Source organism: Elgaria multicarinata, chromosome 1, assembly GCF_023053635.1.
Source record: "Elgaria multicarinata webbii isolate HBS135686 ecotype San Diego chromosome 1, rElgMul1.1.pri, whole genome shotgun sequence".
Lineage (NCBI taxonomy): Eukaryota > Metazoa > Chordata > Lepidosauria > Squamata > Anguidae > Elgaria > Elgaria multicarinata.
In genome coordinates this window covers 207,193,240-207,265,328 of record NC_086171.1, presented here as the reverse complement: position 1 = coordinate 207,265,328, position 72,089 = coordinate 207,193,240, and the positions used below count along the sequence as shown (strand labels likewise).

The following is a 72,089-nucleotide window of genomic DNA, read 5'->3' as shown; positions in this document are numbered from 1 at the left end:
ATTGACATCAATGGAACCTAAGTCTCATTGATTTCAATAGCACCATTCGACGTATGAACTAGGTCTCGATCCAAACCATTGTAAAGCACACACGTGTATGTGCGTCTACTTTGCGATGTTTCTTGCAACTCCATAAAGATCACGTGTACTTCCTATATCAAATGCGTGTGTTTCTATGGGGGAAGGGTGTCTTGTGTATGGATGGTGTATACACACACTTTATATAAATCGAGAAGCCTGGAAGTTATAATATGACATCCCAGTGCTCGTCATGGGGGGGGGGGCATCTCTGGGAGCTAAACGAGAGCCCTGGGCGGGAGGGGACTCTAGGGGTGGTTGGGCAGAGAGAGGTAGTGGACCTTTGACAGATACTAACGACTTTCTGGTCTCCCTGGAAGAGTTCGGCTCCTTCTTCGCAGCGCAAGCCTATGCATGTCTACTCAAAAGGGTGTCTCCATTCGGTTCCACGGGGGCTTACTCACGGGTAAGCGTGTATCAGGGTAGTAGCCAATGTCAGCCCTTCCTAGAGCAGATCCATTGCAAAGGACGCGACTTAACAACCTCACTTAGGTCGCCTTCATTGCAAGGGCTCTACTCGAGGCAGGACTAACACCGGATACTATCCTCGGATTCCAGTCTCCTACGTTCAGCCCTACCTACCTCACAGGGTTGTCGTGAGGATCAAATGGTGAGGAGAGGATCACGGACGTCGCCTCGAGCTCCTTGCGGGAAAGGCGGGCTATAAATGTAATAAGATTGATTGATTGATTGCGGAAGGGAATATGGGAAAGAGTGACTTGGCCAACGCCTCCCACTGGGTCCACGAAAGAGAAAGGAATTCGAACTCAGGTCTCCGCGGACTTCAGGCATCATTCGATCTCCGCCCTCGCTTGCCTTTCAGAAAGCTACAGAAGCCTACGCCTCCACGCAAACTCGGGGCCCCTCCGGTCTCACGGGTCTCCCTTTCAAAGCCAGTGCCCGGCTCGCTGCATTGCTCGAAAGCCCCCCCCCCCCCCCCATCTCGTATCGCAGCCCCGGTTGAGGACGCCGCGTGTCTCGGTTAGGGCAAAAGGTCTACAAATCAAAAGGGAAGTGCGAGGAGGGGGCCGGGATTAGGAGGGGGCGTCTAAAGGGCGCCGCTCAGTCTGTCCCGGGGCCCTGGAAGAAAACTCACCTGGACAGCTCAGCCCTCCTAAATCTAGTCTCTCTCTCTCTCCCCTCCCCCCTTCCATCCTCACTTCTTTGCATCCAGCCCAGCTGCGAATTATTAATACCTAGTGCTTAGGAGTACTTCTGATGGTGCGCTGGAAAATAATTGTAGGGTAATCACAGGCCTTTCTCTGTCTATACTTAGGGCACCATCCTATGCGTGTTTAGAGGGGGGGGGAAAGCCCTACAACTCCCAGCATGCCCCAGCTGGGCGTTGTACAGGGGCATGCTGGGAGTTGTATCCCAGCTGAGAGTAGTACAGGGGCGTGCTGGGAGTTGTGTCCCAGCTGAGAGTTGTACAGGGGCGTGCTGGGAGTTGTGTCCCAGCTGGGAGTTGTACAGGGGCGTGCTGGGAGTTGTGTCCCAGCTGGGAGTTGTACAGGGGCGTGCTGGGAGTTGTGTCCCAGCTGGGAGTTGTACAGGGGCGTGCTGGGAGTTGTGTCCCAGCTGGGAGTTGTACAGGGGCGTGCTGGGAGTTGTGTCCCAGCTGGGAGTTGTACAGGGGCGTGCTGGGAGTTGTGTCCCAGCTGGGAGTTGTACAGGGGCATGCTGGGAATTGTGTCCCAGCTGGGAGTTGTACAGGGGCATGCTGGGAGTTGTGTCCCAGCTGAGAGTTGTACAGGGGCATGCTGGGAGTTGTGGGGCTTTTTTCTGTCTAAGCATACATAGACTTGTGCCTGAATCTATCAGCTTCGTGAATGGGAGGGCTGGAATGCAATTTGTACACTAACCTGAGCTGTTATTTATTTATTTATTCCTGTCTTTTATCTTGCCTTTCTGGCTTGATAAAGTTCTGCACTGGCAATACATGGGAATGGGCCCCACCCCAAATAAAAATGTGGCTTTGGATACGTACGTTTATTTCTAACAGGCTCTTGCAGAGATCAGCTCCCTGGAACCATCAGGGGTGTCTCTAGGTAAGATCCTGCACTTAATGGGGTTTACAGTGGGTGGGGCTTTAGTTCTGAAGCACGCAAGGAACAGTCCTCTTCACCTTGCCATCCCAATGCCATGCTTTGCAGCTGCTAATGGGTTTCTGACATATTGGAGCAAAAACCCGGAACACTTTCTCAACCCTATTTTATTTTAATTTTTCAAAAAGAAGAAGCAATACTTTTGAGCATACGTTTTCACATTTTAAACTCATTTAAAGCATAGCTACGTCGTATCCACAATAATAATAAAAAAAGTTTTCTTCTGATGCACATTTAGGGTGCAATCCTATGCATGTTTAGACCAAAGAAAGTCTTGCAGCTCCCAGCATTCTCCAGCCAGCCATGGAGTTTTGAGGTTCTGGTTTTCTGGTGTGTTTTGTTTTTGTCTAAACGTGCATGGAATTGCACATTTACTTGAGAGCATAGGCGTGCACAAGGGGTGTGCAAGCTGTGGCCAGGCACACTCTAATGTCTCAAGCAATAAGCGCCAAATTGAGGGAGCCAATGAGAAGGGATCTGGAGGGGGATCCAGACGCAGCGGAATGGTCCTCTGGCTGCCCTCCAGCTGCTCTGTCGCTATGCCAAAGAACTGCTGCCCCTTGAGAGAGCACCTTTGCTCCTGGCAGCAGGAGCAAAAAGGAATTGCTCTGCTGTTTTCTCAGGCCCTCGATACAGAATGTTGGATTGGATCAGAGGCAGGCGATCAGGTGCCCTTTGGATGTTTTGGACTTAAACTACCATAATCCCTGACCATTGGCCATGCAATCTGGGAGTTATGGGAGTTGGAGTCCAATAACAATGGATGGCCTACCCAGGATCCAACTGGATCCAGTTCTGGGCTCCACAATTCAAGGAGGACACAGACAATCTGGAGCGTGTTCAGAGGAGGGCAACCAGGATGATCAGGGGTCTGGAAACAAAGCCCTATGAAGAGAGACTGAAAGAACTGGGCATGTTTAGCCTGGAGAAGAGAAGGTTGAGGGAAGACATGATAGCACTCTTCAAATACTTAAAAGGTTGTCACACAGAGGAGGGCCAGGATCTCTTCTCGATCCTCCCAGAGTGCAGGACACGGAATAACGGGCTCAAGTTAAAGGAAGCCCGATTCCAGCTGGACATCAGGAAAAACTTCCTGCCTGTTAGAGCAGTATGACAGTGGAACCAATTACCTAGGGAGATATTGGGCTCTCCCACACTAGAGACCTTCAAGATGCAGCTGGATAGCCATCTGTCCGAGATGCACTGAGCAGGGGGTTGGACTCAATGGCCTTTAGGCCCCTTCCAACTCTACTCTTCTATGATTCTATGATGCCATGAGGCAGAGTGAGGTGTTTGCTTCAGGCAGCAAATGCTGGAGACCGGGAATAGTAGTAAGATGTTGGAGTAAAGAAGTGTGAATTCAAATTCAATTGTCAGTCCGGTCAGTTTTTGTACATGGAATGGGAGGAAGGGAGCACTATCTTGCCTTTTTCTTCAGGCAGCAAGTGGTCTTGGGCTGTCTCTGCTTCCCTCCAAGGTGCTCAGACAGAGTAGTATGACAATGGAACCTAGGGAGGTGGTGGGCTCTCCCACACTAGAGGCCTTCAAGAGGCAGCTGGACAATCATCTGTCAGGTATGCTTTAGGGTGGATTCCTGCATTGAGCAGGGGGTTGGACTCAATGGCCTTATAGGCCTCTTCCAACTCTACTATTCTATGATTCTATTACCTTTGGCCTGATGCAGCAAGGCAATTCTTATACACAGGGTTTAGAAAAATGAGTGGAGGTTGGGTCTATCGAAGGTTAAAGATAGAGCCTCCATGTTCAGATGCAAACAACAGTGGAGGGTTATCTCCATCATTCCCTGTTTGTGAGCCTTTGAGATGAAGCTGGCTGGCTACTGCTGAGACCAGTTACAGCTTGCCACAAAGGGGTTTGGGTGCATGCCAGACCTAGCCATAAAGACTGATCTCTTTATGATCAGGCCTACCCAGATGAATTTTAAGATGTTCTGATTGTTATTTTAATATAGTATTGGTTTTATATGCTCTTTTAATCAGAGTTAAGCATTCGATTTATATTGTGTTATTGTATTTAATGTTGTTCCCTGCCTTGATCTAGAGGGAGAGGCGGGTAGGAAATAAATATATTAGTAGTAGTATGTCAGAGGTCCCCAAAGCAGAGCCTGCAGAAAAATATGTATAATTTTAAAAATGTGAAAAATAGTAGGGCATCAGGTTCTCCTTCCTGTTTCTGAACCTGCCACCAACCAGCTGTTCAGCAGGCTGGAAGAGAAAGGAAGAGTTGCTTCCCAGCCTCACCTTTGCTCTCTTTCTTTCTTTCTTTCTTTCTTTCTTTCTTTCTTTCTTCCTTTCTCTCTCTCTCTCTCTCTCTCTCTCTGCTCTCAGCCTCTAGACTTTGCCATTTCTCTCCATCCACCCCCTTTCCTCACTATTTCTCTCCCTTCCCTACTACTAGCTGCCTTTTTCCTTTCCCTTTCTCACCCCTAGCCTTGCTGTTTCTCTCCACTTCTAGACTTGATATTTCTCTCCTCTACCCTCACCTCTTTACTTCACTGTTTCTTGGCTCTTCCAGGGTTCATCTACACCAAGAAGGATGTTCCACTATCAAAGTGGTATGAAAGCAGTATATTAGGGTGACCCTATGAAAAGGAGGGCCTCCTGTATCTTTAACAGTTGCATAGAAAAGGGAATTTCAGCAGGTGTCATTTGTATATATGGAGAACCTGGTGAAATTTCCTCTTTATCACCACAGTTAAAGGTGCAGGAGCTATACTAGAGTGACCAGATTTAAAAGAGTCTCCAGAGCGGTAAAGCAGCAGTTTCTGCAGCTGAAACTCTCCCCACGGCCTGAGTTCGATCCCAGCGGAAGCTGGTTTCAGGCAGCCAGCTCGGGTCGACTCAGCCTTCCATCCTCCCGAGGTTGGTAAAATGAGTACCCAGCGAGCTGGGAGAAAGGTAATAATGGCCGGGGAAGGCAACGGCAAACCACCCCGCTATAAGGCCTGCCGAGAAAACATCAGCGAAAGCTGGCGCCCCTCCAAGAATCAGTAATGACCCAGTGCTTGCACGAGAGGTTCCTTTCCTGTCCTCCTCCATGGCTTCAAAAGGGTTAGGGACTCATGCAGTATAGAATTCTCATGTTCCTTAGAACCCTTGGGGAAACAGCGGTAGGATCAGGCTTCAGCAAGGCCAAAGGGGGGATTGAAATGTGTAGCTGTGCTTTTAAAAATGCCAAAGAAAAGGAGGAGGTCTCTCAAGAGAAGATACAAAAAAAGCAAATCAATGGAACATAAGAAAAATTGCATTGTGTGAAAACTGAAGGTACATGAAAAAAAATGATCACTGGTGCTAATCAACTGATAAGCACATCAAGATGAAAAAATACTCAGTGTAGAAACAGCCATGTAATCAAGAATATATATTGCAGCAGCAACCGTGGATTGCCTTTGTCATGCTTGTGGCTTTCGGTCACTCCAGTGTTTATTGTATGGGTAGCCTTGGAAACCTTTGGGAAATTAGGAATATTCTTTCCCTGCAAGAGCACAGCCTTTGGCAATTAGTTTTACTGGAGCACTTCTTGCAATTTTTGAAGGTCTCAGGGCATAGTAATTGGGGAGAACCAACTTGGCTGCCATCCATAATAGATAAAGAAAATAAGATAATTGGTTCATCATTCTGAAACAGAACGGAAACAGAAATACAATCCAGAGGTTTTTGGCTTATTTTGTTGCAATATACAATATCTATCCATATTTTAGCAGTTTGCTAACTAGAGAGACTATGCTCATTACCGCGTTGTTGTGTATACTGCATGTAATATATATTCTTGATTACGTGGTTGTTTGTACAGTGAGCATGCTTATTTGATGTATAGATGCCTATCAACTGAATATAACCAGCCATTATTAATTTATCCCTGTACCTTCTATTTTCACACAATACAATTGTTTTTATGGTCCATTGATTGTTACTTTGATGCTTTTAAAAACAACAAAGAGTCTTGCAGCACCTTAAAGGTTCATTTTTAAAAAATGGCAAAACAGGTATAAGTGTAATCCTCTCCTTCTCTACTCAGAAGTAAGTCCCATTGAAATAATGGTGTAACTCCTGTGTAAATGAGTATAGAATTGCAGCCTAAAGACACAATCCTAAGCATGTTTAGACAGAAAAAAAGTTCTATAAATCCCAGTATTCCCCAGTCAGTATAGTTACACTAGCTAGGGCATGCTGGGAGTTGTAGGATTTTTTACTGTCTAAACATGCTTCAGAGATTTAATGTTGGGAACTGCCTCTTATATGGCAAGATTTCTATTTTATTTAAAGTATTTTTAGCCTACTCCTTAGCTTAAAAAAAGAAAAGAAAAAAAGAATAAGAGGTCTAGAAACAAAGCCCTATGAAGAGAGACTGAACGAACTGGGCATGTTTAGCCTGGAGAAGCGAAGATTGAGGGGAGACATGATAGCACTCTTCAAATACTTAAAAGGTTGTCACACAGAGGAGGGCCAGGATCTCTTCTCGATCCTCCCAGAGTGCAGGACACGGAATAACGGGCTCAAGTTAAAGGAAGCCAGATTCCGGCTGGACATCAGGAAAAACTTCCTGACTGTTAGAGCAGTGCGACGGTGGAATCAGCTACCTAGGGAGGTTGTGGGCTGTCCCACACTAGAGGCATTCAAGAGGCAGCTGGACAACCATCTGTCAGGGATGCTTTAGGGTGGATTCCTGCATTGAGCAGGGGGTTGGACTCGATGGCCTTGTAGGCCCCTTCCAACTCTGCTATTCTATGATTCTATGAATAAGAAGAAAAGCTCTTGGAGCAGTTTATATATATTCAGGTGTTGTTGTTGTTGTTGTTTAAAAAAAAGGCAGCCACTGTTCACCTGTTTATAATTTAAAAAGTCATAACACACAAGGAATAAGAAATGGGGAGGGAAGAGGAAAAAATAATTTAGCAGAGCTGTCAGAATGGCCAGCTATCCCTCTCTCTCCTCATCCTGCTGGAATGGCATAAGGAATAGCAACTGCAGGGATGCCCAAATCTGGCCTTCAGAGTTGCCCTAGATGGTCCTCCAGGAAGAGAACATACTGAGAACAGCAGCCATGAAACTTGCTGGCAATCTACTTACTCCTCCTGCCTCTCACCTCGCATTCACAAAGTTGTCCTTTAGTAAGTCACCCAGGTCTTGCAGTGATTTACTACATATTCAGGTCTACATGAACAACACGCAGCAGGATTCTTTGACTTGACGTCAGAGGCAGCTGCAATCCTATACTCTGGCACGGCCAGAGTTCCTCCTTCAAATGCGACTGTGCTTCTAAGGTCATTCATAATTCTTGTCCCTACCACCCAAGAAGACATAACTGCATGATTCACACATAGGCTTGTTTGTCTCTTCCTACTGGCTTGATTCTGTTGAAAAGTAACACCAAGGTGGAGGTGGGCCCAGGTATGAAGGTGCTATCTGTGGAGTTGCATTGGTGACCGAGGGCCCATATCTAAATGGAAGTCTTCACACGATGCTATAATTGCAAACATTTATGTGTGAGCAAGGTATTCCCAAGGGTGAGCTGGCTCTGATTTTATGTAGCACCACAAGCTCTGGGGATGGCCACTAGCTTAAATGGCTTTAAAAGAGGGTTAGGGTCACCGAGGCCAGTCTAGATGTGGCCATCAACAATGATAGCTAAATAAAGCCTCCACAGGCAGAGGCAGTAAACATCTGAAAAGCTGTTCCTGGGTACAAGCAACAGATTGGGGTTGCTGCCTCTATAAATTGCTTGCCAACGCTCAGATGTATTTGGCTGTCCACTGCTGGAAACTGTATACTGGGCCCTCAGTCTGATCTATTGAACATGTGTTCTTTGCTTAAAAGAAAGACAGCTTCTGCATCCAATTTCACTTGTAAATAAAATTAAAGCCTACGGAAAATTCCACTAAGAAAACATGCTGCCACTTCTCCTCCCACTTAATGTTTTAGGAACCCGTTTTCTCAGGGCTCCCCTTCTCCAATTTTTCACCAGTAATGCAAGATAAGGCCCTCGATTTTGCTCAATTTACTTTATTTGGAATAATTATTCATGCCCTTTCAACTGCAATCCTACGCCCACTCAACTAGGAGTAAACTTCACTGAACTATGTGAAAATTACATCCAAGTAAATACACCTAAGGAAAATGCAGGGCTCTGAGTTCCAGACTCACAGAAACACAGTTTATTCCAATCCTTTCCCTAATCCATCCACACACCTAAGGGAGCCTTGGAAAGGAGGCAGGATGGATCCATTCTTAACCCCTTACACACCACAGAACGAGAGAAAGTCTGGCTCCTTAATACAAGGACAATACGGAGTAATCAGTCCACTTTAAGGGTCTTAACCCTGCTACCCCATCCTTGAATATATTATCCTGTGGAAAGTGATTCCAATTGAACTCAGTGCCATGTTTCCCAAGCGGGCTACAACTGTGAGCAAAAAAAACACATTGGGAATAAATCTCTTTGAAATCAATGAGACAAACTTGGAGTAATTCCTTTCTTGATGGATGGGTTGGAGTGTAAGCACTTTTGGCTGGCGTGTAAAATATACTGGAATGACCTAATTAAATAGAGGGCATTCCGATTCGGGACTTTGAGCCAAATCAGACATTATGTCTGTGTCTAGCAGCTACGACTTTTTGATTTAAAGTAATGTCTGTTTTAGCCCTTTTTCATCTGGATTTCTGGAATCCTAAGGCATAGGAGATCCTGATCCAATCCGTGTTTTCTCAGAATTATAGCCCAACCTATGTGTATTTACTCTAAAGGCTGTCTCGTCAATTTCAATGGAATTGGCACTTGAGCTTAGGAATTTTACCTTTGCTTTCTGGAACATAATTCTGGGTGATAATGAAAAAGGATTAACTTGGGTTCAATAATAATAATAATAATAATAATAATAATAATAATAATAATAATAATAATAATAATAATATACACCAACATCCAGAAAGCAATCATACTTAAAACATGTTCAATACTCAGGAAATTCCTGAATCAGTAAAAAATAATTTTTTAAAAATAGCATGACTTGGCAAAGTCCATCTAGAAAAACCACCATGAGCGAGGAAACAGATAATAATAATGTACAACCACAAAACTCTTCAAAGCAAATTGGGTTTAATTGACGTTTCCACTGGTGCCATTTGGAAAATCCTGGCCATCAATGCCAGCCCCATTTCCTCTTTATTTATTCTAAATGTTGTTACTCAGAAGTAAGCCCCATTAATTTAATGGGACGCTCTCAAGTAAGTAGGTATAGAATTGCAGCCTTAGAGTTGTGTCCTTGATTGATTGATTGATTGATTACATACTTCATATGTACGCCTGAAGCCCTGACATTGTAGGGCTGCGATCCTTTGCACTCTTACCTAGGTGTAAGTAAGTACCACTGAACTCCATGGAATCTAGGAATGAAATTATCTGGCATTAAAGGCTGGAGGTTCACGGAGGAGAAGCGATTCTCTCCATTTTGCAGACTGCAGAGGGGAAACTGTCAAGAGAGAGAAAGTAAAAGATAAGAGATTTTCGAGTTATTGGCGTTTATTTTCTTTGTGATCATTTCTCCATATGTATTACAAGGTAGCAATCCTAGTTGGTTGGGTGTATTGTTATTTTTCAATATATTACTGTTGTCAACGTCTTGGATTAATAATTCTTTTTTCCTACTTTGAATTAAAATAAAAAGTAATGCCAAAGTAAGCCGCCTTATAAGAGGTGAGCTGGCTGGAAAGGAGAAACACTAGTTTTGAAATTACATAATCTCGGACCTCACTTGGAAACTCCAGGCTGTTAAGAAATAGCTAAAGACAGAGCAAAACTGGTCAGTTGAATGCTAGCGTTGAGGATGAAGTAAATCTACCAGTCTATAGTCGTTGGGTGGTGTTCTATCATCTATTTCTCACCAGAGTTGGTTTTTTTAAAGTAACATACTTATGGAAAATAAGAAATGTTTTTAGAAGAGAAGAAAAACTTTGAATACAACTGGGGGGAGGGTAAAATTATTATTATTATTATTATTATTATTATTATTATTTATATAGCACCATCAATGTACATGGTGCTGTACAGATAACACAGTAAATAGCAAGACCCTGCCGCATAGGCTTACAATCTAATAAGTTGTAGTAAACAATAAAGAGGGAAGGAGAATGCAAACAGGCACAGGGAAGTGTAAACAGGCACCGGGTAGGGAGAAGCTAACAGTATAGAGTCAGAACAAACTCAATATTTGAAGGCTATAGGGAAAAGAAAAGTTTTTAGCTGAGTTTTAAAAGCTGTGATTGAGTTTGTAGTTCTCAAGTGTTCTGGAAGAGCGTTCCAGGCGTAAGGGGCAGCAGACGAAAAAGGACGAAGCCGAGTAAGGGAAGTGGAGGTCCTGGGGCAGGCGAGAAGCATGGCATCAGAGGAGCGGAGAGCACGAGCGGGGCGATAGTGTGAGATGAGAGAGGAGAGATAGACAGGAGCTAGACCGTGAAGAGCTTTGAAGGTCAGCAGGAGAAGTTTATATTGGATTCTGGAGTGAATTGGAAGCCAATGAAGAGATTTCAGAAGTGGAGTGACATGGTCAGAGCGGCGGGCCAAGAAGATGATCTTAGCGGCAGAGTGGTGGATATAAATGGAACGTATCTTGGGATATTCTCATTTATTTATTTCAGTTTTTGTTTTCTCTTTTCATTAAGACAAATCCTCTGGTTTTAGAAAACAGAAAATAAGGCCAGGGCTTTTTATCCCAGTCTCAGCAAATCACCTTTTAACTAACGCACTCAGATAGGTTAGTTGGGCTGCTGTCCCATATCGGTGCTTACTTCTGAGTAAACGTGCAGAAGTTTTGCTTGGGTCCCGTGCAATCCTCTACTCAGAAGTATGCCCCAGTGAGCTGAATGGGAGCATAGTTAAATATTGATGCCTCGCCTTTCCATCACGACAGACTTCCAAATTATTATTATTATTATTATTATTATTATTATTATTATTATTATTATTTTAACAATCTCAATCTACTTTAAATTCAGTGGAAGAAAAAAGAATAAAACCGTACCAATAGTCAACCCTTACTAGCAGTACAACTATGTGGGAGACATTGAGGCAAACCTGTAGTTCAGGTGAGGGGGGTATTATTATTTTTTGCCCACAACAGTAAAATTAGGGTTGCCCTGCTGTGTCAGGTAGCCGTTCATCAGGCGTGACCGCATTTCCGCTGCGGGAGAAGCAACACCTGTTGAATATCTGCCTGACGCGCAGTTGTTAAAAGCAGAGAGAGCGATCGCGGGTGCAATCTTTTAGCTGCGATGCTCTCTCCCTCTGCTTGATTTCGGTGGATCTAAACTGAGGGGCTGGAGAGAAGCCTTCATTGCCTTCGCCTGGGGCGCTGAACCAGCCCTGCCTTTGCTCTGTAAAGCCAAGGGGTCAAGAAAAGAAAGACACACACACCCCTCAGGCTGAGCCCTAAAAAACGGCGCTTGGGCTGGGTGGAGGTTTTGAGATGGATGCATTTTCAGTTGCGTCTCAGGAGGATCAAAATGTCTCAGAAAGAACAAACAGCCTGATCCACAAACGCGTTAAATCCGAGTCCCCTAACTGGGATCTAGAGTGAGCGTCACTTTTCTCCAAGTCCTGACCGTCAGTGGAAGGACTTGGGCGCTTCAGTCCAAAAGCTCCGGGCTGCCAGAAGAAATATTCCTTGGACTTCTGGAGCCAACCGAGGCCGGCGAAACTCCTATTGCTGAAAAAGGCGACGTCGCTTTTGGAGAGGACACGTTAGAAGCGAGGCATTCTTGGGTAGCCCAGGTCGCGTCCACTGGACCCAGGATGGATGGAAGGAGATGTTCCGAAGTGAGGACACACAGCCTGGCCACCTTTTAAGTCGCATCCAATTCCTGTTGCCCTTTAAGCAATGGAGTGGGCTGAAATACATTAGGTCTTGTGGGTTTTTTAATCATTCTGCGGGAGAAGCCAATGGTCCTTTTGCACCTAAGGACTACTCTTTAGGTTCTAAAGAAGTGGAGAATGTGGATAGGGAGGAATTTTTCTCCCTCTCTCAAACTACTAGAACCCAATGGGGTCATCCCATGAAACTGATTGGTGGGAGATTCAGACCCAATAAAAGGAAGGACTTCTTCACACAGCGCATAGTTAAACTATGGGATTCACTGCCACAGGATATAGCGATGGCCACCAATCTGGATGGCTTTAAAAGGGGGTGGGGTGGATAAATTCCTGGAGGAGAAGGCTATCAAGGGCTACCAACGCTGATGGTTATGTGCTACCTCCAGTATCTGAGGCAGTAAGCCTGTGTGTACCAGTGGCTGGGGAACATGGATGGGAGGGTGCTATTGCACCTGTGTCCTGGTGGACAACTGGTTGGCCGCTGTGTAAACAGAGTGCTGGACTACATGGACCTTCGGGCTGATCCAGCATAGCAATTTTTATGTTCTTACTTTGCTGAGGAAGGTTGTGGCACGGCAACAGGTGCCTTTGTGACCACTTCGGGCACAACCCTCGGCATATTTAGACAGACAAAAGTCCTACAACTCCCATCATCCTCCAGCCAGCCATGCTGGCTCGGAGTTGTAGGACTTTCGTCTGCCTAAACATGCCTAGGATTGCACCCTTAATCATTAAGGCCTGCCCGGGCAGCGATCCGCAATCCGTTTACTGAGGACTCAAGGGGCTAGTTCTCATTGATATGCCAAATCAGAATTTGATATTATGTAGGTCTCATCAACTCAGGCCGTTTCTACACCTGCCTTTTTCCCCAGGTTCGTCCCTGTGCATCCAAATGCCACACCAGGGGGTCCCGGGAACAGGCAGGCATGATCACTCCATTTTCCTGGGATAACCCTTAGTTGTAGAAAGGGCCTCAGTCTACAAGCCTATTTTCACGTACCTGGGAGGAACTCAATGAGGTTTGCTTCTGAATAGGCGTGTATAGGATTGGGCTGTTAGTGTAATTATAAATAGTGTAATCCTGTTTCGTGGTTGCTGACTCACAACCTCAGCTCATTGTGGTGTAAAAACAATTTGGCCTTCCTCTGTGGCTTTATTCCCAGGTCCCAATGGGCCTCGCTCCTGCGTAGAAGTGCTTAGTTTTACAAATTGTCTCAGTACTACCATTGAAATCACCGATTTCCGAGAAAACACGGTCAGGATTAAGTTGTTAAGGCTGCAGCATCTGTGCACGCTTATTTGGAAGCAGCACTGTCTGCGTTGAACTCAGCGGAACTTACTTCTGAGTAGACACGCATGGGATTGCACTATTACCTCCACATTAACTTAAGGCAGAATCAAACAGTTAAAAGCTCTCCAAGGATCGGGTCCATTCTCATAGTTTTAGAGCTTTCAGTGTGGTTTTGGGTAGAGAGGAAAATCTAAGCAACACAAATGAACTAAACTGTTTTCCAATATAATAATAATAATAATAATAATAATAATAATAATAATAATAATAATAATAATAATAATAATATAGATTTTATGTTTGAGTTTATTTTTAAATGCCATCCAGTTCCCGAAAAAAAGGAGAAGAAACCAGTTCTCTTCTCTTCCCTCACCCCGCCTTTGACATCTAAACAGAATTGGGATTCAGTCTTTTAGGGGCTCCGAATTTCGACCCCACTGGGGTCCAGCTGCGCCGCGGAGGAGGCGAACCGCTGGTTCTACCACGATTGGGGCTGTTTAGGGAAATTGACGCGCTCCGCTCGCCATAGTGGCGCGGAGCGACCGGGCGTTGGGTCAGTTTCAACATTCCCAGAACTGCTAGTTCAGGTTTAGAGCGGTGGGAGAAAGATGACGAGGTGAAAGGAAAGCGCAGATTTCAGTTTTGGGCGATGGTGCCAGATCCCCCCTTCTTATAAAACACTCCCAAATGAGACCATTAAGAAGGAAGAATTGCATTCATCAGCGGATCAAATATTAAATATGAAAAATTAATCTGGATCTACATTTAATATGACAATAAAGCCCAAGTTTAAAGGGCTCTCTCTGCCCAGCATTTTATGCCATTTTCCCCGGGAGTAAAATTCGACCCTGTATTTTTAAGGCTTCAAATGGATCGTAGGAATTGTGTTCGCTCACAACTGAAACCGATTTACAGTTTAACTCGACTGGGGTTGTTGTTTTTAACGCAAAGCAAGCAGGCAGCATATAGAGGGCAATCCTATGGATGCTTGCCTGGGAGCAAGCCGCGTGTAATACAGTGGAGTTTACTTCCGAGTAGATATGCCTAGAATTGTGCTGTAAATATACTAAACCAGTCCCACTCCACTACATATCCCAAACAGAGAAGAGTTATACAGAATATCTAAAAGGATGGATTAATAGAAAAACCATAAAGAAAGGGCAAACCCCAAAAAGAAAGATTTAGGCGCCGATCCTAGATACGCTTAAACGAGAGTAAGTTTCGCCCAACAAAATGGGACTTATTCCTAAATGGACATACACAGGATTGCGCTATGTTAAAAGAGAAGGGGGGAAATGAAAGCGTTAGAAGAGTAAAAAAAAAAAAAAGAGCCCCGAAAGGGGGAAGAGAGGAAGGCCACACATTTACTGGAGAGTAAACGCCATTGAAAACCATGGCTTACTTCTGAGTAGACCTATATAAGATGGCACTGTCAATGTCCCCTTGATCTCAACGGGATTTCCAAGAAATCAGAGGCCCGATCCAAAGCACGCTTAACTCAAGAAGGAAGACCCACTGCGTGGGACTTACTCCCGGGTAAGAGTGCAGAAGGATGACAACCTCAAGGAGAAAGAACTGAAACCAGAGCTGGGGGGAAGAGACACGGATGGAGGCCGCCCCTAAACCAACTTCCTTAGAAGCGCGAGTCACAAGGCAACCCTGCCGGTGTCTACTCTGAAGCAAGTCCCATTGAGTTCAGCGGGACTTACTCACCGGTAGGAGCGCTGTAAAATCGATCATTTGGAGCTGAGGGTGGGTGGGCAGAGAATATTTCTGATTGGCAACACGCTCTAATAATTAACACACAAGCAGGCCTTTCTGAAAAGGAAAGAAAAACTGATTATTATGATTTTTTAAAGGGGGGGGGGCGTTAATTCAAAAGAAAAGCGAAGAACCGATTGCTTTTATAAAGGGGGGGGTCTGTTTGTGGCTCTCGGGCTGGGACTTCCTCCCCTCCGCCCCCCCTACTCCCCAGGGAAGGCAAGGCGGACTTTGCGTGGTATAGCCACCCAAGTTTGCAAGATCCAGCCTCTTGCTTGCCAGGCGTGAACCGCGCGGGGGGGGGGGGGGGAGAGGGAGCCTGTCACGTGACCCAGCCCCAGCTCCTGCCGTAAAGGGGCCGAGCCCTAGATGAAGGGGATCACTTTAAGGCCGAGATTAGGCGAGAGAGGAGGCACGGAAGGCGAGCTAGGTCAAAAAAGCAGCTATCAGGGCTATCAGAGATAAAAGCAGGGGCAGAAGCAGCCTCCAAGGGCGAGCTGCTGTTCAGACTTGGAGGGGAGGAGGGGGGGCCTAGAAATCAGTTTTCTTTCCTTCTCCCCCTCCTTTTTTTTTTTTTTTTTTTTTTACTCTGGGTTTTTATTTTTTTAAAAAAAAAAATCTGAATTTTGCTTCGGCCCACCTCATCATGGGACTTTTTCCTTCTTGTCTCTTACGACGTAAGTACTTGTATTCCACCCCTCCTCCTCCTCTTCCTCCTCTCGGTGTAGCAAACTTATCTATTCTGTAGCTGGGCTTATCTGCCAGATAATGCCACACTTGGAAACGCTGGAAGGGGGGGGGGGCTCCATTAGCTTTGGAAAGACCAACTATTGATAACGGTTTCTGTGATTTACGGGTTTGCTGATTAAATCCCCCATCTTTTTTTTAAAAAAAGATTTTTTAAAAAAAAACACCACTCATAATCTTTTCAGATAGTGTATTCATTCAGGCGAGATTCTCTTTTTCTTCGTTCTCTCTCCCCCCCCCCTAATTTTCTTATCAAGAAGGTCGCTATAGGGTTGGTCTGGAAGAGATGCATGTTTTCCACTCCCCATCAGAATAGATCTTGCAGGGATCTATCCGTTTCCTACTTCGTTTATCGAGCGACTTCTCTTGCACCCGGATTCTTAAAAAAGAAACCAACCAAGAAAGGGGGGGGGGCGGGCAGTCTGGCAGTTATGTCCTATTTCAGCTTGCATGGATTTTACTTCTGAGAAAGTGACTTTAAGCTGCAGTCCCATACCCGCTTACCTGAGAGTAAGCACCATTAAATTCAAAGGAGGTGGGGGGGGGACTTCGGGGTACACAAGATCACCCTGCTAAAATCTTCGCCTCCTTTAAAAAAAAAAAAATTAAGAATACAAAAAATCTAATTGCAATGGGATCTTTTACCTCGACCCTGGATGGGTCTCTTAACTCAAAATTAGGTGATCATGGCCGAGTTTATTCCCATGTTAAGTGCGGGCAGGATTGAAACCTATTTTGGTGGGGCAGTTTTAAAATCTTGGGCTGAAAGTATTTCCGCCGGTTTCAAGGGCGAACCAAACTTGGTTTCCTATTAAACAGGCTGCCGGACTCGGTGCGTGTTTAGTCAAAAGTAAGTAAATTGAATGGGACTTTCTGCCAACCAACTTGGAGGACTTCTTCTCCGGGCAAGAAACATGTAGAAGTCCAGGCTACGATTTTTTGTTTGCGGTTTTTCAATTAACCGGATTTAAACTTCAATCGATTTCGCTCCAGAATTCCACTCCCAAAACATGCTGCCGCCCCGATTTCAACACCCTTGAAATCCCAGGAACTTCAGAGGGGGAAATAGGAGAACTTGTAATCGAGAACAAACTCCCTTGAGCTTCGTAGGCTTACTTTCGAGTAGAAGTTCGAAGGCGCCGCTTTGGGTTGTCAGCTTTTAGTAGAAGCGCCGTGTATGTGTTCTTTCCAAAAACATGAACATAAAAAAAAATTGCTGGTATTTTGCACCCCATAGTTTTTTCTTCCTTGAACTTAAAGTAAGATGCGCCTAGCGTCCAAGTTTCTCGAACTGTCGCGTTGATTTGCACGGTGGGATTCTTGCTGAATGCCTTGAAAGCCCGTTTCTGCTTTACAACGATTTGATTTTATTTATCGGCCAGTACAAAGTTTGCCTCGAGTTTCCTCTGAGGAGTTCCAAGCTGCAAAGCTCCCCCGCCGGCCCTGCAATTCGTTTCTATCCTTTTCGGTTAAGGGACTGGCCCGAGGTCACTTCGGGAAAAGTTTCGAAGTGGAGAACCGAACCCGGAGTTCCCGACTCCACTGTGCTCTGAATTTTTTTGTGTAAAAATTGGCTGTCGTATGTGAGACCAGGGTTTGTAACTGGTTTGGAAGGCTGTTCTTTTAATGTTGCCTACTTCGGTGTTCTAAGTTGGAGTTATCGCCTGGATTTATTTAGTTTTAATTGTTGTTAGGATGACCATTGGCTACTAGGGGAAAAGGTCAAATCTATGGAGTCTTTCCCCCCAAAATTACACTATCTCTCAAGTATTTCCAAGAAATGGGGGTGAGTGGGTTACGAATCACTGGATTTGGGGGAGTTGGTTTTTTTTTCTTCTTCTGTCCAATCCGTTTGCAGAAAAGGATCACAAAAATTCAGTACCACTGCTTTTCTTGTAAGTATGCAAGCAAGGTTTGCAGCCTTAAGCACATTTACTTATGAGTAAGTCTCACTAAAATTGGGCCTTACTTTTGAGTAGACAGGATGGCTTTTAAAAGATGAGATCTATTACTACATCTGGAGTGGACGGGATTACAACATTGCCTGCTCACAACTGGGACTTGCTTCCATACAATTGTGATTGGAGCTGAGATCCAGTTCATTAAGACTAATGGGAATACACCTGTGTGGTCATTTTTAGCACTGTATCTTAACTGGGAGTTGTATCCAATGCCAGTCCTACTTAGAGTAGACCCATTGAAATGAATCGGACTGAAATTAGACTAACATTGGATACAAGCCTGACTTTTGACTTGGCCTACCTGATTGAGTGCAGGTTGTCAGGGTGTGTCCTGTTAAACTGCTACCTTTGGTCTAAATAGGTTGAGACTTCAGTTTAGTTCAAGGCACAAAACGAGGCTGCGCACCATTCCTGATCAGATACATACAGTGCTAGCCACAACCTGGCAATATGAGTCGAAATGTGCCTTATTGGGCATTAATGCCAATGTGATTCTAACACTTTTAGAATCTGGATGTAAATAAGCTTCACGGGTTTCCACTTCAATCTACATTCCTCTTGCTTTATCCACAAAATGGTGATCTCTCAAGACTGTCTAGGTAGAAACCATAATGGCCCTGATTAGACCAAAGGTCTATTTTGCATCCAAAGCAAGGTGGTTGTGGGCGTTCATCAACCCTTCCCTTGTTCATTCTCTGCAACTGGTATTTCCTGGATCAAATGATGTCAACTTAGCATGCCTGGCTCATAGTTTTGTTTTATTTTTAATTAATCAGGATACATATCCTCCATCAGTGGAACTAATTACTTTTTCAAAATCAATGGCCATCGCAGAGAATGCTGTACATTGAACTGTGCGTTGTGACGCATGTCCTTTTTTCATTCCTGAAGCTACAAGCTATATCCATATGTGGGGCGGGGGGGGGGGGGCTATAGTCCTACTGCACATTTGTCAGGTAATAAGCCCCATTGGATACAGCGGGTCTTCTGAAAAAGCATACAGAGGATTGGGATTCCAAATCTTTGTTTTTCTTTCATTTCTAGCCTGCTCCATTCTGTGCACTTAGATGAGGATGCTGCAATGTGATGGTAGTTCCCCCACTTACAAAACACACACACATTTTTGTCCTCAAAGGGCTTCAGCGTTCCCTTATAGCCCACTACATCTGTTTTAGCAAGTCCTTTTTTTCATGGAAATGTATCGCAATATTTGCCCAGGTGTCTTACAAGAGAATATGAGCTTCTTTTTTCATTTGAAGTGGTTTCATATCAGCTGGTACACAACAGATGGATCAATTCACTTGGAGCTGAAATGCCAGTTTTTGAGTTGTTGTCAATAAAAGGGTGTTTCAAATGCGTTTGCACAGTGTTCTAAACTGCTTCTGTGCTATTCTTGATTCCTGCAAATGTGTTCCATGTGTCTTTCCATCCATAACTATCCCTCTCCACCCCCGTACACACACTCCAAATATCATTTGAGGTGAACTCTTTCAAACCACAACTCCTAACCATAGTGAATGCCTGTCAGACGTCATGGATTTTCCCTTGAGTCCTGGGACTGCATCCCTTCAGCTACTTCTAGGGTAACCCAACTGAAGGCGATAGGACTACTTCAAAGTAAGTGGATTTGAGCATACCGTAGTTTGATCCCCACCCCCAAGAAAATGTCTTTAAGGCCTTCCTGTCAAGGAAATGTGCTTGGAGCTATTGGAATCTACAACCCTATACACACTTACTAGGGAGTAAGCACCACTGGACTCAGTAGGTCTTAATAGAAAGTAAACTTGCATAAGATCATGTTGTTACATAGGGTTCAGCTACTGCAGTATCATTTTTTAAAACAGCAACAAGAATAATCAGTCATTGTGAGCTGAAGAATGTGTCTTCTGTTGGCTTTTTATTTCAAGTAAGTGTGCTGTGCTTTAGAACTGCTTCAGTTATTAGAGCTGGCATCCTGAGTTTCATACAGACTATAGAGGAATAGTATGAAAGAATTCAGGTGTATATATGATCTTTTGTGGTGTAGGGCCCTGGAGGGGGAGGGAGAGAATGCAATGAAGCTCCCTGGATGTTGTTATGTCATCGAGATCCAATTGTATAGCTTTTTATTCTCTTAACTGTTTGTTCCGCTGCCTTAGGAGTTTATGTTGAAAGACGGGCTTATGAATTCCCTAAACGAACAAATAAAACATACAACAGGCTAACTCCATGCAAACTGCCCTGACCACCTTGGAGGAAGGGTGAGATACCAATGTGTGTTGTGGGGGGGGGGGGTGGGGGAGGAATAAAATTTAAAAGCGACATGGGCCAACTGGTATTTATTTATTTATTTATTCATTCATTTTATTTGTTTAGTTTTGGCCTGGCAAACTTCTGTTAAAGCCCAGGAGTGCAGGAAGTATCAATCAAATCAAAACAAAACACATTACAAATCGCATGAGTTCCAGTCCCTTCTCCGCACCTTTGCTGGTGTTCAAACCGCTCTCCTCAATGTACGGAACAGTGATGTAAAAAGCTGGAAGAGGCAAAGTTGGTTGGCAGAGGGTGGGCACACGGCTGAGCATCTGTCCTTATTTCTCCTCTCTTTGTTTTCAGGTGCTTGAAAAGCTGCCGGCCGAGTTGCAAGGGCTTGTGAGGATTAGCCCAGTGCTTCATGTTCTACCTCCACCTCTTGCCCTCCCTCCTCTTGGCTTGCCTTGATTGTGCCCCAGCCGCTGCTGCTGCTGCTTAGCTCTCTTGGCCCCTGCTTCGAAGGATATAAAATGTACCAGAGCTTAGCTCTTGCTCCCAACCCCGGCCAGTCGGCATACTCTCATGACTCCAGCAATTTCCTGCACTCGCCAGCAAGTCCAGCGGTGTACGTGCCCACCAGCCGGGTGCCCTCCATGCTCCAGAGCCTGCCTTACCTGCAGAGTTGTGAACCTGCCCATCAGGGCCACCCACTGAGCAGCCATCCAGGATGGGCCCAGACTGCTGGTGGTGAAGCATCGCACTTCAATGCTAGCAGTCCTCATCCGACTTCTGGCTTCTCCTACTCCCACAGTCCCCCTGGTGGTGGCGGTGCCGGACGGGATGGAGGCTACCAGAGCCCACTATTACTAGGTACCGGGGGCCGAGACCAGTACGGCAACACTCTGGTGCGTTCGGTCAATGGATCCTACTCCAGTCCTTATCCGGGTGCTTATGTCAGCCCTGCAGAAATGCCACCATCTTGGACTGCGGGACACTTTGAGAGCAGCGTCTTGCATAGCCTCCAGACGCGACAGGGGACCTTTTCTGGCCGGAGACCTACCTTTGGTATGTAGTGCATCAACTCTAGAAGCCACCCACTCTTGTGTGAATCTTTGCTACCAAGGACTTTAGGTCAGGGATGTTCACTTTCCAGAGATGAAGGTGGTATGATGGAGGCTCGTTCACCCATTTGTTTTATCCTGTTGTCCTCTGCTGTAAAAGGCAGGTTTTTGAAGCAGCAGGCCTCTGCAAAATCTGTCAATGAAAATACCAGAGAAGTGGGTACACCGCTATTTCCTGCATCATACCATGTTCAATGCTCTCTCTTTTGCGGGGGGCGGGGAGAGAGGCTTCAATCAGTCTCCACTTTGACTTGATCACAAGCAGAAGCCTCACACCTGGAAAGTTCTGCAAATCTTTTGTAAGTGAAAAAAATATGGGTATAGTCTACTCTAAAGGCACCTCTACACTATATACGCTGAAAGCAACATTGAGCCACTTTCTCTCTGCCCCTTTCAAGATTTACTGGAAATCATAAGTCTCTAAAGAGAATTTTCTATGAAGCAACAACTCCCATGGCCTCTGGGTATATCAGTGTGGCCTATTGATGTGTATTAGCCATGATGGCAAAATGAAACCTACATTATTCAGAATGTCTGAATACCTGTTGCTTCTACAAAGCCTACTCCAAGTCGTGAAGGCATCATGACTGGGAGCTGTTGAAAACAGGAGGCTGGGCTAGATCGATGGCTCTTACCTTAGGGTGTTTTGACAATGGTTTGATCTTATATGGGTGTCCGCACAGTCATACATTCTACAAAGTCTCCATGATTGGATTATGGTCTATTGGATATGACAACGCTATGTAAACGGTAGTGTTAAAGAGGGAAATGACGTATATAGCAATCATGGAATATTTGTCAGTGAGTTGGGAGTCAGGTGAATAACAATCTTGTCTGCCATAAGAACTTTGACTGATGGGTGGTATAGAAATGTAATAAATAACTAAATACCCCTATCACGTTTGAAACTTTAGCAAATACTGCCTTAACGTAAGAAGGTGATTTCTATAACAAAGAGGGCTAGGCAAGTGTAAATATCAGGGGTTAGATCCAGTTTTAGACATACTTAAAGAAGTCCCATTGAAATCAATGGGATTAAATTAGTCAAAGCTAACTAAGTCCCATTAAAATCAATGAGGCTTAGAACATAAGACTGAGGGTCCATCTAGTCCAGCGTTCTGTTCACACAGTGGCCAAACAGCAGTCCACCAGGGACCCACAAGCAGGACATGGTGCAACAGCAGCACCCCCCACCCATGTTTCCCAGCAACTGGTGCACACAGGCTTACTGCCTCTGATACTGGAGATACTAGCACATAATCTTCAGGGCTAGTAGCTATTGATAGTTTTCTCCTCCAAGAATTGATCCAACCCCCTTTTAAAGCCATCCAAATTGGTGGCCATCACTACATCTTGTGGTAGTTAATTCCATAATTTAACTATGCACTGTGTGAAGAAATACTTCCTTTTATTTGTCCTGAATCTCCCACTAATCAGCTTAAATTAATCAAGAGTAACTTAAGGCCCAATGATTTCAGTGGGCCGATCCTAGGTAAAACTAAGCATGCTTCCAGACTGGGGGTTCTTAGCACCATCAATGAGAAGATATTTTGCAGCTATTCTGTCTCTCCTTCGTGTATGTTCTGCGGAATAACAAAATTAATTGATGGGGAAACAGAAGAGGTTACACATTGAACATGTTGTCCTCTGGACCACCTGTAAAATTCTGTGAACAAGGCAAGTTAATGGCACCATAAAAGCCTGGAAGTGGCCTTCATCTGGATCTAACACTAAGTCTGGGATGTGCGGAAGTGTATATGTGTTTGCATGCACATGAATGCATGGGGTACTGTTCTGTTCTTGGTGTGTCTGCAAGCATATGGTAAATAGGTGGCTTTGTTATTGAAGTCACAGGAACCCTTGGAACATGCCTGGATACTGGCTTCAGTTTTCCCATGCAAAGAAACTTGGAGGGGAACACTACACTGTGATGTACCCCATAACTGAAATGTGGATTGCCAGTGTGGTGTAGTGGCTAAAGTGTTGGACTGGGAGTCAGGAGATCTGGGTTCTAGGCCCCACTCGGCCATGGAAACCCACTGGGTGACCTTGGGCCAGTCACAGACCCTCATCCCAACCTACTTCACAGGGTTGTTGTTGTGAGGATAAAATAGAGAAGAGGAGGATTATGTATGCCACCTTGGGTTACTTGGAGGAAAATAGGCAGGATATAAATCCAAAAATAAATAAATTATCCAATGTAACTTAGACTATAGAGCAATAATGCTCAGTGGAATCTAGTTTGAAGCATCCTTTGCAGATACCTCCACAAGTGTGCCTTGGAGTTTCTGACAATGGAGTGTGCCAAGTGTCCGCACCTAGACACTATGCCTCATTAGCTTAAAATGTCCTTCGATCTTTGCTCACTATGAAATCTGTCAAGGCCAGCTAAAACAGGAAAGAATGAATCGTTTGGGTCAAATTCTGATCTCTATCAAAACTTTGGCCTTGCTTTGTGTGGGGGTGGGGGAGAGAGAAGGAAGGAGGCATGTTCATAACCTATTAACGACACCACAGTGTGTTTTCCACCATCTGTTAAAACACTTTAAAACCCTTCCTAAAATGAAAGTAAAACTTCTGTTGGTATCAAAGGGACTAGCGCCATAGTTTAAAGATGTCATTTCAGCAGGTCTTCGGGCTAAATCATTGTGGTTCAAGTGTGGGAAGTTAAACAGGTTGCCAGGGCAATTTAACCTCTTCCTACTGCAATCCGGAGAGCTTCGGCTATGGGGCGGTATATAAATGTAATAAATAAATAAAAGCCTAGGCATGTTTTTGGAGGGGTGGCAGTAATATGGCTGTTTGCTTCCTGAGAATTGGGGTTTTGTTAGCTGCCACCTGTCAAACATATATAAAATCAAGTGCAATGTGAAAAATAGGACATGTGCCATGGCAGAGAAGTTTTCAGCAGGCAGATTAAAAATAGAACAACTTCCCATTCTTGGGACATTTGACAACTTAAAAGCTCAGTGAGCTGAAAACCATCTGCCAATTTAAAAGAATATTTTTCAAAATTGAGATCTTGTTTGTATTATGACTGTTAGAAAACTTCTGATCACTTCAAGCACTAGTTTTTGAGTTAGAAGAACCATAACTCAAAATGTGTACAAGAAAATATTTGCAATTCTACAGTACAGTGGCTAGTCCTCAGTATTTTTGTTGTCAATGTCTGAAAAAAAAATCCTGCATGAAACCTACCAGGCAGCCCAGTCTTTTTACTCTTTTCTCAAAAGTAAATCCAATTAATTCAGTGGGTTTACTCCAAAGTAAGAGCATACAGAGTACTTGGAATACCGTTGTGTTAGCTTCATGGATCTGGCAAAAGTAATCCTCAGTTATACTGGGAATGGTTGCTTTAAAAAAAAAACTACTCTCTGTTCCCTGTTTCCTTGAAAAAATAACAAGGAAATGACTTTTGTTGTGGCTTTCTAAAGCTGGTTTGGTGAATAGCCTTCTATATTCATATTATGTGACATACAAGAAGCAGAACCAGAAATGAGGAAGCACTTTCTCTGCAGGGCTACAATAATAGCAATGGTTCTTTGAGTGTCCTTCTCTCCCGACAGTAATATCTGTCCTCCTCTCTCTCTTTACAATATCCATGTTGTGCTGGTTTCAATCCCAGCGCTCGTTAGTGTTTAAATTAGGTGAGCAGATTTACAGCTGCGCCTTTAAAAGTAATTTATTGGGGTAAATGAGTTTAGATTTGAACAGACTCCTGGGCTCCTAATTCGCCGTCTTCACCCAAACAAATCTCTTTCCCTCTACCCGCCCTATGGCATCCATCAACCCAGACACTCAAAATCACCCAGGAATGGCACAATCAAAGCTTCTTCACTTTGCTTTTAATTCACACTATTTAAAACAACAACAAATTGGGTGAGGCAAACTTTCTTCTAAGTTGACGCTTGGATACTAAAATCGGTCTTCATCTGGTTTCTGAAATGTCACTTCATTTGGGTTTGGGTTCTTTCTGGAGCCCTTTTAAAATCGACTTCAACACTTCGGGTTTGGGTTGAGGGGCACTTCCCCCCCCCATCTCTTATCTTTAGCCAAAGAACAAAGCAGAATTAAGTCCATTCTCTGCACCTCTTGCCAATCCAAGGTGAAGGCTCTAGAATTTTGAAAGCTTTTACTCTGAGTAGCCCACTGTAGTAAATAGGAGAAATATCTGGAATAAGATGATTGTTGCCTAATAGCGTTCAGGATCACAGTTCTAAGTAATGCTCAGTGCCTCCCACCTGGTTAGAGGAAAGTATTTTTCACACTTTAATGACAACAGCTTTCTCTACCAAACAGCTTGTGCCATATTTGCATTGGGTTTGACTCTCTCTTGCCCTGCAGGGAATCCCATGGATTTCCCATGTAGTTTTGATTCCAAATCTAGGGGCTGCAAGATTTAATCAGTAAATGTACTGACAGATCCTCTGCATGTTTATGCAGACGTAAATCCCATTGTTTCAATGGGATTCTCAATTAAGTGGACATAGGACATCAGCCCTAACTAAAGTGGATGATTTTAAACCCTCTTTACTTAGGTGTAAATTGCATACCCTGCAATCTTCTGTCCAGTGATTTGGGAGACGCTCCCAGAACACTAATTCCTTTTAGTAGAAATGGGTTGCGTGCGTCATTCTGTGGGACTGTTCAGCTTAAATTTGTATACATGTTGAGAGTTGTTAGTTAGTCCAGTTCTGATATGAAAGTGGAAACAGTGGCGTTTCTGTGTAACAATGAAGGTTACGATATAACAAGAAAAGTTGAGTTTGCTTACACATCCATCGCTATCAAAAAGGTATTTAACTTTCATTGACACCGTACTAAAAAAAAATCAGTTTACAAAAGAGCAATTCATTTGCCATCTTTTCATATAACCACCCATTTCAAACATAGCCACCAACTTTCACTAACTTGGTCTCTTTTTCAGAGTTACCAGAGATCAAATTAATTGCTCATATAACATACACTATATTGCTCATTTAAATTGCCTTTCCCAACCATGTTTATTTTTGTTTATTTGTTTTTAAAGGTCAATGTCAATACTGCAATTGAGTCAAGCAGACTTTTTCACACCATGTCAGTGTTGCAGGATTGAGTCCAGCAGGCATTTTACACATCCCTATGTTCTTATGTCATGTTTTGTTTTCTCCAACCAATATCAAAAGTTCTTTGGGTGGATTACACTGAGCTAAAGGAATAAAATGCAATACAAAAAAATGCAGTATTTCCTGTAGTGTGGCCTTTTGTTTTGTGTTGGTGATATCCAAATTGTTATTGAACTATAACAGATAAGTTTAAAGTACAGGTGATCAGCTAAGGCTGCAGTCCTAAGCAAGTATGGGCAGAAAAAAGTTGTATGAGTTTTCTTTCTGTCCGAACATACATAGGATTGCACCCTGAGTATATGAAATAATTTGCCTCTTCAGGGGGGTTGTTAAACAAGTTAGCATTTTCTTCAACTGGTTATAATTTCAATGTTAAAAATCAATATTGTGTGGTATAAATGTTTGTTCTATAATCTGATAGTTCAGCCGAGTAGACTAAACATGCTGAAATCAGGAATTCAAGAGTAGCCTGTTTTAGTTGTTCAGATATTTTAATAATTAGAATGAGCAAAATATCTGCACAACTAAAGTAGGTTATGTGGCTGCTATGGTTAACCCTTGAATTTGTAAAAAGAAGGGTAACATGGTTGTACTATAAAATTAAATCAGGAAGTAAATGCTACCAAACATGGTAGGACTTTGGGGGATAAACACACGGCCGAATTGGGCTCTCTGTCTCCAATGTGAAACTGAAACATACCCACATAGTTGAAACTAGACTGAAAGAAAAGTGAATAGAATTTGCATCCAAGTAAATAATGCCCTTGTGAAGGATGGATTATATGTGGCATTGAAATGCATTCGCAATACACATGCAATTCCATTTCTGTGTAGATAAGTCTTTTTTTTCTTATTGCTTGTTCAAAGGTTGCTTTCAGTGCTCTGTGAGCTGTATGGGCTCTGGTTTTGGTGTGTTTCTATTTCCCTAGCAGTTGTATGTATCTCTCCTAAGAGTTAGCATGCTTAGTAGAGGTTTTATATTCAGAGGGATCTCTATGCTGGTCTGCGGCAGCAAAAACAACCAAGAGTCTTGTGGCACCTTGAAAGCTAACATGTAATTCTTATTTATTTATTTATTTATTTATTACATTATACCGCCCAATAGCCGGAGCTCTTGTGGACCACAGCATGCATGAACTTTTGTGGACCACAGCATGCATGAAGTGTCTGCCTGAGTTTGCAAATGTGAACTGCGAAAGCAGAACGTATTTGGTTAAAAAAAAATGCATTTGTTAAGAAATAGCTGTTTTAGGAAGCATCTAGATCAGCCTTCCTCAACCTGGGGCACTCCAGATGTGTTGGACTGCACCTCCCAGAATGCCCCAGCCAGCTGGGGCATTCTGGGAGTTGTAGTCCAACACATCTGGAGCGCCCCAGGTTGAGGAAGGCTGATCTAGATAGACTTGGCTTGCAGCTGGATGTACAAGCCAGAGTGCAGCCCAGTCTGTATTCTATGTGGAAGTAAATCACATAGTGTCCAATGGGGCTTTTGCCAGAGTTAGTGTGCAGAAGATGGTCACTATGTTTTCTGGTACATGAAACCTCCATCTCCAAAACACATTTATATGAAGGAAAATCCATTTGGGGGAAATAGCAGAATTACTAGGATCACTAGGATGCAATATCAACTAGTACTGCAGTTTTGCACGCTTCTTCCCCTTGTATTATATATCCAAATCTTATTTTTCTTCATCAGCTGTCTGTGAATTGAGTTTATACAATTTCCAAGTCAAGTATTTATGTGAAAAACAAAACTTCGTACTATTCTCTGGGGTCATTTCACTTGTTAGATTATTTAAAGCACCGTTCCCTAACCTGATGCCCTCTGGGTGTTTTGCACTTCAACTCCCATCAGCCCTAACCACCATGGCCAATGGGCTGGGCTTCTGGGACTTGTAGTCCAAAACATCTGAAGAGATTCAGGTTGGGGAACACTGAAATAAAGGCTCTCTTGATCAAATCAAGGACATTCCAAGTTTAGCTTGGAAAAAAAGGAGACTAAGGGGAGACATGATAGAGGTGTACAAAATTATGCCTGGTGTGGAGAATGTGGATAGGGAGACATTTTTCTCCCTCTCTCAAAATACTAGAACCCAATGGGATCATCCCATGAAGCTGATTGGTGGGAGATCCAGGACAAATAAAAGGAAGGACTTCTTCACACAGCGCATAGTTAAATTATGGAACTCACTACCACAAGATGCAGTGATGGCCACCAATCTGGATGGCTTTAAAAGGGGGTTGGATAAGTTCCTGGTGGCAAAGGCTATTAATGGCTACTAGCTGTGATGGTTGTGTGCTATCACCAGTATTCAAGGCAGTAAGGCTGTGTGCACCAGTTGCTGAGGAACGTGGGTGGGAGGGTGCTGTTGCACCATGTCCTGCTTGTTCATCCCTGGCTGATGGCTGGTTGGCCACTGTGTGAACAGAGTGCTGGACTAGATAGACCCTTGGTCTGATCCAGTATGGCACTTCTGATGTTGCTATCACTTTATTTCTGCATCAGTATGTTCTTTAAGCTGATGTACTAAAAAATAAAGTGGTAGGCAAATTTCACTGGAAGGGATGCTTCTTCTAAGATGCTCCCTGCTATTTCACCTATGAATAGACTCTCTCTTTGCTTGATGTGGAGTGGTTGTTGTAATGCAGGGGTGGGGGACCTCAGGCCCATGGGCCAATTCCAGACCCACAAAGGTCCCCATATGGCTCTACCCCTTTACCTGGCCACACCCAATTTCCCCTATCCACTGGCCATTTGGTAGTTTCCTGGCTTTTGTGTAGTTCTCAACCCACCCACCCCCAATTCTCTCAAGGCTCAGTTGCTGGCAATAACATATTTAAGCTGCAATATGGTGGCATTTTTTTAAAAAAATGGCTACACCTGTTTTGTCTTCGGGGTCAACCAGCTCTGGAATACAGCCCCCGAGACCATCTCCGAAACACAGCTTGGCCCTTTGACTGGAAGATATTCCCCACTGCTCTTAACATGGGATGGAAGGAGACTTATTTGAAAGATAATCAGGATCTCTTATATAGATGAATTTTATTTTAAACCACAATAAGGTGATGGGGGATAGAGATGTTGTCTGCTGGGCCACATGAATGCATCTTAATGGAGAATAGATATTTTTGTGTTCTAGCAAAACGTTTTTTCATGTGTGGGTTTAGGATGCATCCTGTCCTGCTGTTACATCAACTATGGGGCTTTTGGATTTGGTGGAAGCCCATAATTGTGGTGTAACATGATAGTTATGCCAGTGGACAGAAGAGTCTGCCAGCAGAGACATTCTCCTGGCAAAGTTCTACCACTGAATTGGCCCAAATGGGACAGAGCTGTGGGCTGCAGACATAAGGAGCATACTTTGTCTTAAACTTGGGGCTTGATCCATTCAGGATTCACACTAAACAGATCTGAGGATACCTATATGACTCCACTTCACTTTTGTGAAAGAATAATATGCTGTATATTGATAGAAGTTGGATATAGACAATAAAAGCAAAGGAAAGCTGACCCCTGGCTTGCTCTCAGGTTTTCTCTGAGAGGGGTGGAAGGCACACTACCTGCTCAGTAGGGAGAGACCCTAGCTCAGTGTGACAGAGCACCTGTTTTGCATGCTGAATGTCCCAGGTTTGATGCCCAGCTTCTCCAGGTAGGGCGAGGAAAGAATCCTGCCTGAAAACCTGGAAAGCCATTGCTGCCAGTCCGTGCTGACAATACTGGGCTAGATGGACCCATGGTCTGACTCAGTATAAGGCAGCTACCTATGTCCAGCAAGCAGCCCCCAAGGCAGTGCCTGCTGCTTCAAGGGAGCCAGGGCAGCTACAGCTTCAAGCTGAGGGGCATGTGTACACCTTTCTTCTCTTGTCTGCATCCACTTTTCATCAAACTGCATATCATTCTTTGACATGCATGAACATGATCCATATTGGTATCCTTGAATCTGTTTAGAGTCAGTCATGGGTGGGTCAGGCCCCAGGTTTAAGACATTCTCTTCCTCTGGACCACAGAAACGACAGAGGCAATTATACCAGCCCCATATCTGGGCAAAATTTCAATGTTATACCAGATCTCTGGCCAATGCCGGAAATGTCCCTTCCATTACTTCACTGGGAAAGGGGAGGGGGGACTCATCAATATATCAATAGTTGGCCCATGGTGTCACCCAAGAGGCTCCTAGCCTGTACAGCAATGTACAGATAGGATATGCTCTGCCCAGATAGACACCAGTGTCCAAGATGGTGACCTGTGGAAGCTAGGAGAACAGGACACTTTGGGGGCCACTGAGCCTGATCCCTCCACTGTCACCCCTCACTAGACCTGTCATGAGTGCACTGGGCCTGGAAAGGCTGAACAAAGCCATCTGTCCAGGCCCCCTCAAACTGTCCCCTCTATGCCAAGGCTGGCGGCTCTGATATCAGTGGGGCTGTGAATCCACTTTGGGTTTCAGTTGGAACTCTAAAGGAGCTCCCCAAGGTGCTGAACCACAGAGTGGATTCACAGCCCCACTGACATGATAGCACTATTCAAATACTTAAAAGGTTGTCACACAGAGGAGGGCCAAGATCTCTTCTCGATCCTCCCAGAGTGCAGGACACGGAATAACGGACTCAAGTTAAAGGAAGCCAGATTCCAACTGGACATCAGGAAAAACTTCCTGACTGTTAGAGCAGTACAACAATGGAATCAGTTGCCTGGTGAGGTTGTGGCCTCTCCCACACTAGAGGCCTTCAAGAGGCAGCTGGACAACCATCTGTCAGGGATGCTTTAGGGTGGATTCCTGCATTGAGCAGGGGGTTGGACTCGATGGCCTTGTAGGCCCCTTCCAACTCTGTTATTCTATGATTCTATATTGAAGCCCTCAGCTCCACTGATGCCAAGAATACAGTAGGCCCCTCTACTCCATCACGTGCATCCCTCCCAAGCCCTGCTTGCAAGGAACAGCCTCCGTTGGTGTGAGAGACCATCAGAGGCACTCAATCACAGCACAGTTGTGCCTCCCCCATGCCTTGCCTACCTCCCAACTCCACAGTGTTCACCTGTATGGCCCCTCTCTAAGAAGATGGATCTGCCTATAGCTACAGCCAAAGCATCCTTTAGCATGGAGCTAGAGGGTGTTCTGGCTAGATGCCCCCAAGATGCTTCCAGTGTCCACATTTTCACTAGAAGGCCATTTTCTTAGCTATCTACTACCCATGGTGTGCTCATGCATCCTCTAGGCCCTTCTGGCTTGGAACTTCTCATTGAGGTTGGAAGCTGTGGGCTGTGGTCCCTGGGCCTAATATGGGTCCCAGGAGCCTCTGGTCATCAGAGCCGGCAATGGCCACTTCTCGCACATTTATTTTATTACATATATATCCCACTTGTCTTCCATTGTGGAACTCAAGGTGGCTACATGTGGTTCCCAGGTTGTCTCCCCTCCAAGCACTGACCAGACCAGACCTGCTTAGCTTCAGCATTGTGGCTGCTTCATGTGCCTTCAGAACAGATCTTGCTGTTGGAGCCACTCATATTCTGGGGCTGTCTTGAGTGATGACATCAAGGGGGACTCCTAACCCACTTTATCCTGTCCTCTCAGGCCACCCTGAAGGCTTACAGTAGCCATTGTCATCCTGGAGTGTGCCCACAATGACTTGGCCATTGCTGAGCAGTAGGATTCTCTGGGTTGCTCACACCGTGATGCTTGTAGCAAATTTGGTTCTTGTGGTCTTAGGGAATGAAAGAGAAGCCAGCAAGCCCCAGGGTGGCCACTTGAGAATCACCCCCCAAAAAGAGGAAAGGCATCACCAAAAATTAAAAAGGACAGTGGTTTGCATATGCTAATTTATATGTGTCAATGCAAACTACTATTTAAATATAGAAATACAGTACATCTCACCCTAGTGTGGAAGTCTGTAACTTATGTGCCTGCTTGTTCAGTCTGCTGTTCAAGTGCTAACGTTTGATGGGCAACCATTGTTGTTATTCTTTCTCTTTAAACCATATGTGGACCAGACAGCCTTTCAAACAGAGGACTGTCCCCTGTAATAGTGGAAGGGATGTAGCTCAGTGGTAGAGCATATGGCTTGTATGCTGAAGGTCTCCTGATCTCCCTGGCATCTCCAGACAGAACTGGGGAAAAACTCCTTCCTGAAACCCTGGAGAGATGTTGGACTAGACATTATTGGATTAGATGGACATATGGCCAACTTGGTGCATCCTTAACTCTCAGCCATCAGTGATTTTAAAATGAGCTTGAGTGCACAATCAACTAAAACACTAGTTGGTTGATCTACCAATTCAAGCCTTGCAGCCCTAATACCCAAGTATAATACAAGGGTGCATGATTCCTTCTCATTTCCCACCAGAATTCAATGTTTAAGTTCTTTGCCTTTGATGTCAGGATTTGGCCTAAAAGTAAAGCTGTAAAACTGACTCGAGAGGAGACTTCTCTTCCCCCGCGCCCCCATCACCTCCGACTTCTGCTGTGAGTCTGTCATTTGTCAGCTCTGAGCTGTTGGCGTGATTGATACCCTGAGCTCTGTATCCTCCAACCTTCTGCATCAGCCAAAGACATTCCACCGGGCCTCGTCCAGCCTGCCTGTCGCCACCAGTCAACCAGCAACACCGTTTGATTGAAATCAGGGAAGTCTCTTGATCCTCCCCCGCCTCCCCTTTTATCATCTTACAATAACATCATCCCGATCATTTATTTTTACAACCAAGCTGGGCTGGGCTTCACCCAGCTTAGTCAAGCTGCACGAGACGTCGATTTCTGGGGGCAAATTTCAGCAGGGCGCTCTCCGAGCCTCCGGAGAAGTTGATGGCCATTAGTTACTGCCGCTCTACTGACAAGATATTTATTACTAATTTTAAAAAGAAGAAAAGAAATTAACTGGAAGGAAAACAGAGGGATTAAAGAGAATTTTCCTTCTTGTTTAAGTCAGGAAGGTAAAGAATGGTTACTGAAAAGCTCTGGGTCATAGGCGTGCACAGCTTATTTCATTAGGGTGTGCACCCAGGGATTTTTTTTTTAAAAAAAGGTGAACATTTATGGAATAATTATAAAGGACATTCTATGATTCTATCCATCTGTCAGGGATGCTTTAGGGTGGATTCCTGCATTGAGCAGGGGGTTGGACTCGATGGCCTTGTAGGCCCCTTCCAACTCTGCTATTCTATGATTATTTTTATTCATTATTCACTGTACACAATAATTCCCTACTCCTACCAGAGAGGCTCCCAGCAGAGCGATTTCTTTTCATTCCTGCTGCCAGGAGCAATGGTGCTCTGTTAGAGGCAGAAGTTCTTTGGCATGGCAGCAGAGCAGCTGGAGGGCCATTCCCCCTGTGTCTGGATCCCCCTCTGGATCCCTGCTCAATGCCCCCCCTCAATTCAGTGCTTATTGCTTGAGACATTAGGGTATGACTAGGCACACCCCTTGCGCAGGCCTATGGTCTGGGCAGGCTTTTAGGGGAGAAAGCATTCATGGAGTTTCTGAGCTGTGTAAGGTTATCTAACTCAAAACCAGCACTTTGAATGGGGGCTCATCTACACCAGGCAGGATATTCCACTATGAAAGTGGCATATAAAAGGCAGGAGCCATACTACAGGAACCACACTACTGCTTTATAGTGGTATTGAAGTGCACTCCAGGATCTACTCTACTGCTTTATTGTGGTACTGAAGTGCACTGACAACTGTTGGGGCCCAGGACACATCTACACCAAGCAGGGTATAACACTATGAAAGCAGTATATGGTCTGTGTCAATGGGCCCCAAGAGTTGGCAGTGCACTTCAATGCTGCTATAAAGCAGTCGTGTGGCTCCTGCCTTCTATATACCACTTTCACAGTGGAATATCCTGCTTGGTGTAGATGAGGCCTTGGGCTCGGAAACAAATTGGCAGCAAGGCCAGAACTGGAGTTGTATATCAGAACTCCTAGTTCAGGCCAATTGTCCATCTGGTATATTGTGGACTAGCTGCAGTCCCAAACAGCCGTCTTCAAAGGCATCCCAAGCACCACCTTCTGAAGCTGATCCTCCAGGTATGAGCAGATCCACTGCAAACTCCCAGCTCAAGAGAGCCGCTCCAGAAGCCTCCAAGAGATCCAGCAGTATGAACAGGAGTGTGCTCATCTCTCTCCCAGCAAAGGTCATCATATAAGGAGACATCATACAAGCAGTCTCAATATCGAAACCAGCCAGAACCATGTTGTGGGGTTCTGCACTTGCATTTGTTCGTGGACTAAGGTTTCACGAAGGGCAGAATGAAAATGCCTTAAATTCATTCCTGATTAAGGCCTTTGCATACTTTTGTATGTCTTAGCCTTAGAGTAGCTTAGGGTCAAAATGACCCAGCTTTCTGGCCGGTGCAATAGGTTGCACATAAGTGAATATACTGTCAAGGTTCTTGATTGAACTGTCTGGATTGAAATTAAACTTGCTCTGATATCACTTGCATGGGAATTCTCCAGAACGGAAAATGCTCCAGTGACTTGCTTTGGTCTGATGTAGCAGACTAATTTTATGGCAAATCTAGCCATTTAGACTAGGGGTGTGCACGGACCCCCCACTCCGCTTCACTTTAAGATCCGCCATTTTTGGATCGGCCCGCTCCGCCCCGCCCCCACTCCGCCTGTGCCCACTCCGCTCCGCTCGGAGCTCCGGATCGGAGCTCCGGTCCCCCCCCATGGGGGGGTTACCGGGCCCTGCCACCATCGCTGCCCATGCGGCGACGGCGGCAGAGCCCGGTAAGGAGGAGGGGGGCCTTACCTGCTTCCGTCCGTGGTCCGTCGCCGTCTTCAATTGAGCCCGTGGTTCCACCAGGAAGTCTGGGCCGCAAGTGTGGCCCAGACTTCCTGCTGGAACCACGGGCTCAATTGGAGACGCTGACGGACCGCGGACGGAGGCAGGTAAGGGAGAGGAGGGCGGGGGGCGTTACCGGGCCCTGCTGCTGTCGCCGCATGGGCGACAGCGGCAGGGCCAGGTAAACCCCACTTACCTTTCCGGCGGAGCTCCAGATCGAGGCGAAGGATCCGCCTTCACCTCGATCCTCTTCGCCACGCTCCGCCGGCCCCCCAATCCTCTTCGCCCCCACCTTAAGGGCAGGCAAAGCCCCCCGCTCCGCTACTGCTTCTCCGGTCCGATTAGAAGCGGAGCACATCCCTAATTTAGACATGACTGAATTCAATGTTCGTTTTCTCCCCTTTTTAATGTATTCTGCTCTTTAGGGTGTTAAGGGTGCTCATGGAAAAAGAGTTTGCTGACTCATAATATCTTGGGAATATCTTAGGCATACATTGTATTTTTAAAATTCACACCTTGTGGGTTTCTTGCTCACACTGGACTTCCTGTGCAGTACCTTCCAGCCCTATACGGGGCGTCACATTGAATTTCTAGTATGTTTACAGAAGGATCCAGGGCAGGGGGAGCAAAATGCTCTGCGAAGTCCATTCTAATAGAGGCCCTTGGGGTTCTTGTTCATTTTTTCTCCCATAGAATTCAGTAGATTTCTATGGGAGAAGGCTTCTGAGGCAGTTCAGAAAAGGCTGTTGTGGGGGATTGTCCCTCTCCCCTGAGACTGAGTTACTTATCGATTAATGCTGTAGAGGAGATCTCCCATTTTAATGGTGCCAATTTAACTACACCCCTGTTCAAACATCTCAAAATTCCCCATATGCAACAGTCCCATGGCTGTGTGATAAAAGACACCATAGTGGCAACAACTCATGTCACTACATCCAGACAACCAGTGAACATATGGAAGAGAGCGAGAAGTCAGAATGCCCAACACCCAACCTCTGTGCATTCATCTGATATTCTTTATATATGTTCTGAGTCTGGGCACCCATGGTGTTGGGTTCTGCCCTTGTGTCTCTTCTTGGGCTAAGATTGTATGAAGGGCAGTGCAGAAGGCCTTTCTCAGGTATCTTTTCCTTCAAATGTTGGGAGGAGAGTTCACACGACTGAGGCAAGATCTACACTACTGCTTCAAAATGGTTTATAACAGTAGTGACAACGGTTGGGGCCCAGGACGCACGCCATACACAGTTTCCAAACTGTTTTCAGTGTCCTATCCTGCTTGGTGTAGATCTGGCCGGAGTCCCCCTGTCCGTAGAAGCAGGGCTGACTCCAGAGTTTTTGAGGGCCTTGCTAGCTTGACAGGCAGTGAACCAGTAAGCAAGTAGGCTGTGGTATCTCTTGCTCCGCCTTCACACCAACACTATTTCCTGGACCAGATGAACAGGCAGGCTGCAATGGTGAAGAGGAGCAGCTGGTCCAGGGGGCTCTTGCCAGCTATTCTTGGCACTGGCCTTGACTGGCAGTGTTCATTTATGTCCCAGATCCCTCACATGGCTGGAGCAATGAAGCTACACCACATGGAGGGTTTTGCACATGATTGCACATAAGACAAATGCCACTGGATTTTATTTTACTTTGGGTAGATGAGTCATGTCAAAGGGGGCAATTTGGAGTGTAGAATTGGTAGGGGAAGGGGTGAGCAGCCTGATCTCTGCCACTTCTCCACACCAACAGGGGTGTGGTCCCTATATCCCTAGGGTGACCATATGAAAAGAAGGACAGGGCTCCTGTATTTTTAACAGTTGTATTCAAAAAGGAATTTCAGCAGGTGCCCTTTGTATGCATGCAACACCTGGGGAAATTTCCTCTTCATCACAACAGTTAAAGCTGTAGGAGCCCTGTCCTCTTTTGTATCTGGTCAAGAGGGCAGGGCTCCTGCAGATTTAACTGTTGTGATGAAGGGAGAATTTCACCAGGTGCTGCATGCATACAAAGGACACCTGCTGAAATTCCCTTTTCTATACAACTGTTAACGATACAGGAATCCTGTCCTCCTTTCCATATGCCCCCCCTTACTACCACTTCAAATCAGGGGTGCCTTCCCAACCCCACCCACCCAATGAAGGATTGCAGATATACATTTCCCTTCAGTTTAGAATTCTGTTGACGAAAAAGCAGACAGGAAGGCAATTTGGAGCAAAGAAAGACCACATGGGCAAATAAGTTAAGCACCCCTCTTTTGCCAGTTCTTCACCCCAATTATTGGTTCTTAAAAGGGCTTTTCTCTACCCTATGTTGGCATTCACCTGCTCATATATAGAGGGTCATGAATATGTATGTAAGCCCTGTCCCCAACATTCCCACACACCCAGTTTCTGTGCATCATGCTCAATGTGCCTACAGATTTCCCATGGGTTGGATAAATTCCTGGAGGCGGAGGCGGCTATCAATGGCTACTAGTCCTGATGGCTATGTGGTATCTCCAGTGTCAGAGAGAGTAAGCCTATGTACATCAGTTGCTGGGGAACATGGGCGGAAGGGTGCTTTCGCGCTCGTGTCCTGCTTGTGGATTTCTGGCCGACAGCTGGTTGGCCACTGTGTAAACAGAATACTGGGCTAGATGGACCTTTGGTCTGATCCAGCATGGCTCTTCTTATGTTCATGCTCTGGACCCCTGATAAGGCAAGGTTTGTGTTCATGGAACCTCTATAACCTTCGCCAGGTGAATGCATTTACACGGCCAAATGTAGACCTTTGCACGTGATGCGGAAAGGTCTACATGGAAGCCAGGGTTGCAAGTCAGTTGGTGGCAGGGCTTATGGGCACACCCAAGTCCTCCTACACAGTTTAGCCCTACATGCAAGCATACAATTGCCTGGATAGGGTTTTGCCCTCTTCTTAAAACATAAATGTCTTGGGTTTTATTATACACATGCTCTCAGGCTCTACTTGTACCAGGGAGTCAGGGTTGGATATCGCTAGGCACTTTACACCAAAGATGTAGATTGCTTTTTGAATCCTCTGTTCTTAACTTGTGCCATTTTGGGATGCCAGTTTGCATAAGTTATTCAGCTGTCTGTACTACTTTTGTTTTGCAATTCTCCCTCCTCTTCACTTTACCCCACCCCGCCCAAGTGACAGCCCATGGAATGCATCCCATGACAAGAGTTGTTCAATTTCAGAAGGAAAAGGGGGTGGAAATCAGGGCTGTGCTCCACTCTGATTTGGATCGTGAATCCAGATCAGGTCGGGGGAGCTGCGGATCGAGGCAAAGCGGTTCGCCTCCATCCAGAGCTCAGAACGCAGGTAAGAGGGGGAGGGGGGCTCACCTGGCGCTGCTGCCGCAGTCCATGTGGCAACGGTGGTGGAGCCAGGTAAGGGGGCAGGGGGGCTTACCTGTGTCTGGTGTGGTCCGGCACAGGCTTCAGCTGAGGCCCATGCCTCAATTGAAGCCTGCACCAGTCTGCGACAGAGGCAGGTAAGTGGGGGGAGGGGGCTTATTCAGCTCCCATTTCACCCTCCCTTCCCCACTTACCTGCCTCTAACGTCCACTGTGGAGGCAAGTATGTAGGGAAGGGGGGGCAAAATCTCGATCCGCCCCTCCGGATCTAGCTTCATGGAGCGGGGGAGGGTCGGATCAACCCAAAGCAAATTGGCCCGATCCGAAAGTTGCAGATCGGGCCACGAAGGGGTTCGGGTGGTCCATGCATGTGGAAATGGGTGCGTTTTGCCATCACTTTTGGATCTGCCCTCTTTCTCCGGGGTTTAAGGAGAAACCCTGCCTCAACTAGAGGAAGGATGTTGTACCATGTGTAGATTAAGGGTGGGCAGGAGACAGATTGGGATCTGTTAGTAGATTGCTGCCTACTGACTTCCAGTGGTTCTTTACAATAGCAAGTGAGGCCACAGGTTAACCCTCTGTGCTATGGCTGGCCGGCCATGTGCTCATTGTTTATCTCTCAGTCTCAGAGTTCCTTCCTTAGACAAATCTGTCAATTTCAGTTTCTCATTTGTCCAATCTTAAATTCAGTTCATCCGAAACTTTGTCTTTTTGGCTTTTGTCTAAAGGTTGCATGAAAATGTATTAGCATTTTTGTGTGCGTTTCTCCTAATACATGCACTTTTGGGTGCGTTTTTGCCCAATGTACACACATTTTTGGAAGCACTTATTCTAATATAATGTATTTTTGAATATTACTTTTCCTAGAATATGTAATTTTGTCCACCTGTTGGATTGGGGGAACTCTATTGCAAAATTCAGAGATGTGGGAATTTCAAAGGGTAGCTGAGTTTCAGTTCGCATCGTGGTTTGAAACATTGAAATGCAAACTGAGCAAACCTCTCCCATTCCCAGTGCTCCTCACCTGTACAAAATGAGACTTTGAGCAGCCCTGATGTCATTTCAACTCGTGTTCTCAGCTATAGATCTGCACTTCTGTCTGTCTATCTGCCATCCCAGTGTATGCTCCAGATAACTTGCTCCAAGCCCCAGTCATTCAAGTTCTCCTAAGAAACAAAGGGCCAGTTCAGACAACACGCTATGCCATGGTTAGGCTGCTAAGCATTTTGCAGTAAATAGTTAGTTAGGGTGACCATATGGAAAGGAGGACAGGGCTCCTGTAACTTTAAGAGTTGTATTGAAAAGGGAATTTCAGCAGGTGTCATTTTTATGCATGCAGCACCAGCAGGACTCCTGCAGCTTTAACAACAGTAAAAGCTGCATGAGCCCTGCCCTCTTGACCAGATACAAAAGAGGGCAAGGCTCCTGCAGATTTAAGTGTTGTGATGAAGAGGAGACTTTATCAGGTGCCGCAGGCATACAAATGACACATGCTAAAATTCCCCTTTCAATACAACTGTTAAGGATACAGGAGCCTTGTCCTCCTTTTTCATATGCTCACCCGAGTTTAGGGAACAGGTATAAACCATGGTTATGTATCCATCATGGTTAGGAATGGTTCACATGACACACTAAGTCACGGGTCACACAATGTGCTGAACAATAATGTTTAGCTCAAAATGTTTAACTACTCTGGCTTAGTGTGTTGTCTGAACAGGGTCAAAGTACATCTTGCAAGCCTGAAGTGTGCCCACACCACACCTTCTTCTCTCTGGCCTTCCTTCTTCTCACATCAGTCCGTTGGTTTCTGTTCACCACTCTGCCGCAAAGATCATCTTCTTAGCTCGCCGCTCCAACCATGTTACTCCGCTTCTGAAATCTCTTCATTGGCTTCCAATTCACTTCAGAATCCAATATAAACTTCTCCTGTTAACCTTCAAAGCTTTTCATGGTCTAGCTCCTTCCTATCTCTCCTCTCTCATCTCACACTATTGCCCCGCTCGTGCTCTTCGCTCCTCTGATGCCATGTTTCTCGCCTGCCCAAGGGCCTCTACTTCCCTTGCTCGGCTTCGTCCATTCTCTTCTGCTGCCCCTTACGCCTGGAACGCTCTTCCAGAACATTTGAGAACTACAAGTTCAACCTCAGCTTTTAAAGCTCAACTAAAAACTTTTCTTTTTCCTAAAGCTTTTAAAACTTGATGTTGTGCAGACTTCTACTGTTACTTTCTACTGTTAGTTTTTCCCTACCCTGTGCCTGCTTACCCTACCCTGTACCTGTTTGCATTCTCTTCCCCTCCTTATTGTTTTACTATGATTTTATTAGATTGTAAGCCTATGCGGCAGGGTCTTGCTATTTACTGTTTTACTCTGTACAGCACCATGTACATTGATGGTGCTATATAAATAAATAATAATAATAATAATAATAATAATAATAATAATAGATAGGCTTACTACAAAATGCCATTTGGAGACGCATCAGTAGCTGTGTCCTGCATTGTACAGAGGATCTTGGCTAAGTGATACATATGAGGTAAAGAATGAATATTCCTCTCTCCATGTCAGCTGGGCTAAAAGAGGAAGGGATGATATTGCTTCCTCTATGGCAGTAGTTTTCAAAGTTTATTCTCATGAATGCTGATATTTCTCATAATACATGCCAAAAGAAGATGCATGGCCCATAAATTCTATGTGGTGTAGTTCCGTATACCAGGCTTAATATCGGATCCTTAAATCAGATCTTTATATCAGGCTCTTTTATCTGTGTTGTACCCTCTGTTTTACAAATAAGGCCATTGCTGGTTTTTCTGTTGTTGCCATCAATGGAAAACTCAGGCTTCGTTGCTGTATTACTGTCTCATCTCTTATTTATTTACAATATTTATATACCGGTAGATTCTGGAGCAGAGAACATACAAATAAAACAGTAAAAAGATTTTTTAAAAAAAGATTAAAACAACTGATTAAAATTGTTCTATTTAAAACAAAGTACCAATAAAAACAGTGGCTGGTCAGTTGTTGTTTTCAGGAGGTGCCAGAAGCAGCACAGTTTGGGTGCCTGCCTGACTTCCAGGGACAAGGCGCTGCAAAGGAAGGGGGCCACCACACTGAAGGCTCTTCTCCTGGTGGACTCCAATCAAGCCATAGGTCCATGTGGGACCACCAGGAGCATGCCCTCAGATGACCTCAGTCATCTCTTGCCCCAGAGAAAAACGATAGGAAGTCATATTATATAATTAAGCAAACGTACCTCTAAACATGTATGGCCAGAGGATGGGGAATGTAGGGTCCTCCAGATGTTGTTGGACTGCAGTTCCCATCAGCCCTTGCCAGCATAGCCAAAGGTGAGGGATGATGGGAGTTGCAGTCCACCAACTTCTTCAGGGCCACATGTACCCCATTCCTGATAGACGGAGCGCCTTCTTCTCACCACAAAGGAACTGTGCCCCATTCCCACACACTTACAGTGAGCCAGACGTCCTTCTCACGTGTTGGGTTGGGTTCACCCTACACTAGTCTGCGCCTGGGATCTCTTGCTTTTTCTCTGATTTAAGCACTGTCCTTCCCTCTTTTTAACATCATTCCAAAGACATAATCCAGTGTTGTTGTTTGACAATTTAAGGACACAATCCTATGTTTGTTTAGACAGGGAAAAGGGGCCTGCTACCATGTCCCTTGTTGCTACAAACGGACTGGTTCCCACTTGAATGCCTAACGAAATGTGTGTCTTCTTTGTCCATTTCAGAGTTCTTGGAGGAATTCCCTGGAGATGGCCGAGAATGCGTTAACTGCGGGGCTATGTCTACCCCACTCTGGAGGAAAGATGGAACTGGACATTATCTGTGCAACGCCTGTGGGCTCTATCACAAGATGAATGGCATTAACCGGCCACTAATCAAGCCGCAGAAAAGACTGGTAAGGTTCACCAAACCTGAGCTGTTGTTTTTTGTTCTATTTGGGAATCCCATCACCTCCCGCCGCCTCTTATCTGCAATATGTGGCTTGGCTTTATTGCATGAGTCACCTAGAGTTGTTTGTTCTGCTAGCAGAGGAAGAATGTTGAAACTCTTTCTGTCTGAGGTCTGGATTCAGTTTGGCGAAGGCCTTGGGGGCCAAGAGCCTCGTGTGGCGCAGAGTGGTAAAGCAGCAGTTTCTGCAGCTGAAACTCGCCCCACGGCCTGAGTTCGATCCCAGCAGAAGCTGGTTTCAGGCAGCCGGCTCGGGTCGACTCAGCCTTTCATCCTCCCGAGGTCGGTAAAATGAGTACCCAGTTAGCTGGGGGAAAGGTAATAACGGCCGGGGAAGGCAACGGCAAACCACCCCGCTATAAGGCCTGCCAAGAAAACGTCTGCGAAAGTTGGCGTCCCTCCAAGAGTCAGTAATGACTCAGTGCTTGCACGAGAGGTTCCTTTCCTTCCTTGGGGGCCAAAGGCAAAAGGGAGCCAGGCCAGATGCAAAGGGAATGGGGCCAAAATACAAAATCTACCAGCATGTTTTAGCTTAAATCTTTTACTGCCAGAATGTAGTAAAAGAATGTAGAAAAACTGCACTGGGAAACCACCAAATGACTGGTGGGCAGAGACAGGGTATGGGGGTACCCAGGGACAGGGGAAACCCAGAGGGCCAGATTGAAAGCCCAGGTATTGCTGCTTTTGGCCCACTGGCAGTAGAGGCTGGTGAGAAGTGTGGTGCTTCTATCTAAGTTATAGTGATTATTTCTAACTGTACATCTATCAGTATAAATCAGCATAGTGCAAACTGTGTCCTGTTTTTTGTGTTGGGCAGGATGCATAGGCCTGTTCAGACAACATGTTAAACCACGATGGTTAAACATTTTGAACTATACATTATGGCTTAGCGAGTCATGTGAACCATGACTTAGTGTGCAATGCGAACAGTTCCTAACCATGGTGGCTATTCATAACCACGGTTTAAACATGGTCACTAAACATTTGCTGCAAAAGGGTTAGCAGCCTAACCATGGCTTAGTGTGTTGTCTGAACTGGTCCATTAATGGCTAACTGACCTGTTCTCTGAATCAAAAGGCGGAGGAAGCCTTCCTGGGTTGGATGGCTACCCTTCTCTTCCGATTCTCTCTTTGGTTGTAGTTGGGTGGTGGCATGCCAACTCTAGAGCAGAGATGGAGCATCTGTGGACCTCCAGATCAACCTTCCCAAACCTGGAGATATCTAGATGTTGTTGACTCAAATTCCCATCATCCCCAGCCAGTGCGACCCATGGTGAGAGATGGTGGGACCAGCAGTCCTTCAACATCTGTAGGGCCTCACACCTGTCCTAGAGACACCAGTTCAAGCCTCCACTGTGGGCTTATTCCTGTTAGCAAGTGACTATTGTTATAAACACACACACACACACACACACACACACACACACATACATATATTATTATTATTATTATTATTATTATTATTATTATTAGTTCATGGCAAAAGTTTGAATTCTTAAGTTTGGCCTTTGCCATTGCTGGTGTTGTATCTATTTAACATCATACCTTCTCATAAGCATTGCAAAATGCTCTTTTATATATGCTGCCTTTTTGCCAATTTTATTTTGAATTCATCCAAATCTTTTTAATCTTGAGAATGCTATTCTCATCCATGCCCCCCTCCCCCCGCTCTCTCTCTCTCTCTCACACACACACACACACACACACACAAACACACTGAAATCTTTGCCCATGCTTTCAGGATTCCAGTTTAGTGCTCCAACTTTGGATTTTGCAATGGAAACTCAAGGTTTCAAAATGCACATCCACTCCAAATTCAGTCTGCGCAACTCTGATGTCACAAGAGAGGAAGCTTTTTGACCACGTTTGAATTTAAGGACTTCGCAGTTCATTAAATTTATAGTGTGTGCCTGTCCCGTTCACTATTACTCACCAAGTGTTCAAGTGTAGCCTTTTTTCCGTCGGTTGTTTGGAGAATAGATCATATACTTCTGGCAGGGAAAGTGTTGACTTGTCCTTGGGATTCCAAAAGAATTTCCCATGAACTCTATCTGGCTTTGTTGTTGGGTTATATTCTGAAAGTATGGCGTTTGGGTAGATACACAGAATTGGGTACAGGACAAATTCGGCAAGATGGTGCCAGTTCAGTGTTTGGGTAGAAAGAGGGAGACGGTTGGGCAGGTGAAGAGTTTAGAGGTCTCTCCTAATGATCTTTTCTCCTAACGAAGCATGGCTGGGAACAAAAGCCTCTGGCGAGGCAAACCAGAGGAGACACTTACATATTTCTTTCCCAGTTAAAATGGGACTGTCCCTCATTCTATGTGACTGGAGAAAATCTGGGTTTAAATGTACAGATCAGCAGTGATCACCAAAAAAAAAGGTATCTCTTTTTCTTTCCACACAGATGGAAATGGGCTAAGAGGGCTCTTTTATCTCCCCCCCCCTTCCTGCTTTCTCTGTTTCAGGCTTCAGGGCGGCTTTGATTCAATTTTCTTTTAATTAATATGATGGGATGCGCTCGCCTATGCGATTGCCATTCTTATTATTTGTAATTATGATTTTTATTGTTGTAATCCAATTATTTTATGTTGGAAGCTCCTCCGATGTTCCGTTTTGAAGACGAACAGGGTTGCATTCTCATTTTCTTTTCTTCCATTACAATAAACAATCAGAGAAAAGAACCGTACGGCTGAGCGTCGCGTGCGTAGCTTGAGCGCAAATGGGACTGGGGCTCTCTTCACCTTGGAACATTTCTCCAGCTCTGCCGTTGAGCGAGCCTCTCGTTGAAATGTCCCAGCATGTTTTGAATAAATTCATTTCAAAGTCCATGGTGCCGAGCGCTTATCAGCTGCATTTGGCTGCTGGATGCAGCCTGTGATGGGCTTTCTGTTGAAGGGCTCAGTCCAGTTTTGTATAAATAAACACGGCAGGGTGCAATGCTGAAGTCAACAACTTCCTAGCCAAGGTCAAAACTCTATAAAGGCGGACTGGAATAGGAAGGGGGTAGGAATTCACTTTCTCTTAAGAAAACCGTTGGCACGATCCCAGCAGAGTGTGTGTGTGCTGCGTGCGTGCATGCGTGCGTGTGCTTGCTTCCCGCCCTTCCCAATGTCAAAACCAAACCTGTATCTCCCTCCCTTCTTAGCACCAAAGCCAAATGTCAGGGAGAAGGAATGTCAAATGGAATTCTCCTCCTCTGGAAGCGTCACACTCTTCGTTTAAGGCAGGGGTGTACAACCTCATGCCCCGGGGCTCAAATCCTCTCCTCTGTCAGTCACAATCCTGTCCTCTGGGGCTCTCTGAAGGCCACACCCACTCCCCCTAGACCCCTCCCTCCCCCCCAATCAACAATCATTTGGTGGGTTCCTGTCTTTTGTGTAGTTTTCCCTTCCCCATATTAAAAACTTGAAATGCCTCTCCTAAGGCTTATGTGGTGGTTTTAATTTGAAATATACCGGTATTGGGGTGGCAGCTCTGGCCCCTTTGCCTTTCACCTCCCCCCCCCCGGAATATGGCCCCCAAGCTCTTCTCTGAAATGGAATTTGGTCCTTGGTCCTGCACTCCTGCTTTAAGGTCTTATGGAGCATAGCTAAGTCTGAGCCATGAACCAGGAAGTTTCTCTTGTTGAAATGTAGTCTCTGCCCTGTGCTCCGAGGGTGGCCTTAGTTCATTGGTCTTTAATTGGTGGGTTGGGACCCACTATAGCTGGTGTACACAGCCTTTTCAGCTCCGATGCTGGCTTAGAGGTTGGGGGGCACACATATATGCACAGAGATGCATGTGCATACATGTGCATGCGCGCATGCACACACAAGCGATCTTGATTTAGAATGCCTTTTCTTCACTGCTAGCAGCTGCGGAGAAAGAGCTACCTGTTGTAAAGGAAGCACGCACCAGCAAAGCTGGCCTTTGGACTGGATTTAGCACAGATCCCCGGAAAGAACGCTCACAGCTCACAATTTGGAGGTTTAAGACCATTTATTTCAGGAAATGGGTAGGTTACATGGGATTAGCAACTAAAATTATTAAAACATGCATATATATAAGAACCCAGAAAAAGCAAGCCAAAACTAAAACTACAATTCATACATCACCCAGCCTTGGAGTCAGCCAGCCGCGCTGAACTCCCCCCACAAAGTATACTTTATAGTTTCTTTTCTCCAACTCCTTCCCCCCTCCCCTTGGCTTTTCATACGTAGATCTTTCACACCTCCGCCTGAGCTGTTAATGTCTCTCAAGGCCAAGCGGACATGCCTCAGGCGGTTCCTGGTTGCAACATTCTCCCCCATGCAGCTGGGCCGCTTATCTCCCTCTTCCTATGAACCATAATAATAAAATTAACATGTTAAAAGACAGACCAGCCCCTGTTCCATTCACCCATCCCTTACACCTGTCTCAAGATCTCTGGGGGAGATTGTGGAGAGGGGAAATTGGCATGGGAGAATTTGGTGGATGGTGCAGCACACTTGGGGGGCTGCAGTAAAAAGTTGCACACACTACTGGATCGCAGCCTGACCACAGTGGGTCACAACAGTGGCACTACCACCATACAAATAGATGAGGAGGAGGAGGAGGAGGAGGAGGAGGAGGAGGAGGAGGAGGAGGAGGAGGAGGGTGATGATGATCATTCACCAACAACTGGCTGTCAAATTCAATCTCATCAAGCAACCTACACCATACTATACACACTCACCTGAAACAATCTTGGAAAATGCAGATCATAAAATATATTGGGACAGAACAATTCAAACGGACAAGACAATACCTTCCAACCAACCAGGCATAACAGTTATAGAGAAAAATGAAAAACACACTTATCTCATTGACATAGCAATAGCTAATGACAAAAATGTTGTAGAAAAGGAAGAGGAAAAGAGAGAGAAATATACACCACTGGCCATGAAAGTTAAAGGACTATGGCAACAGGAAAAGGTCACAATTATTCCATTAGTCACATCAGTCACCAGCATCACATCAAAAATCTATGCAGAGAACCTTCAGAAACTGGACCTACCAAAATACATCTACACCAACATCCAGAAAGAGGTCATATTTAAAACATGCTCAATTGTCAGGAAATTCCTGAGTCAGTGAAGGACAGCATAACTTGGCAAAGCCTGTCATGTCAGTCTGGAAGAATTGCCACAAGCGAGGAGGAGGAGGAGGAGGAGGAGGAGGCACCTGCCTGCCTCTAATCAAGGACACTTGTAGAAATGGTTTGTTGAATCAAAAGTGCATCCCCCAAGGCATCTTTGGGTAATAATAATAATAATAATAATAATAATAAGAAGAAGAAGAAGAAGAAGAAGAAGAAGAAGAAGAAGAAGAAGAAATAATCATCCATTAACCATAATAAAGATTTGGATTATAGCCAATCAGACTGATGCTCCATCTAACTCAGGGTTAGGCATCCTTTTGGCCCCCTGAGTACATTTGGCAATTTGAGGAACAGTTACGGGTACCACCACAAAATGGTTGCTAACGGAAGCGTGGCAAATCAGACAAGGACACTGCCCAAGAAACTAAGTACAAAGCAGAGGTGGGGTCTGAGCCAATACACCAAACAACTCCTTTAAACACACACTTTTTGTTACCTTTTTTGGGCAGTATAAAAATGCAATAGATAAATAAAGTGGGACAGTTTGAGCACCTTACTAGGTGCCAAGAAATATATCCAGGGCTCACTGGTGTCCATCGGCACTACGTTGCTTACTCCTGATCATCCACAGTGTTGTCTACACTGACTGGCAGCAGTTCTCTAGCGTCTTAGACAGGGGCCTTTCCCAGTCCTATCTAGAGATGTCAGACATTGAACCTGGAAACAAACCTCCATCACTGAGCTATGGCTCTTTCCTAAAAGTGTGGCCCTTGTCTCCCCAATGCAGTGATGTGTGAGAATTCAGCCCAAGATCTCTTGCACCCAGAACAAGTCCCATGCCCCTGGGCCAAGGGTGTATAGGAATGTATGGATTGGGTAAATCCATTTCATGCATTGTCAGGCCCCTTTCATTCCATCATCCATCCATTGATAGAATCAGATTTTTTATTTTGTTTCCAAATTTGCACAAATTTGCATTTGCTCAAATGCAAATCTGCACAAATCAATGCATGCAAAAATGCACAAATCCCCCCCTATGCACTTTTCCACACTTTAGCCTATAGGGAAAATGCATTTTTGACCTGTGTGTGTGTGTGTAGTATTCCATGATGAAATTTGCACAAAATTCTTGAAAGTTTTAAAAAAATAATCTGCAAGTCTATGGAATCCGCTCAACAAGGGAGAAGCCGATCCGTTGCAGAATTGGCAGGTCAGATTCATAAATATCTGAACTCATTTGGTTCTATGGTAGAGTTCTCTGACTTCGCGAAGGGTGGGGAACCTGAGACTTTCCAGACGTTGAACTTCTGTTCTCATCTTCTATGGCCATTGACCATGGTGGCAGGCAGTTGAAGTGGAGTGCTTCTGGAGTGTGCTAGGTTCAGGAAAGCTGCTTTATGATTTCATTTTTCTATATCTAATATATTTATTTATTTATTTATTTATTTATTACATTTCTATACCGCCCAATAGCCGGAACTCTCTGGGCGGTTCACAAAAATTAAAAACATTCGAAGTATAAAACAACAGTATAAAACCATAGTACAAAATACAATATAAAAGCTCAACCAGATAAAAACAGCAGCAATGCAAAATTACAAATTTAAAACACCAAGTTAAAATTTATTTATAGACAGGGGCCTTTTCCTGATTTATATACGGGAGTATAGTCTGCCAGCTAAGGGTAAACATGCATCTGAAGTGGGCGCTCGCCCACAAAAGCTTTTGCCAACATAAATCTGTTGGGTTTTGAAATGCCACAAGGCTCAACGCAAATCCTTTGCAAGTAATCACGAACCAAGCCATCAAAGAGAAGCAAGGTAGCCTAGAATGGAGGGGCACAACTTCTATTTTAACCGCTGCCTTTGCAAACAGAACTTTCAAATGTCTTCCCTGCCTCATCACAGCATCCTTCTTCCTGAAACGCTGAAACTGACTACGATCTTTGCAGAACTTGGCATTTGGGTTCCTGTTCCTTTCACCTCGTTCATCATTTGTGGTCTCAAGTTTTTAATAGTAAAGTAAACTGAGATGAAGTTCTTCATAGTGTACATAATTTCCAAGGCAGCAGGATGATGATCAGCAGGGACTGATAGTTTCTCCCTCTGAGGCTGAGGAGCAACACTGAAGCACCTGAAATGAGAGCTGGTGGAATCACGCAGTCAGCCAGTCTACACGATGTATCTATTGCCGGATTGCACCACTTCAGACTGCCAATTAGGGCATGGGGGTCAAAAGTTAGAGAGTTCACCCCACCATCACCCATACGTGAAGCCAAATATTCCCTTATATTTAAAGATTCCCCAAATGACACATCAGTTAAGAATGTGGCCCTGAACAGCTGTAATTTCCCCGCATTTTGGAACTTGCCTTGCATGAATCTTTAATATTACATGTTAAACCGAAAGGTTGTTGTTAATTGATTTAGCACTTGCTTGTTTCTTATTATTCTAAAAGTCCCATCATTTAGGGAACTCAATTAGCTTCAGCCATTCCAGAAAATTAATTTGCCTCTTTGCATTTTCAGAAATGTAATTAATGTAATTGGCTTATTCATAGCAAGAAGTATCTCTCTGTGTGTCTGTGTGTGTGTGTGTAAGTGAAATTACTCTTTTTAAATTCTTTGCCCCATGTTGCTTTTATACTGTTGTTTTTATGTTTCTGATGGTTTTTTAAAAATTTTGTATACTTTTTAACGTTTACCATTTTTGACTGTTGTAAACCGCCCAGAGAGCTTCGGCTGTGGGGCGGCACATAAATGTAATAAATAAAATAAATGTATAAATAAATATTGTGAAATATTTTCTTTGGCAAAATATCCATTTAACTTTATTGGAAGGGTTTAAAAGGGGTATTTTTAAAACTTGCAAATAGAAGTGATCTCTGCAGGACATTACTGTTTACCAATGAATGCTGTTGTCTCTGGTACTGAACCAACAATTCTATCATTCAGCAAATGCCCTTAATCTCCAATTTCCAACTCTTCCACTTCATTCAAATCTAATTCTCCACCACCCCCTGCAAGACACTGCCTGTGCAGTTAGTGTATTTTGTTTTTCTTCTTTTTCAGTCCTCGTCTAGACGTGCAGGTCTCTGCTGCACTAACTGTCACACAACCAATACTACACTCTGGAGACGAAACGCTGAAGGGGAGCCGGTCTGCAATGCATGTGGATTATACATGAAACTCCATGGGGTAAGGTGTAAGCTTTGTAAACCTTACAGCTTTGTAAACCTGTTTTATTTCTTTATTACATTTATATCCCGGTTTTCCATCGAGGAGCTCAAAGTAGCATAGATGGTTTCCCATGCATAAGTAATCGTATCCTCACAACAACCCTATGAGGTAGACTAGGCTGAGAGATGGCAACTGGCCCAAAGTCATTCAAAGAGTGTCTTAGGGTGACATTGCCCCCCAAAAAGAGCCTAAAAGATATTTCAAAATCAGTACTATAAATTAAGCAGAAATAAATACATCTCATTATAGTGAATTTTCTATTTTCAACAATGGATATAGTTTAATATAAATGAAGTTAAGCTTAAGCGTTTTAGATTTTGTTTTATGTTGCATTTGCCTTATTTTGTCTTAGCTGTTTTATATGTGAATGGCCTATGCCCCATGCAAGAAATAAAGAATATCAATTATATCTCTCATTACAGTGAGGGGTTAAAGGCTATGACCAGGTGACCCTGTGTCCCTGCTCCGTCTGCTATTGATGGGCAACTTCGAAGCCCCGTTCTCTCTTTTTATAGCATAATTTCAATGAATAGAATCATTAGTAGAGTTGGAAGGCGCCTATAAGGCCATTGAGCCCAACCCCCTGCTCAGTGAAGGAATCCACCCTAAAGCATCCCCGACAGGTGGTTGTCCAGCTGCTTCTTGAATGCCTCTAGTGTGGGGAGCCCACCACCTCCCTAGGTAACTGGTTCCATTGTCGTACTGCTCTAACAGTCAGGAAGTTTTTCCTGATGTCCAGCTGGAATCTGGCTTCCTGTAACTTGAGCCCATTATTCCATGTCCTACACTCTGGGATGATCGAGAAGAGATCCTGGCCCTCCTCTATGTGACAGCCTTTTAAGTATTTGAAGAGTGCTATATTTATTATTGCCAAAAACATCAAATGTGATTTCTCTCTCTCTCTCTCTCTCTCACACACACACACACTTTTGATTCCTTTAGCCATCTTGTATCACTTCATTTATTTGTTTATTTATTTGGCAATGAGAAACCTCTTAAATTGTCTCACATCAAATGCTGTGGATGCAATCCACACCACAAATTTATTTATTTTATTTTTATTTTATTTATTTATTTATTATGGTATTTATATCCTGCCTTTTTTCCTCCAAGGAACCCAAGGCAGTGTACATAATCCTCATCCTCCTCTCCATTTTATCCTCACCACAACAACCCTGTGGGGTAGGGTGGGCTGAGAGTCCATGACTGGCCCAAAGTCACCCAGTGGATTTTCACGACCGAGCAGGGACTAGGACCCGGATCTCCCAACTCCCAGTCCAACACTTTAACCACTACACCACGCTTGCATGTGCAGCCTTTTTCATCAGTTTGGTGCATTGCCAGATCCAAATATGAAAACATTGGGACATCAGCCATCCTTCACATTCTCTAGGGGGGAAAGTATTGGGGTGTTCAAGAGGTTGGGGGGCACTTAAGCGGGCTGTGGCTCAGAGGTGGAGCACATGCGTTGCCTGCAGAAGAGGTTCCAGGTTCAATCCCCAGAAACTACAGGTAGGGCTAGAAAAACACTTGCCTGAATCGCTGGGGAGCCTCAGCCAATCAGTGTCAGCAGTACTGGGCTAGAGGGACCAATGGTCTGATTCAGAATAATGCAGCTTCCTGGGTTCTAGGGTGACCACAAGAAAAGCAGGACAGGGCTGCTGTATCTTTAACAGTTGTTTAGAAAAGGGCATTTCAGCAGGTGTCGTTTGTATGCATGCAGCACCTGGTAACATTCCCCCTTCATCGCAACAGTTAAAGCTGCAGGAGCCCTGCCCTCTTTTGCATCTGTTCACTGTAGTATAGCCCCTGCAGCTTTAACTGTTGTGTTGAAGAGGGAATTTCACCAGGTGCTGCATGAATACAGATGGCACCTGCTGTAATTCCCTTTTCTATGCCACTGTTAAAGATACAGGAGCCCTGTCCTCCTTTTCATATGGTCACCCTGTTGAGTTCCTATCCTATACTCAACTGGAAGTCAATCCCATTGAGGTCAATTGGACTTACCTTTGAGTAGACACTTAGATGATTGCACTGTAAATCCCCTCCTTCCAGATTATTGTGCCTTTCAGCTTTTGAAGACATGGTCCCCAATTAATCTGCCCTTGAGCCCTTAGGCTAAGCATCCCCAACCTGGAACCCCGCAAATTGGTTGGACTACAGCTTCCATAATCCTTATCCAGCATGCCCATGATGGTGGGATGTGGATGATTGCAATTCTAGTCCAATCCATTTGGCAAGTACCATGTTGGGAAGGCTGCACGAGACTGTCCTTTTCCTACTAACATAATATGGTGATTCTTTCTAACCAGTAGTATAGAGAGAGGGAAACTGGGATCATAGAACAGTAGAGTTGGAAGGGGCCTATAAGGCCATCGAGTCCAACGCCCTGCTCAATAGAGGAATACACCTTAAAGCATCCCTGGCAGATGGCTGTCCACTATATAATATATAATTTGTTGGGAAGTCCTCCAAATATTGTGCCTCATGCATCTGCTAGCCAAGGACTGCCAATGAGAAAAATAGCCCACTGTGAAGGACAAGGACACATTGTGTGCTCTGCAAATATACAGTGCCTAAAAAGGGGAAAGTTGTATGTATGTGGATAGTGTGGAAATGCAGGCCTAAATCTTGCCCTTCTTTATGTCAAGGTGCCAAGACCTCTGGCAATGAAAAAAGAAAGCATCCAGACGAGGAAGAGGAAACCTAAAAATATCACCAAAGGCAAATCCTCAACAGGTAACTGCTATCATCAGGATCATGATCATGTCATCAGTGCACACGGTGCTTTATGAAGTGCTAGAGGACACTCCAAGGAGCCTATCATCTAAATTTATACACAGAGAAGACAATGAAGGAAGGGGAAAGTTTAGGGCGGCAGGGATGTGCATTTGTCCAAGTTACTCTTTCTCTCTCCCTCTGATCTACAGTTAAGCCAATGTAGATGTGGATGCAGAGGTAGGTGTGTGTGTGTGTGTTACCATCAACTCTACCCATTCCCCAAACCCACAGTATGCAGTGGTGCAATCCAGCAAGAATTGTTTTGTATGGTTTGCTGAGAATCTGTCTTGGCCCTGATAAATAACAAAGGAAAAGGGGTTAACAACCCCAAATCATTCAAGGGTAAAAGTGATTTAAAAGGATGATAGTATTATGGAAATGAAGATCCTTGACTTAAACAAGTCAGAGCTGCAACAAGTGAGGAAGTTCAGGGCAGGGAACTTATGCCATCAGATTCCAAGGAGACCTTCCATTGCCCCGATGTAGCTTTTGGCCACATTTGTTTCACCTGCCTTGGGTGCCTTGGCAGAAAAGCAGTGCATAAATGCATAAAATAAAATAAACACAATGATGCAGTGTCATTGTTCAGCCACCTCTGCTTTCTCATGGGATCCCTCATTAATTCCCTGACCCATTTTTGTGTGCTTTTGCCGTCAGCAGTTGGTCACTATTCTGTGGTCATTGATCATGCTCAGTCCTCAAACCACTAAGCAGGCTCAAACTTTACGGAAAAGGACCATACCTCTGAGCAGGCTCGAACTTTAGGAAACAGGACCGTACCTCTGAGCAGGCTTAAACTTTGGGGGGGGGGGGAGCGTACCTCTGAGCAGGCTCAAACTTGAGGAAAAAATAGCATACTTCTAAGCAGGCTTAAACTTTACGGAAAAGGACCATACCTCTGAGCAGGCTTGAACTTTAGGAAACAGGACCGTACCTCTGAGCAGGCTTAAACTTTAGGGGGGGGGGAGCATACCTCTGAGCAGGCTCAAACTTGAGGAAAAAATAGCATACTTCTAAGCAGGCTCAAACTTTACGGAAAAGGACCATACCTCTGAGCAGGCTCGAACTTTAGGAAACAGGACCGTACCTCTGAGCAGGCTTAAACTTTAGGGGGGGGGGGAGCATACCTCTGAGCAGGCTCAAACTTGAGGAAAAAATAGCATACTTCTAAGCAGGCTCAAACTTTACGGAAAAGGACCATACCTCTGAGCAGGCTCGAACTTTAGGAAACAGGACCGTACCTCTGAGCAGGCTTAAACTTTGGGGGGGGGGAGCGTACCTCTGAGCAGGCTCAAACTTGAGGAAAAAAGAGCGTACTTCTAAGCAGGCTTAAACTATAGGGAAAAGGAGTGTACCTCTGAGCAGGCTTAAACTTTAGGGGGGAAAGCATACTTCTAAGCAGGCTCAAACCTGAGGAAAAAAGAGCGTACTTCTAAGCAGGCTTAAACTTGAGGAAAAAGGAGCGTACCTCTGAGCAGGCTTAAACTTTAGGGGTGGGGAGCGTACCTCTGAGCAGGCTCAAACTTGAGGGAAAAAGAGCGTACTTTTAAGCAGGCTTAAACTATAGGGAAAAGGAGTGTACCTCTGAGCAGGCTTAAACTTTAGGGGGGAAAGCATACTTCTAAGCAGGCTCAAACCTGAGGAAAAAAGAGCGTACTTCTAAGCAGGCTTAAACTTGAGGAAAAAGGAGCGTACCTCTGAGCAGGCTTAAACTTTAGGAAAAAAGAGCGTATCTCTGAGGAGGCTCAAATTTTAAGGGGTGGGGGCGAAGTGTACCACTGAGCAAGCTCAAACCTTAAGGGGGGAAATGCAAAGGGGTGTCGTTAGAATTTTCCCTGAAGTTTTTTTGTAGTCCTTGGGGTTTCCCCATGACTGCTGATACCTCTTTTGTGCATGGATGATGTTCTTTTGGTTATATAAGAATCGGCACTTGGAGAATTGCGTTTCCTATCAGCATATTCAAGAGAAGGAAAAGGAATGGTGTTTGTAGGTGATGCTTGCAAAAGGTGATAATGATGATATCTGCTCCATGCCTTCAATAATATATAACTTCCCCTCTCCTTCAGGTTCCACAGCTTCCACCACCAATTCCCCTTCCTCCATTACAAACTCCGAAAGCACCGTCACTTTAAAAACGGAACCCGTGGTAACATCGCAATATCCAGGACAATCTATAGTGTCCACTTCCCAGGTAAAGTATAATGGAAGCTGCAGAAAGTTTTGACTTTTGTTTTTTAAAAAAACACACATTTTTATTCCACTTCTCAATTTATGTATTGCCAAAGTGATCAGCGATATATTCAACCATAATGTTCAATGCAGCATTTAAAGCAATAATACCACTGTCAAATCAAAGACAACTGCAACCGGTTCCTTTGAGATGAGCCGTAGGGTAGCCGTTCCTATATCACTAAAATAAAAAAAGAGGGAACGCATCACCCAAAGAGAAAACAGAAGAGGATTCATATTTACATAAACTGTGCATGTGCTGATTAGAAAGAATGACTAAAATTTAAGGCAGTGGAGACTGGTGGATCCAATTTTGGTGGGGCTGTGTATCCATTACGGGTTTCAGTCAGAACCACCCAGAACTCTAAAGGAGCTGTCCAAGGTCCTGAATAGGGGTGTGCACGGACCCCCCACTCCGCTTCATTTTAAGATCCGCCATTTTCGGATCGGCCCACTCCGCCCCGCCCCCACTCCACCTGTGCCCACTCCGCTCCGCTCGGAGCTCCGGATCCGGATCGGAGCTCCGGTCCCCCCCCATGGGGGGGTTACCGGGCCCTGCCACCATCGCCGCCCATGCGGCGACGGCGGCAGAGCCCAGTAAGGAGGAGGGGGGCCTTACCTGCCTTCGTCCGTGGTCCGTCGCCATCTTCAATTGAGCCCGTGGTTCCACCAGGAAGTCTGGGCCGCAAGTGCGGCCCAGACTTCCTGCTGGAACCACGGGCTCAATTGGAGACGCTGACGGACCGCGGATGGAGACAGGTAAGGGAGAGGAGGGCGGGGGGCGTTACCGGGCCCTGCTGCTGTCGCCGCATGGGCGACAGCGACAGCGGCTGGGCCCAGTAAACCCCACTTACCTTTCCGGCGGAGCTCCGGATCGAGGCGAAGGATCCGCCTTCACCTCGATCCTCTTCGCCACGCTCCGCCGGCCCCCCAATCCTCTTCGCCTCCGCCTTAAGGGCAGGCAAAGCCCCCCGCTCCGCTACTGCTTCTCCGGTCCGATTAGAAGCGGAGCACATCCCTAGTCCTGAACATAAGTTTCCACATTTTGGATTGCTCCTTTAGAATTCTGGCTAGTTCTGACAGAAACCCAGAATGGATTCACTGCCCCATCAAAATCGGAGCCACCGGCCTCCACTGATTTAGGGATCTATCTCACCGGAGTGGGGAAAGCTATAGCCAGGTGGCCTGTGTGCTGCTCAGTCTACTGTCAAGGCCCAGTCCTTCCTTCTGATGGTTCTATGCCTTTCTACCAGACTTAAGACTGGACATCCCTTCAAATAGAGAATCCCTTTAAATAACCCCCTGTCGTTTGTAAAGTAGGTAGCATCCTATTGGCTGAGGGTTATAAATTGTGAGGGACAGCAAGCAGCTGCAATAGCCCTGAGTGGGAGGGAAGGGTGGCCCCCGTCCCAGCATCCAGGGCAAGAAACTTTGCCACTGATCCCTATGTCAATTTCTTTCACACAACACAGCCATTCTGACCTGCACTCTGTTGCTGAGTGGATCTGGATGATGGAGTTAATGTGTCCCAGAGTGCAGGACACAGAATAATGGGCTCAAGTTGCAGGAAGCCAGATACTGGCTGGACGTCAGGAAAAACATCCTGACTGTTAGAGCAGGATGACAATGGAACCAATGGCCTAGGGAGGTTGTGGGCTCTCCCACACTAGAGGCCTTCAAGAGGCAGCAGGACAACCATCTGTCAGGGATGCTTTAAGGTGGATTCCTGCATTGAGCAGGGGTTTGGACTCAATGGCCTTATAGGCCCCTGCCAACTCTACTATTCTATGCGTGGCTTCAGCTTTTTGTTAAAATTTTAACACAGGATTGTGGGACAGGCATGGCAAAAGCTGCACATTGACTGCCTCAAACCAAATTTATGGCAAAGGCCTGGGGGAGGAGGGGAATCTTAGTTCTGCAAATTCGCATTACTTTCAGAATGCTGAGTCACATCCATATGTTAGTTGCATCAGGCAAGTGTACCTTTAGTAAATCTTACCTGGTAAAGGGTTGTGCAAGAGCTACCATAGGGCAATAAAGGCTTCATCTTGGCAGAAAGTATGCTTGCTCGGCAAATCTCTTTTAACAGTGTAACTCACAATTTGACCAAAATGACCACAAGGAAGAAGTTGTTTGAGTAGTTATATGTTCTAAGTATTAGATTATTTATTCTTGTAATAGAACACATTTGACTTCTGTCAATATGCTATGTTATGAACTTACAGCATGGCAGAAGAACAAACTGCCCAGAGAACTCTAGCTATGGGGGCGGTATATAAATGTAATAAATAAATAAATATATAAATAAGAGGAAAGCCCCAATACTATATTTTGCCACAGGCTGTCTCTCTGAATTCCTCCCTCTGCTCTACTGTCTGTTTGACATGGCAAATCTGAACTTAAGAAGAGTCATGCTGGATCAGACCAAGGGTCCATCTACTCCACAATCTGTTCACACAGTAGCCAACCAGCTGTCGATAGGAAATCCACAAGCAGAACAGGAGTGCAACAGCACCCACCTACCCATGTTCCCCAGCAACTGCTGTACATAGGCATACTGCCTCTGATACCAGAGGTAGCACATAGCCATCAGGACTAGTAGCCATTGATATAGCCTTCTCCTCTAGGAATTTATCCAACCCCCCTTTAAAGCCATCCAAATTGGTGGCTGTCACTACATCTCGTGGTAACGAATTCCATAGTTTAACTATGCGCTCTGTGAAGAGGTCCTTCCTTTTATTGGGCCTGAATCTCCTACCAATCAGCTTCATTGGATGACCCTCAGTTCTTGTATTACGGGAGAGGGAGAAAAATGTCTCCCTATCCACATTTTCCACACCATGCATGATTTTGTACACCTTTATCACGTCTCCCCTAAAAGTGTGCCAGAAATATGTTGGTATACAAGATCTTGCTGACCTCTTGTAAGCCTCCTAGATTGTTGATTGCCAAATGGTATTTATTTATTTATTTATTTATTTATTTATTTATTACATTTCAATACCACCCAATAGCCGGAGCTCTCTGGGCGGTTCACAAAAATTAAAAACATTCAAAGTATAAAACAACAGTATAAAACCATACTATAAAATACAATATAAAAGCTCAACCAGACAAAAACAGCAGCAATGCAAAATTACAAATTTAAAACACCAAGTTAACATTTATTTATAGACTGTTAAAATGCTGGGAGAATAAAAAGGTCTTCACCTGGCGTCTAAAAGCATATAATGTAGGTGCCAAGCATATAATGTAGGTGCCTTAGGGAGCTCATTCCACAGCCGAGGTGCCACAGCAGAGAAGGCCCTCCTCCTGGTAGCCACCTGCCTCACTTCCTTTGGCAGGGGCTCACGGAGAAGGACCCCTGAGGATGTCCTTAGGGTCCAGGCAGGTACATACGGGAGGAGGTGTTCCTTCAGATAGCCTGGCCCCAAGCCGTCTAGGGCTTTAAATGTTAATACCAGCACTTTGAATCGGGCCCAGACCTGGACTGGCAGCCAATGAAGCTGGAAAAGGACTGGCGTGATGTGGTCTCATCGGCCAATCCCTGTTAGTAACCGTGCTGCCCTGTTTTGATGGTAAGTCAAAGAAACCTTTTGAAGCCTAGTATTGCCTCTCCCGACATGAACCTACCCTTACGCTACGCTCAACATCTAAGGTCCTCCTTCGAGTGCCTACTCCGAGGGAAGCTCGATGGATGGCAACAAGGGAGAGGGCCTTTTCAGTGGTGGCCCCCCAATTATGGAATGATCTCCCCCAACGAGGCTCACCTGGCGCCAACATTGATATCTTTTTGGTGTCAGGTCAAGACTTTTCTCCCAGGCTGTTAATAACATATGCTGAGTTGTTTTTTTAACTGACCCCAGAATAGCTGTTTTAAATGGATATTGCTGTTTTTATGCTTTTGATGGTTTTAAATTTCTGTATATTTGTTTTTAACGTTCACTGTTTTAACTTTTGTAAACTGCCCAGAGAGCTTTGGCTGTGGGTTGGTATATAAATGTAATAAATAAGTAAATCTGTACCAGAGGTTGCAGACAAGGGTAGCACATGGGACTAGCCATGGGGCCAGCACATGGTTTGCAGGGCCAGGGGTTTGATTTGAAATAACCAGCTTACCATTCATTTCCTTACTGTCCACCTTTATAGGGTCCAAGCCAGTCTGAAGATACACTGGCCGACAGCCACCCGCAGTTCAAGTACGAACCAGAGGATTACGCTTTCAGTTCAGCTGCCATGGCACCGCAGCAGCCGGGACTCAGCGTCCCCCTTCGCCAAGACTCGTGGTGCGCCCTGGCACTAGCCTAGGAAACCGGTCTTCCATTTCGAAATCAAACGCACTGCAAAAGAACAACCTTTTCTTCTTAGGAAGTCTGGGTCATGGGCAAAAAGGACCTTCCCTCCTAAACCACTCTGGATCAGACAGATTTCCTGTAATCAACACTGTTGTAGGTTTCCAAAGGCCGGCTTCTTTTTCTGTGGAGGACTCTGCATTAGATGCACCGATTGAGTATGGTCAATGGCATACGCCTTGAGGCATCTGACCCGTCTGCTATTTTGGTTCTCTAAAAGCTTTTACTCTTACCCACACCAATCGAGAGCAGGAGAAACCAGGCCCTCTGTTCTCAGGACGAGGTCTTCTCTGTGATCCATCCTAAAGAAATGAATCCCAGAATCTATGTTTTGTTCATGGTGATTCTCCCTTGCCCCTTTTTATGACTCCTCTGTGTGCAATTTTGTTCCACTTCCCAATAAAGACTATGATAGAATGTGGCAGCAAGTAACTTAATTTTATTAAAATGTAAACAGTGTTGCCTTCCTGATGTTTATTGGTGGTGGCAAGGCAAGGAGGAGAGAAGGTGGGGGAGGAAACCACCCCGGTTTTAAAACATTGTCTGATTGATATTAAAAAACAATCCTCTTTATAGCGTGTTAGCTTCTGGAGTACCTAATTTATCACCATTTAAAAACAAGTCACATCCTCAAATAGCCTTACGTTGCTTTGCCAAGGGTAACTCTGCCAGCGAAAGTTTCTCAACCTTCCACTGTGCTACCAGCCGCCATTTTTTTCCCTCCAAAATGCCCCTTGTTGTCACATAACATTGTTACAGGGCATTCTGGGTATTGTTATTATTAATGGCTGCTGGCAGCAGAAAAGAGCCACTAGTGAATTTCCTTGACCCTGAAATTCCCACCTCAAAAAACCACAAAAGTGAGGTGGTGGCTTTGCTCAAGAAGTTTTGCTTCCTGAGGCGAAGGACAAGATGGTGCCCCCTCCCATTCCATGCACAAAAGCCAACTGGACTGGCAGTGTGTCTTCAATACTGATGATGGGATAGCATCCTCCACTGCTCCTGAAGGTAGCAGGCTAACCTAAGAGGCAGAGACCAGGCCACATGGAATATCGGTGTCTCCTCCAACAGCTTGCTGTTGATGTGGATGATGGGTTAGGTTGTCCAACCGGACTTATCTCCAAGTGAGACAGAACCAGGTATTCTTAAGAGTTGTTTATTGTATCGATACAGAGACAGGTCATACACGCAAGAGCATCAGCATGTTACACCCAGCTCCAACTAACTTGGGCGGATGTGGTATAGATATATTTATACATCAAGGTACAGGATGCGTGCGCAGCTGGCAGTGCCTTTCTGGCTGCTGCTACGTTCGCCTTATAGCAGTTACTTTGCTCCATATATGGCCAGCTGTGCATTCAGGTAGCCTGATTGGTTACCAAGTGTCTATAGGACATGATCAGGGCCTTCAGATGATACAGACCCCCACATCACTGTCACCTCTCAACATCTGCCCTCTGAGGTGACTACTTCACTCTAATGGTTGGGCCGGCCCTGGCTTTGCCCCCTCTTTTTACATAAATTCTCCAACATCCCTGAGGTGGGAAGTGGGGGGCAGAATCAAGCCAAACTTTCAATCTATTGAAAGTTTGACTAAAGAACTAAAGGGCTCAGAGTTGGTTTTCAGTGGCAGAAGTCACCAGGAGCTAGGAAGACATTTAGGCTCTCCAGTGCATGCTTTCCTTCCATATAAGTAATGGTTTCCCTTCATTCCTAACTATCTACCCTTGTGGACCCTGCTGAAATGAGAGCAAACTCTGCCCTCTACTTTGTTACTGAGTGGCCAAGGTCACATTGACAAGATACTGCACACAGCAGCATAATGTATGTCTGTGCACTGCTTATGTGTGCTCACACTCACTGTCTTCTGGGGTTATTGCAATAAGCGAGTTCTTCCACCTTCACAATGGTGGGCATTTTGCTAGTACATACATAAAGCCAAACTAAGGGCCAACACAGACATTCAAGTGCCAGCTAGCTAGTTGTGGTGGCTTTTTAATTTTTTTACACAAGAGTGGGACGGAGCCCAATATGGGCCCAATCCAGATCAGGGAGCATATCTGCCATTTTTATTGGAAAATGGCACTATTCATATTGTTCCCAGAGCACCCCTCTACCCCACATGCTACAAGCCCCAATCCAGATTGGGGGCTCTGGCCTGTACCTACTCCCAAGTAAAAATGAAAAAGTAGTGCCCGTGTTGGCCCTAAGTAATAAAAATGCTCTGTGTTAAAAGGTCTGGGAAAATAAATAACTAGTGCTTCTCTAGTTGCCAGTGAGATGGTAAGCTTCCCTGGAGTGATCCTTAAACAGATGGCACACCATTGTGAACAGGCTCTTTCCCCACATGCCAGCTGCCTCACTTCATATGGCACGGACACCTGGAGAAGAATCTCCAATGGGGATCTCAGGAAATGGCCACATCTTTGTGGAGAAAGGGGCTGGATGCAATCTTAGGCAGCTTAAACAGAAGCGTAGTATCCAGACCATAAGAGTAGTTCCACTCTATTCTGTGTTGGTCAAACTGCATCTGGTAACCAGTTCTGGGCACCATATCTTGCCCAGAAGAACATGACCAGAATGGTGAGGAGAGGGGTGGTCTGAAAAGCGAGTCCTGTGAGGCTCTGTTTTAGCCTGGAAAAGTGAAGGTTAAGGGAGGCATGGTAGTGGTCTTCAAGTATCTAGAAGATGGAGCAGACTTATTTTCTGTTGCTACAGAGGCCAGGATTAGAAGCAATGAGTGGAAATTGCACAGAAGCCGATTTTGGCTAAACAATAGGTGAAACTTTCTAATGGAGCTGAGCACCGCTTCAGCTCCAGAGCCTAATTTTGAGCTGAAGTGGACTGTTATGGGCTGGATCGATCCAGTCCCAAAATAGGTTGGGACCAGGCCAAAGTGGGTCGGGATCAGGCTGAAGTGTTTCAGCCTGATCTGGATGGCTGCCTGCCCAGCCGCCCGAGGCCCCTGCTCCTTACCTGGACCCGTCGGGAGCGCCCGCAGACACAGCTGTCACCATTTTTTCTCCGGAAATGAAACATTGTGTACATGACGGCCTAATGGCTACTATTATCACAACATTTCGTATTGGGGGAAGAAATGGTGATGGCTACAGGTGCGGGTGCCCCCGATGGTCCAGGTAAGCAGCAGGGAACTCATACGGGTGGGGTGGGGTCAATTCGGTGTTCAAATCTCGCTTTGAATCCAAAGTCCGAAGTGGATTGGAACAGGTCCAAAATGGTACCGAAGCAAGTTGGGGCTAATTTGGAAGCTCTGAATCAGCCTCCGAAGCAGGTCGGGGGGGTCCCATGCACAGCCCTACTTTCTAATGGTAAAATCTGTTCAACAGTGGAACAGATGGGCTCAGGAGATGGTGGGCTCTCCTTCACTGCAGGTATTCCAGCACAGGCTGGATGACCATCTGTCAGGGTTGGTGTAGTTACAAGATCCGTGCATTGAGCAAGGGGCTGGACTCAATGACTTCCAAGGTCCCTTCCAGCTCGTAAAATTCAATGGCTACTTTTTTGTTGTTGTTGTTGCAGTTTGACCCTTGACTTCCATGTGCAGGCCTGCTCCCTCAACCAAACCTGGATCAATGCCCCTGAATTCATGTGAATATTGGCATTCCCAACTTTCTTCAGATGCAAAGTGAAGAATATTAATGTTGAACGACCTCGGGTTCTTTTTCTTGCCAGCTTCTGTAAACGGAGAGGAGCTCCAAGGTTATTGGACGGAGGCAGGCAGGGATTCAGAGGGACCGTGGGTTTTATTTATTTTTTGCTGCTGTTGTTATTCTTACCTATCGTGAAACCCTATCGGAAAAACGGAACAGAACGAGGAGGAGAGCGGTGGAGTGTCGTGGATTCATTATGACCTGTTCTTGAGTAACTTTGCTCCAATATAGCCTGGGCTATTTATGATCGGGAAGTTGTCAAGAAAGAGCCCATTATATGGAAATCCAACTGGCGCAGGGCTTCCGGCACTGTTTGTTTCACTTGTCAAAGAGAAATATGGGGGTTGTTTTTGTAATGTAAGATGCGCACAGTGTCCCACGGTCCTGAAGCAGAGAGGTTACAGAGAGGAGATGAATGGCAATGGGGAATCATAGTGTTGAGGTTTAAGCTCACTGCACCCAAGTGGACCTGGGTAGAGTAAAAGAGGAAGCTGGGAAGCTAGTCTGGTTCAGTAACATGGGATCAGCCTGAGGCCACTCCACACAGCAGCTGTGCTTGCCGCAGGGAGTACAGTAAAGTGTCTGACGTAGAGGATGGACCATTTCATCTGGAGGGTGGACTAGAGCAGTTGGGAAAGTGGCTGCAGGACAGGGCAGGATCTACACTATTCATTACACCGTTGTTTAAGTGCATTGTTGCGTCCTCCCTTGCTACGTTACAAAATGCAACTTGAGCCAAGTCAATCGAAATACCTTTTCTTCTATCATTTTACCCCGGCACACTCTTCTTTAGAACGTTCTTCATTATGCTCATACCGGCTCTGAAGTAAACCTCCTTCTTCCGGTGACTCTGAGCTAGACCTGCCGGGATAAGCCGGCAGGGAGGCGGGGCGACGCGTAGGGACGAGGGAAGCCCTGCAGCGTCTTAAAGGGGCCACGTGCGCCCCGAAAGACAAGCAGTTTTTTTAAAAAAATTAAGCCTCTGTCCCCTCTTTCACCGCCCTCCCTCCCCCTCCCCCTCATCACGTTGTGCCAGCTCTCCCTCCCCTAGAAAAGCCCTCACTTGTCCTAATCAGGAAGCAAAGACCATGGTCACGAGACATGACTTTGAAAGACGGCATTGAATACAACGAAAGTTTGGGGCACATTGTTAGTTTTAAAACGATTTTAACAGAAAGTGGAACGGTTTTAAAAGTCAGAAGAAACGTAACAACAACAGCATCACGTGACTGCTGATGTCATCTCTGCCAACTTGTTACGTTTCATCTAGACAAGTGTAGACGGGCTCCAGGAGTGGGGAAGTGGTGCCCCTCCAGATAGTGATAGACCATCCCATCATCCCTGATTATTGACCATGCTGGCTGGAGCTGATGGAAGTTGGAGCACCACTAACATCTGGAGGGCCATGGGTTCCCCTACTAAGGGTCAATGGGCACTAGGACTTCAAAGGAGGCAGCACACCAAGGTGGTGTGATCACGCCAGAAGCTGAAGACCATGCAGGACCAGATGGTGAGGAAGGAAGGAGATCAGGGGGGCTTTGGTGGAGTGATGGAAATTCAGGGGCCTGAGTGTGAGGTGCCCCCTGTACTGTTGCAATGGGAATGGTGGGTGACAACGGAGGTTAAAGGGGTGCTTTATACTTGCCTCTTTGGAGGCCCTTCCCTTCCCTGGAGTTTCATCACACTTTTTCTCCCCACCCACCCACCCACTCACTCACACAAACCGCTTTTCTCCTGCTTGCTTGGAACGTCTTTGCATTTTGCCTCCTACCTCGGTCACCTCTGTCCTCGATGGGGCTGCCCTGGGTCATATCTGTAATTCGGTGACCTTCAGAAGGAAGCAGGCACGAAAATGGCGGAGGGTGTGACAAATGTGATGGCAAGATGCCACTCCATAAACATGAGGGGGCGTGCGGTGCAGGCATGGGACACTTCACTGAAGAATCTAGTGAAAACAAGAAACAGAGCGAGAGGAGAGGAGAGGAGAAGCCGTTCCATCAGCCCTGCTGAGATGCTAATTCCACCCACCCTTTCCTTCATAGCCCCTTTTCCTTGTGCGTTGGATCTTTTTAGATTTTAAGCCTGCAGGCAGGGACTGTCTTGTTTTAGCAATATTTTAAGGCACTCCAGGAACCTTGTTGGCTGAAGAACAGGATACAAGTACATTAAATTAAATTAAAGAACAAGCAAGGCCAAATGCATAATGCTAAGAGAGCTATTTATATCCACCGATCACGTTGTTACTGTAGCAGAATGACATCCACAGACAACGGCCACGTCACGTGGTCTTAACATGGCGCGTGACACACACACACACACACCCGTAGCCGTGAGTCGTTTTTTAAAGCAAGCGCAGGGACCCAAAGCCCCCGCCAAGAGCCCGACACTGATGGCTCCAGTAGGGTTATTTATGGGCTGCCGGTAAATGCAGCTCATGAGCTTGCAGCTTGGCAAAAATGACAACATGGGAAGAAATGAAACAGTTGCTCTGCCGCTGAACAGGCTGGAAGGCGGCTTGTTGTAAGACTCCCTTTTGCACACGAGTCATAACGTTGCACACTCCCGCCCAAAGGCGATGTCCCTGTATGTTTAGTCTTGCAGCCTTTGGGCATTCCAGCGGTGAGTTTTGCAGAATAAACTTCAGCCCCCTTCCTGCTTGAGGCAAATGTCTGGGAATCCTTATGGATATGGAACAGTCAAAATTTATTCCTCTTCACGTTTTCAGCCCTTCTCCCTTACCAACCTGCCCGGTGTACTGAGGTCATCCAAGGGCCTGCCCCTGGTGGTTCCACCTAGATCCATCCTCCGATTGGAATCCACCAGGGGAAGAGCCTTCAGCGTGGTGGCCCCCCTCCTGTGGAATTCCCTGCCTCTGGAAGTCAGACAGGCGCCAACCTTGTACTCCTTTCAGCGCCTCCTGAAAACATCTTTTTTCCAAGAAGCCTTTCTTTAACATGCAGCCTTGGATTTCTGTTTTTGCTTCTTTTAAATTTTGTTTTAACTGTTTTATTCTGTTTTTATTTTCATTTTACCTTGTACACCGCTCCGAAATTTTTCAATGGGGAGCGGTATATAAATATTCTAAATAAATAATAAATAAATAACCCCCATATAATGTCAGAATGGATGTACATGGCTGGAGATAGAAGCAGGCCATTACTAAACTTTATTTTTCATTTATGTGAAACTACAAAGCAAGGTAAACACACACACACACATACACACACACATTCCACTATAGCTATAGACAAGAAGCAATGGTGGAGTTTCCATCCACTTTTTTCCCTTTTTCTTTTTAATTTGATTTAGGGTTTTTCTTTTATACCTCCACCCACCTCCCTAATGCAATAGTCCAAGCATATCAATAATTATAATAAATCAAGGCAGAAAAATGCAGAATGCATTGTTCGCATGAACCAGAGAGACCGCTATGCTACGGGTGGAGTGTTATGAAGTTGAGTGTTACCATCGTACATAATAAACTGGTACCAATCCACAGAAAATGTACCATGTTTCCTACTTCCTTTCACCAGTCGTAACTTTTTTGTTGTTGTTTTTTTCTGTTAAGGCAATCTTCCAAACCCAAATCCACCAGTCATCCAATGGCACTCCCCTTAGGTTCATCCAAAATTGAGCAATGACCACTCTAGCTGCTGCCAACAGAAATCCAGCCAATGGCTTGAAGGAGCAATTTTTATTATTTCTTGGAAACCATCCTAAACATGCCAACACAGTTCTCTCCAGTTGCTGTCCAAGTATCTTATCGACTTCACTGAAGACTGTAGTCATGAATCAATGGTCATGATCCAAATCCTGGGCTTGAAAAAGTCTGAGGCCATGGCTAGACGATGGGGGTTGAGGGCGACGATCTCATGATTTTATGATCGGAAGATCGTTGCCCTTATCTACATGCGGCACGCGATGTCCAGGAAGGAAAAGGATGTTGCGCCCGCCATTTTGTTTCTTGTTTTTAATCAAGAAAGAGCACATGAGCACTTATGCACAGAAGGTACGTTTTACAAAAAAAACCATTCCCACTCACCCCACCCCACCCCTAATGGGCTCCCGGCTCCTCGCCGGGAGCCAGGACAAACTGCAATACCTACCACATGGATCAGCTTGAGACCATGGAAAAAGTGGGCTAGAAGTGTAGGGTGAGATCCCAGGGAAAGGGAGGGATCATCCCTCCCTGCTCCTGGGATCCCCTGTGTGTCATGTGAACACACAGGGACAATCCCGGGGTGATCCCAGGGATATTGCCCCATCTAGCTATGGCCTTAGACTGCCTTAGGCACACTTACCTGGAGGTAAACTCCACTGAGCTGAGTAAACATGCATCAACAGTGCAGGCTGGTGGCTCCCATGTCAGTGGGGTGGTGAATCTGCTCCAGGATTCAGTCAGAACCAGTCAGAACTCTAAAGGAGCTATCCAGGGTGTTGGAGAGCTCCTTTAAAGTTCTGACTGGTTTTGACTGAAACCCAGAGCAGATTCACAGCACCACTGTTATCAGAGCCACCAGCCTCCCACGTGCATCAGACTGAATTGTAAATGTGTTCTCATCTGGAGTCCTTGGAAATACTTCTAATCACATGGTCCAGGATTCTCCAAATACAAGAAAGCAAGCATTAGCTCTACCATCTACCACGTCCTCTACAGCCACTCTAAATTCTGTTGATGGCTGCCATGTTTTGATCCCATTCCCCAGGCAGAAGTAGGATGGCCCCTTTCACCTCACCAAAAAAGGGGAAATGCATCACAGCGGAGAAAAGTGGACAGAAATTTTCACAAAGTGTGCCTATGCTGATGTATATGTATAGATGCATATTTGGAAATAATGGCTATAATAGAAACACCATGTGTTTTCAGGGGCCTTGCTCTTCCTTCTCATGGTTCTTTACCTTTAACTCAGCCTTGGGCAGGGAAGCCCTTCAAACAGAGGGTGCTTTCAAATAGAGGAGTGTCCTCTGTGAAGTAGAATGAACCGCCCAGAGAGCTTCAGCTATTGGGCAGTATAGAAATGCAATCAATCAATCAATAGGTTACACTAGTTAGATGCTGTTTCAGCATATGCCATGATGGTTAGAGCTGCATTAAATTTTCACCCTCTAAAACTTTAAGGCCAAACGTGTGTGTGTGTAAAACAATATTCTGAAAAGCATTCTGAAAAATGTATCTGTTGCTTTTTTAATGTCTTTTTTTCAGCCATTCTTCTCCAGATCTGCTGCTTTTTACTGCCAGTTCTTGGCTTGGTTTATTTTAATTTTAATAAAGTGGACACGTCTTTCTCTTTGACTGCATGATCCCAGCCAATCAGGGATCACATCATAAATGTGATGATGTCATGGAGCCAATCGGATTTGGCGAAGTGTTGGAATCACTGAAAGTCTAAGAAGCAACATTGTCCTCACTCTGAAATCCAAATTCAACTCAGGTGGTAAGACAATGAACATCAGAATACATATAGAAGTACACATTCTACTGAGAGCAATTTGATGATGCAGTTTGAGAATTGAACTGAGCTTCCTGATAGTTTAATCCTCAAGCCAATGAGGATGCCCTCCTCCCTAATATTGAGTTTTCTGTGTGTGGGAAATTCATGAGGGAGCGTTTCAACATGTGACTTCTCCACCTTCAATCTATAGTCCAAGAGCACCTTGATCACATGATGATCTATTTATCCAGCCTGCCTGACCCGCTCTGCCTCTCCCCTGAAATCCTCTTGTGCTTGTATACAGCTTAAAGACTTAGTAATGTGCTGTTGCCACTTCTCCATAAGGCCAAGACCTGAAAGCATGTGAACAACCTGTGCAATTTCATGAGCGTATGCCTGTCATTGCATGTGTATTGGCTATGATCTTTGCTGATGCTGCACAGCTGCCTTCAGGCTATCCATTGCAGCTGTCCAAAGGCCACCTGTCCAGATGGTTTTACAACATAACTGCAGTGATCCATTCATCCTGCCCTTTACACTGATGCCTCTGAATTTTTACTAAGTCAGCAAGTGAAGTAATGAAGCACTCACATCTATATCAACACAGGTTGTTCTTGTTTATGATCACATTAATGGTGCAATAAATCCTGCACTAACCTGGGAGATTTTTCTTTAAAAAAAGTCGCTGTAAGGAAAACTGAAAGTTGTGGCTTCAGTTCCGTCAGGTACCTTTGTACTTTCAGAGTAATCCATGCAGCTTTATTTTAGAGGACTGGGATGTAATCCTAGGGTGACCATATGTAAAAGGAGGACAGGGCTCCTGTATCTTTAACAGATGCATACAACTGTTTGCAAGGATCTCTTCCTGACTGTTAGAGCAGTACGACAATGGAACCAGTTACCTAGGGAGGTTGTGGTCTCTCCCACACTAGAGGCATTCAAGAGGCAGCTGGACAGCTATCTGTCAGGTATGCTTTCGGGTGGATTTCTGCATTGGACTCGATGGCCTTATAGGCCCCTTCCAACTCTACTATTCTATGATTCTATGAAAAGGAAATTTCAGCAGGTGTCATTTGTATGCCTGCAGCACCTGGTAAAATTCCCTCTTCATCACAACAGTGATGAAAGAGCTATATTGGAGTGACCAGATACAACACAAGGCAGGGCTTCTGCAGCTGAAATTCCCTTTTCTATGCAACTGTTAAAGATACAGGAGCCCTGTCCTCCTTTTCATATGGTCACCCTACAAAATCTGCCAAAGCATTTTCCTCGACATAGCCCATTGAAATGAATGAGATTTGTATAAGAACACGAGTTTGCTGTTGTATATCTTCCATTCATTAAATGGGTATGAATGGGAGAGGCTTTCAATGGATTTGTCCCCAGGTGTGCTGTTTAAGCATTTCCAAGCCATTGTGCATGACGGATGCAGGATGACACTATCTCTGGTGGTACCCAGCTAGATTTCGTTTTGATTAGGCTGACCATATGGAAAGGAGGACAAGGCTTCTGTATCTTTTACAGTTGTATTGAAAAAGGAATTTCAGCAGGTGTCATTTGTATATATGGGGAACCTGCTGAAATTTCCTCCTCATCTCACCAGTTAAAGCTGCAGGTGCCCTGCCCTCTTTTAAATCTGGTCACAGTATAGCTGCAGTATAGCTCCTGCAGCTTTAACTTTTGTGAGGAAGAGGAAATTTCACCAGGTGCAACATGCATACAAATGACACCTGCTGAAATTCCCTTTTCTATGCAACTGTTAAAAATACAGGAGCCCTGTCCTCCTTTTCATATGGTCACCCTAGTTTTGATAAGAGTTCCTATGAGCGCTAGACAAATGGGCCAGCAGTTAAATTTTAGGACATATTTAAGGAGCAGCCTTAAACGGACTTGCATCATTGGTCTGTCTAGACTCTAGCAGGTACTTTAATGGGTACTGGCTCTCTTATGGTTCATGGAGCTGCCTTTCCTCTAAATGTCTTGGACAAGAACTCCCACAGCCCAACACATCTGGAGGGCACCAGATTGGAGAAGGCCCTGCTAATACATATGTATAGATGTATATTTAGAAATAATGACTGTTCTCTAAATGCAGGGGTGAAGAACTGATTTGCAGTTGCAGGTCAGATGCCCCCGCCCCCAAGCCCACTTTAGGCTGGATGACATCAGGAGGCAGGGTCCCTGCCTCATGGATGACATCATCCAGTCGCTGGGTGTGTCGGTGTCAGATGAGTCTCCTTGGAGGCAGCATTCCGCAAATGGGGTACCACAACTTAGAAAGCTCTCACTCTTGTGGCTACCTGCTTAACTTCATTCAGTGGGGGTCAGCCAGAGGATGGCTTTCAAAAAAATCCACCTAAGAATTTAGGCAGGTGTACATAGAGGAGAAGACATTCCTTTGGATACTCTGGGGTCATGCCATTTGGGGTTTTAAAGCTCAACACCAAACTTTTAAATTGGGGCCTGGAAACTGAATGGAATCATGGTGGAAAGTCTCATGGAATTCCATGGAACTTGTAGTTCTAGGCCCACTGTGCGAAGGAAGAAAGAAATAGTGCTATTCCCACCATAATTTATTCCCAACTGATGTCTTTTTGACAGCAAACTGGACATACAGTTTACCACAGGGATGGGAAACCTCCTGCCCGCAGGCCAGCTGCAGCCACCCAGGGGTTCCCCACCTGGCCTGCAAGCTTCAGTTATCTCCAATCAATCATTGGAAATAACAGGCTATTCAAAGGCAGTTAAACTTTAAATACTTTGCATAGAATTATGCTGAGCTTTTGCAGGTCAAGAAGGCCGAGGCACTGGGGTTTACTCTTGAGTAGCCTTCCTTAGAATTGAGCAATGTTTTGTATACTTGGAGGGGAAATGTCCAAATTGATTTTTTTTTAAAAAAACCCAAAAAAACCC

General features: G+C 45.2%; 1 protein-coding gene across 1 annotated transcript; it reads left to right on the top strand.

The window, feature by feature from the left end:
* Positions 1-20,590: 20,590 nt before the first annotated feature.
* Positions 20,591-60,029, top strand: GATA5 (GATA binding protein 5). Its single transcript, XM_063120791.1, has 7 exons — positions 20,591-21,125; positions 40,045-40,050; positions 42,154-42,323; positions 50,544-50,669; positions 53,363-53,450; positions 55,559-55,668; positions 59,871-60,029. The coding sequence occupies exons 1-7, from the start codon at positions 20,591-20,593 to the stop codon at positions 60,027-60,029; spliced, it is 1,194 nt and encodes a 397-aa protein (XP_062976861.1).
* The last annotated feature ends 12,060 nt before the right edge of the window (positions 60,030-72,089 follow it).

Excerpts from the sequence above, each read along its gene's own strand:
- GATA5 (XM_063120791.1), top strand. The coding sequence starts at position 20,591 with ATGTACCAGAGCTTAGCTCTTGCTCCCAACCCCGGCCAGTCGGCATAC. Across the intron at positions 42,324-50,543 it reads TCAAGCCGCAGAAAAGACTG|TCCTCGTCTAGACGTGCAGG; the intron begins GTAAGGTTCACC and ends CTTCTTTTTCAG. Across the intron at positions 50,670-53,362 it reads TATACATGAAACTCCATGGG|GTGCCAAGACCTCTGGCAAT; the intron begins GTAAGGTGTAAG and ends CTTTATGTCAAG.